Here is a 72,089-nt window from a genome sequence, read left to right as displayed (position 1 = left end):
ATAAGACTCTTGATCTTGGGATTGTGGGTTCAAGCCCCATGTTGAGTGTAGAGATTATTTTTAAAATGTTTTAAAAAATAAAAAAAATCTTTAACTTGTCTGCCACAAACAACATGCAACAGGTCAAAACAACTTGGATTACCAGCCCATGTAAAAATCCATGGAAAAATAGCTTCCCTGGTAAGAGAGGAATTTATTCTTTGTCTCGCTTGATACACTAGTGCAATGAAACCACCAAGAAGATTGTAATTCTTTATCACGAACTGTATGGGAATTGTTCATAGGCCTAACTCTAGAATCTTCCTTTTCCATCTCATGTCTGCAAAGATGCTTCATACTGGACCATCTGACTTGCTTAAAAACACAAATATTAATAAAATATAAAACAAAAGGGCATAATAAATAATGAACAAGACATTTCAAAAATGTCTTCTAACTTACTTGATCGGTGGCTTGCAATATTTCTGAAAACAACAAAGCAACAGGAGGACATTTAAGTTGTGGCTCATAAAAATTCCCTTTCTATGACGAAAAATTCCCTCTGATTGTCTGTTACATCAGGAGACTTGTTACACACTTGTTGGAGGCACGCATGGTCAACAGTGTATGAAATGATTAAAAGACTCAGAGGGGAGTGGACATGCTGGAACAGAAGAGCCATCAGAGGTTTAGCGGGAAACTTTAGGAAACACATAACTTACTAAGGCCTTCAAGAATGCACTGGAGAGATGGACACCATCATCGCTGGCCGATGGGCACAAGCTTGGCTTATTAATATAATAATACAGGGGATCCCTGGGTGGCTCAGTGGTTTAGCACCTGCCTTCAGCCCAGAGTGTGATCCTAGAGCCTGGGATCGAGTCCTATATTGGGCTTCCTGCATGGAGCCTGCTTCTCCCTCTGCCTGTGTCTCTGTCTCTCTCTCTCTCTGTGTCTCTCATGAATAAATAAAATATTTTTTAAAAATAATATAATAATACAGATAATGAGGTCCCAAAGTTGCAGGAAGGAGACTGCAATTAATGTAATGACTGACAAGTCAGAGAGGCAGAAGAGGAGGCTTGGAGATTATTAATAGACTACACTATCATGGTAACATAGATTAACAGCCAACAAGAGTGTTGCTTAATATAGGCAATCAAAAGAAGGTAAGCATGAATATTCAAGAGACTGTGGATGGACCACTTTAATTGGAAATTATGATCTTTTGCTGAATTTCTCAACTTGAGTCAGTTTTCAGACCCAGAACCTTATGACTAAACAGGTAATTAGATCCTGAGGAGGGAGGCCCATGCAACACCCTGGCAGATTTAGACTGTGGTGTTCTCAGTCGCCTAGTCATTTACTCAGATCACTGTGTTTCAGGAATAAAATAATATCTAGACTTTTTGAAGGCTACTGGACACAGGGTCTAAGTTGACATTGATACTTGCAGCCTCAAAGTATTATCAAGGATCTTGTTGGAGTGGGAGCCTACAGGAAGCAGGTAACAAATACGGTCCTGCCAAAGGTATATTTACAGCAGAACTACTGGTTCTGTGAATCTATCTAATATTACTGGTCCCGTAAAGGGACACCAAGTGATGATGCATCCAGAACTCTACATTTTGAGTTGGACTCTGTCACACTTACCAGGTCAATAAAGTCAGGTAGGCCCAGTAACAGTCCATCGTAAATGGAAATGGTCACTTAGCAGGTCCTTGACTATATAATTGGAATTGACATATTCAGGGGTTGATGGAAGCCCTACAAAAGATCATGGTCCCGTGGAATCAGAGTGATCAGAAGCCTCTGAAAGTGTTCCCCTCCTCTCCCAAAATATAACTAATTAATACAATATGGTATTCCAGGGGGATGGTGGAGATTAGCTCTATTCTTAAGGATGTAAGAGTGGTAGTCATTATTATATTGCCACTAAATTCTGAAAACACATGTACTCTGGAGAGTGACTTTGTACTACTGCAAACTTACCCAAGTGATAGCCCTGATTGTAGCTGTTGTAGCAGATGTGGTACCTTGGTTGGAGCAGATTACAAGGGCCTAAGGCACATAGTATGCAGCCACTGATTTGTCAAATGCATTATTTTCTCTTGCAAATAGTTTGTATTCACACAGAATGGACAACAAAATACATTTACGGTGTTGTTCCACACTACATTTACTTTCTTGCTCTCTGTCATAATATAACCAGAAGAGATGTGGACTGTTTGGACATACTACAAAATATCACATTGATTCATTTTGTTGATGCCATCATGTTTATCAGGTAAGGTTAGCAAGAGGTGGCTAGCATGCTGGAGGCGTTAGGTAAGATTTATACACTATAGAAAAGGACAGATGAAATTTATAATGATTCAAGGTCCTGCCACTTGAGTAAATTTTTAGATTCAGGTTCTGGTTTTTGTGAAAAGACACATTTCTGCTTTTTTTGCATTCCCTACTACTGAAAAATAAACACAATGCTCAGTAGACTTCTTTGGTTTCTGGAGGCAACGTATTCCACACTGAGGAATAATGCTTTGGTCCATATTTTAGGTGTCATGGAAGGTTCCTAGCTCTGAATGGGACTAGAGCAGGAGAGGACTCTATAGCAGGCCTACACTGTGGTGCGAGAAACTCTTCTATTTGAGTCCTATAATCCAGAAGAACCTATGGTAACAAAGGTGTCCCTGAGAGGATTGTAGGCTTTGGCAAGTCCCTGTGGGAGAATCATGACACAGGCCCCTGGGAATCTAGAATAAAAACACACCCCTTTCACCAGAGAATGATACACCTTTTGAGAAACAACTCCTGGCAATGTGGTTTGTCTTGCAGAGATGGGACACTTGACTATGAGCAACCAAGTGACCATGTGTTCAGAACACTACACTGAGTTGGATCCTATCAGACCTACCAGGTCAGTGTAGTCAGGTAGGCTCAACAACGGTCCACAGTAAGACAGAAGTGGTACATTTGTGTTCAAGCTCAACTAGGAGGAGCAGGCCCTCATGTCACCCAACAGTTTGTCCTTCCCTCAGCTCATAGCTGTGACCATACAGAAGAAGGAGAAAGAAGCTTGAGTGAGAGCCCAGCTTGATTTGTGGGTAGAAGCCCAAAATGGGCAGTACTTGCCATCAGCCACATTTGGAGTCAGCCTGGTAATACAGTTGTAAGGAAAAATCTTCCCGATGAGCACAGCAGCCACCCATTCCATATGAAAGGAGAGATGGCCTTAGGTGAGAAGATGTACAGATGTACAGATGTACAGAACTGTGAGCAATAGCAAATGGCCTGGCCAGGTGCCCAGGGACCTGACAGGAAAAGGACAAGAAGACCAAAGCAAGGAGGTTGAGTGGAGATGTAAGTAGACAAGCACATGGAAATAGGCACTAAACATGAAAATTATTTAAACAATGGGGGTGGGAAAAATACCTGCTGGATAATCTGGATAATCCTGCTTGGGTGCTTTTCAGTAGTCCTTTGACTGTGACCATGGAAGGGACAACGAAGCAACTCTGGTCCTGGAAGGATATGGTTCCTTTGGGAATGTGGATTCGTCACACTTTCATCTCAGTCACCAACACAAGCAGAGGATGGATATTTGGAATGGACAGTGGAGGATGGATACCAACTACTCTACTTTTGTCCCATTAATCTCCTGCTCCTGAGTTCCTCCACAAAAAGAGAGGTCAGCTGGAACCCTGAGGATCTGTAAGTCGAACATGTATGGAGAAGTGGATTCATGCGGCGCACAAGGTGAAATGTGGCAGGTGTGCAGCTCAGATTGCCTTTCAAGAGGGAATTTGCTGGTGAGTTGCGAGGATGCTGCACTGCAGTGTTTGAACCAAAGCCATGTTCTTCCCAGGCAGCCCATAATGAATGAAAGATGTGGCTGGGTAACAGCGTCTGCTCATTCATGTCCAGTGAGAGATTCCTTTATGGGGCATCTTTGTACACCAGCAACCTGTTCGCTGCCTGACTCTTGCAACAAAGTGCTGTCATCTAAAGATCTTCCAACCTGACTTTCCTTTCTTTCCTTCCCCTTTCACAGATGTCAGATCAGCATTCCAGTCTTGAGGCTTCTTCTGCATGCTTCTGTTCCTTCTCTTTTGTAGGAATTTCCCCAAATACATCTCTTTCTCTTCTAACTCTGTCTTTGAGTCTACACCTGGAGGATCCAGCCAACACAGCTTCAAGGAAGGTTGGTTTTAGAAGGAAGAAGCCTGTCATCGGCTCCTCAATACAATACCGTGCTCATCAGTGATCACCACCATCCTTTATCTCATGTTAGCAACTGAGAATGGAATCAATTAAGTGCACGCAATCCTGCACACTGCCATTTGGGGTTAAAAGACATCTGATGAGATCACAAGCAAGGTGGCATGATGACTGTCTACCACTCTAAGTGCTGGCATTCCACAGAGCACAAAGTTCCAAAAACCATGAATAATTTATTTTTCTAAGTCAATCTCTCAAGGAACCCCTAGCATCATCTAGTGGACTCCTAGGATTCTGGAGAACCCTGCTTAAGAAACTCTGCTCTACACCAGCTGTCATATAAGACTGATGATGAATCCCTGAACCCTACCTTGGAGACTAATAATATGCTACATATTAATTGAATTTAAATAGAAAAAGAAAATAAAAAAGGAAAAACAAAAAGAAACTCTGCTCTAGAGGTTTTGTCTTCGTCTTCCTACCCTCTTTCCCTTGACCCCTCCATATGAATCTCTCATCTGCTATTTAAGTTGCCACTTTTCTTCCATGCTGCTGTCTCTCAGTCCTATCCTCACATGGTTTCTGTGAGCGAGGTGGGAGGCAGGTATCAACCTGAGAAGTAAGCCTATGAGCTTTTAATCTTTATTTCTGTTTTGGAGTGTGCTGAAAGAGAGAAAATGACACCTTGTGTTCTATTAAGAAGAGGAGAAACAAGCAAAAATACCCCATAATATCAATCAACGTTGTGGTATATAACCCTGTCACATGTCATTTTAGCAAAGAACTTTGGAAGCCTAGAAACATTAAGATAGCCCTCAATTAAAACATCAAATTTTACGAGGCACCTGGTTGGCTCATTAAGTTAAGAATCTGACTCTTGATTTTGGCTCAGGTCATGAACTCAGGGTTCTGAGAGATCGGGCCCTGCTTTGGGCTTCATGCAGGGCATGGAGTCTGCTTGAGATTCCCTCTCTCCCTCTCCCTCTGCCCCTTCCCACCACTCATGTATACACTTTCTCTCTAAACAAAAACAAAACAAAAAACTTTGGATTTTAAAGTAAACATGTCTGTATGACACTCCCAGACTTTTAGCAACTTCCTCTCTCTCCAAGTTCACACGAATCTGCCTTATTTTTTCCCTGACAGGTAGGTGATGTTTTATCCTATAGAAAAAGAACCATGACTGTTTATTTGGTTGATTCTTCCACTGCCCTTGATTCCTAGTTTGCTGATTTAATGTAAGTTATAGTTCTAGTCTACAGTGTTTTCCCAGTTGTTTTATACCAATAAGATTTAAATTGTTATAAACTATAAAATACCTATCAGTGAGTTGAGAAAAGGCAAAAAGCACACCCTAGCAAACAAACAGATAAATATTTGATGACAGCAATAGATTCTGGGGGAAATGGAGTCTTGTAATTAGAAGACTGTCGGTTCACAATTACTGAACAGGCTCACATATTTCTCAAGAGCTTCAAAATATTTCTATGTCGGAATGGTGACCATGCAGATCTGAGTATCAAAGCCCTGAAGTGAGGGTATTAAAAATCTTCTTTCATTATTCTTGTTCCTATTTAACTGGTATATCACAGAATTAGGTGTTTAGCAAAACTTATCTCCACTAAATGTAATGATCCTTTCCAAAGACAGTTAAAAACTTTTGAACTTATTTTTAGTGGAAATATATCAAAACAGTGGACATATATCAATACACATTTGCTGGCTTTCTCAACTATTTGCACTTGAATGTTTAAACTTTTTGTAAGATGACTTGGGAGTTCTTATCAATTGTGTTAACACCTTATTATCCTACATCATGTTCTCTACACTCAAGTCCCTGAAACACAACTGGGAAGGGAGGTTTCTACTTCAAGTATATCTTTAATTTATGGACAGATGTTTCACTCTGAGTTTCTGGCTTTTTCTACACCGTGGTGGGCTAGGATAAAGAACATAAAAGAATCACCAATTCTACTTTCTGCCTCTTCTGAAGTCAATTTCTGAGGTCTGCAGAACTGGAAAGCTTTCTTCTGTTTGAACTTTCTCTTTTCTCAGGATGAGATTCCCTAAAGAAATCTCAGTCTCTAGGAGACTGACATTTCCCTCTTCTGAGATTTTCCTAAGGAAATATCCACCCCTCATCTAAACATCTTAGTCCCAACCTTTCAGATCTACAGGCAGGAAGGAATCTGTCTGAATTCTAGGTTGAAATAGCTAGACTACACACATGATTCTTGACGTAAGTACATTCATAAATAAAAAGCCTCAAAGACTATTTGTTTTCACTTACATTCTTTTTCCCCTCATACTATATATGCACTATGCATATGAATAGTTTTCAAAATAAATGATATGTTCCTTGGGCAGCTAGAACAAAATAACTTGGAAAGCTCATGGAAGCAAGGACAGTCATGTAGATTTTGGGAACACCACAGAGGTATTTCTGCCATATTTGGTCTTTCTTCACCCCAGCTGAGAATCATTGCGTGGGCATTGGAAGCATACTTTGTTGCAATACTAGGATGAATATACCAAGTCTTTCAGAAAATGTGCGGTTCTGCTGCTCATTAGCTTTATGACCAGGTCTAATTATTTTACATTTATTATCCTCAAGTTTCTTACCTGTAAGAGACATTAAGGTTTAACAACCCAATTTTGTTGAAGATTACATGATACTGAAGATTATATGATATAATGTACGTGGAATTTTGATTATTACAGATTGCTATAAAAATTTAAAGTTGTCTTACCAGTATAGAGAAGGGGTATAAAGACTTATAGCAAAGGTGGCTGGAAGAAATACACATGGTCATTTTGTCTAGCTGTCTTTCTAGATAAAAAAGACAGGGGATGGGCAGCCCGGGTGGCTCAGTGGTTTAGCGTCGCCTTCAGCCCAGGGCCTGATCCTGGAGACCTGGGATCGAGTCCCACGTCGGGCTCCCTGCATGGAGCCTGTTTATCGCTCTGCCTGCGTTTCTGCCTCTCTCTCTCTCTCTGTGTATCTCTCATGGATAAATAAATAAAATCTTAAAAAAAAAAGACGGGATTACTAACCTGGTAAAAGCCTGAGACATTCACTGGAACTCATTTTACAGGAGTGTGGGGTTATTATATATAAAATACAGAATCTGAATTACTACATCTTTTTTTTTTTTTTTTAATTTCCTGAACTTATTTGGGTAGTGTTCCCAGCAAGGCTTACCACAGCAGGACCAGCTGTCACCTGGTTATCTATCTGTGTTCTGTGACTAACGTAGAAAAAGCAGGTACTATCCTCATACACAATTATAGTCACTTCAGATTCAGAGAAGTGGACCAAAGGGGGTGCTATACACTCTTCAAGGCCTAATCCTTTCATATCAGCATAGCTTACCAGTGAATCCCTAGATTTAGAAGAATAAAAAATCAACTTGTGTCCAGAAAGCTTCTTCTTCAGCACCCATTATGCTATTGCTACTTTTGGATATTCACTCTCATAGCAGAAAATGCCTGAAGGAAAGAATGAGTATTTGTATTCCAGCACCAAAACAACATCCCAAACTTCTAACACTAGGTGAGAGATATATAGTAATGAACTCCAGGAGATCAACTTTAACATGGGAGATATACCACATAAATGGTTACAACGTCACTAACATAAAGTGCAAATGGTATTTTCCTGCAACCAGGTCTAGAAAGCTCAGGAAGGATTCCAGGATGGTGTGATGCCTGAGCAAAGTCTTCGAAAATAAGCATCAGCTAGGGGGAGAGAATTAGTTGTTCTAGGTAGAGGGGGACGTGTGAGTAGATAGGGTTGTGAGAGTAAAAAAATCTGTTAGTAGCTTGAAATTGTTGGAGGCAACAGTGCAAGGTAGGAAGTAATAAGAGGCGCGGCTTGAACACAAGGCAGAGGATGCATAATAAAGGCTTTATGCCACCTTAGGAACTGGAATTTCTAGCCTGGCATCAAAATGAAACTACTGAAGAGTTCTTAGTAGGTACTGTGGCATAATTGTATTTGCATTTTTGAAAACAAATTTTGGCAGTCACACACTTCGTAAATTTGAAGGGAATGTGACTGGAAACCTGTTAAGGAGCTTTTTCAGTAATAATTTGTGTCAAACATTGAGTTTGGGAATTCAGCATTATATACATATAATATACAAAAATGTCTATAACATATACATTGTATATAAATATAATAATAATTCTTATATATTATCATAGGTATAATAATTATTATATAATCACATATCATACTATATATTTATGTTATACTATAATATGCACTATATTAAATGTATTGTATAATACATGATATAATATATATCCTATATGTTTATGATATTGTATTATATATTATAATATATTCTATAATATGAATTCTGTAATATAATTACAGAATATAGTATGTATTTTATATAATATTACATGATTATAGAATATTACATAGTATATGACATAATACATCATAATATCTAAATATATATATAAAAATTCTATATATATTTTAAAGATTTGGGATCCCTGGAGACCCGGGATCGAATCCCACGTCGGGCTCCCGGTGCATGGAGCCTGCTTCTCCCTCTACCTGTGTCTCTGCCTCTCTCTCTCTCTCTCTGTGTCTGTCATGAATAAATAAAATCTTTATTTTTTTTAATTTTTATTTATTTATGATAGTCACAGGGGGAGAGAGAGAGAGAGAGAGGCAGAGACACAGGCAGAGGGAGAAGCAGGCTCCATGCAGGGAGCCCAACGTGGGACTTCATCCCAGGTGTCCAGGATCATGCCCCAGGCTGAAGGCGGCGCTAAACTGCTGGACCACTGGAGCTGCCCTATGTATAAATTATATTTATATAATTTTTAAGCAGACGTAGTTTCTCCTGTTTTATATATGTATTATGCATATATGGAGTGTTTTCAAAATAGAGGCGTATCTGAGTTCCTTGGAAAGTTGGATCAAGATATCTGGATCAACTAAAAAATGTCTGGAGCGATAGTCATATTCGGGAACACCACAGAGGTATTTCTAACATATTTAGCCATTCTGTCACCCACTTGAAAATCATTCATGCACAGGCACTTGAAGTATGCTTGGTTGCAAATTGCTAGGTTGAAAATACCGTAGGAGTTTATACCAAAAATCTATCTCACTGTTATTGACATCTTGGAATATGATGAGTTTTTATTATGATGATAAATAACAGTTTACTTTTCTTCTTCTAGAGAAAATGAATTGAAACCTGCAGGACAGCATTAGCATGAGCTTTGTTTGTAGGTTTCTCTGAAGTGAATTCTTCAATTAAATGATTAATAATTTCAATTGCTAGTCATCCGAGAAACATCACGCTTGACTACACTTTTAGTATAATATAATCATTACTTATGACTAAGGCTTTCTCCTTCACCAAATAAAATTTATGATATTTACTCAGGTGTACTCCAGCATGTAGGTAAAGTCAGAGAAGATGCCAAAGGTAAGTGAGAAAGTAGACACTGTCTTCGAAGTGTCCCTCTGGGAAACCTGATACATATTCCTTGAGTTGTAACATTTCACATTTTGCTTGTAAGTGATAACCTCAAGCTGCCTCCATATTTTTCTATATGTCATTGCATCATATTAACTGAAAAAAAATTGAATATGATTGTAAAAAGGATAACACAAGTGTCATATCTTCAGAATAGATGGGTATTAAAAACTAATTCTGGGAATGTTTTAGTGGAGAAACATGATGCTATACTGATCTGGAATCAACTCCTGGCTCAACTACTTCTCTGTGATGTGACCTAGGGCAAGAATTTAGCCCACAAGCACCTTGATTTTCTCTTACAAACTGTGAGTAATAAAACTTACCTTGGAGAGTTATTTATTTTGATAACCAGTTGGAAGTTATTTAAAGTGCCTCACTTGGCAAATAGCAGGCTTTCTATAATTCTTACTATATTTTTATTCTTTGCTGTCACTTTCTGAGAATTGGTATTTTTTTTCCTCTTCACCACTAACTACTCTTCCTCAATTTTCCTTGTCACCTCTCTCTTGCTAACTGTTGGGAGTTCTAGAAGGATGTGATCTGGGATGTCCTTTGTTTTCTTGGGATGTCCTTTGTTTTCTATCTATAGTGCTAGATGGCCTTATGCAGTTCTAGGAACATTCTGTGTGCTCATGGCTCCCAAATCTTTATCTCCAGCCATGACCTTCTCCAGTAGCTTTGGATTGCCTACTTGAAATCACTCTGTGGTTGCCTGATAGGCATTGTACATAGTAAATAAATATCATTTTATTATTACTGTAAATGTTATTATTACTATAATTATAGATGTTGAAGATATATCAATAGGAAAAACAAATGGGGAAAAAAGGAAAAACAAATGGAATTCCTTCTCCATATGTTTATGCTCTGCAAATGATATTATACTATAATCAAAATAAATAAATTATATGTTATGACAGTAATAAGTGCAATGGAGAAAAAAAAAGCAGGCAAAATAGATATTTATTACGACTTAACAAATTTCCCAAATTTAGTAGCTTAGAACAATGCATATTTAATATTTCCCATTTTCTGAAATTCAAGAGTACAGGCATTGTTTAGCTGGGCAGTTCTGGCTTAGGGTCATCTATGAGATTTCAGTGGAGATATTTATCAGGCCTGTAGTCATCCAAAGACTTGTTTCAAAGGACTAGAGGATCTGCTTCCAAGATGGTTTATTCATGTGGCTACTGACAGGAGATTCTACTCCTAGATATCCTACTACAAGAAACTGGGAACTTCTGAATCAAAATACATACACAAGAATGTCCAGAACAACATTCTTCATAATATCCAACTGTTCATCACAGTAAAATGGCGTATTAGTCAGGGTTCTTCAGGGATATGATATGCATATGTGTTATATGTATATGTATGAGAAGATTTATTATAGGAATTGGCTTATGCAATAATGGAGCCTAAGAAGTCCCACCATCTGCCATTGGCAAGCTGGAGAACCAGGAAAGCTGGTAGCATGTTTCAAGTCCAAGTCCAGAGGCCCCAGAATTAGGGACACTGATGCTGAGGGCAGAAGATGGATGTCCCAGCTCAAATAAAGAACAAATTCTCAGATCCCTGGGTGGCACAGCGGTTTAGCGCCTGCCTTTGGACCAGGGCGCGATCCTGGAGACCTGGGATCAAATCCCACATCGGGCTCCTGGTGCATGGAGCCTGTTTCTCCCTCTGCCTATGTCTCTGCCTCTCTCTCTCTCTGTGACTATCATAAATAAATAAAAATTTAAAAAAAAGTTTAAGAAAAATTCTCCCTTCATCTGCCTTTTTGTTCTAGTCTGCCCCTCAATGGATTGGATGATATCATCCAATCTCACTGCATTGGTGAGAGCAATCTTTACTCAGTCTACCTGTTCAAATGCTAATCACTTCCAAAAGCATCCTTACAGATATACCCAGAAATAATCTTTTACTTGCTATCTGAGCATCCCTTAGACCAATCAAGTTGACATAAAATTAGCCATCACAAGTGGATAAGTAAATTGTGGCATATTCATAAATAGGATTCTTTAAAGAAGTGAAAAACAAGCCAACTATAGCTATGTACAGCAACATAGATGAGTCTCACACTTGGGTTGAAAGAAGCAAAAATGTAAAAATACATACAGGATTGATTTATATTTAGTTCGAAAACAGGCAAACAATCTATATTTTTAGGGCTGCATTCATGGATGATAAAACTTTAAAGAAAAATCAAGGTTATGACTAACCCCAAAATCAGGATGATGATCACCTGGATAATCAGAGACTACCAGTCGGAGATTGAGAATTGTAATCAAGAATGAGCACATCTCTATTTGGGAAGGCCAGTAGCTTTATAACAATCTAGATGATGATCAGACAGGTGTATGCTTAACAATTTTTATTATGCTCTACATGTTTGTCACTTACCTTATGTACTTTATGTTTTACAAAGGGAAAAAAAAGATTGCGTGTTCACAGTAGGCCACTGGAGGTCAGTGACATGCAAAAGAGACATGGAAAAAGGTGTAAAGGAGAGAGTTCTCTTCAAAAAAAGAAAGGAGGAGGGAAAAAAAATGATGCAATGGACTTGTTTGGTACTTTTAAACGAGAATATTTATTCCATTCTCCTGATGTTTCCTTCTATGCGGAGGGACTTTCATAGCTGGCAAGTATTTACTCTCCATTATCCTTCCCCTGAGGGGGCAGTTGGAGGGATGGAGTAGGCAATGACATACCTAATTGATGAGTTTTGGAGAAAAACTAGACCTTTAAGAGCTCTGGCGCTTTTCCTCTCTCTCTCTCTCTCTTTTCTTTTGTGAGTGAGCTAATTGCAGAGAATGCATGTGCATTTCTGCTCCTCTAAATATAGGTGAGTGAATCTAACCATAAATGAGTGGATAAACCCATTCGGGAGTTAAATATGAGGAAGCTTACTTGCTCACAAAAGAAGCCACATTCTCAAATTCTGCCTTGTAAATAGCAAACGTAAGTAAATCAATAGCCATCTGCTGACTTCTGGCCTTACTTTTGATTGATTCAAAACCTAAGTGGGGAAAAAAATCCTTATTTCGCTCCCTGTCCCCCTTCTACAGTCTTGGGTAACATAGCCACTGGCCGCTCATTTTGGTGAGGACTCTGTTGAGCTCCTAACTTGCCCTGCACTAGCACTGTGAATGGCATTAGGGCACTCCCTGTGACCTAGAGGTTTAAAAGTTAATTTTATCTTCCTTCCTGCTTTCCAGATCAGTACTAAAATAGAGCTTTCATGATCAACATACAGTTAAATGGGCACATTTTGGAAGCAGGCCCTCAAGATTTCATGGCAACGATGCCAAGCAAACGCAAAGCTAACTCAAGGATGTACATGTGGGCAAATAATCTGGGAGTAAGGAATGATAACACACAAAAAAACATGCAACAAAGCCGCATAAACATAAGCTAATATATAAACTAATAAATGTCTCCCTCTTGATATGCCTTTGCCGCATGAAACAAAATAAGATTAGAACACAGATGTCTTCAATTTCACAAGAGGCATATCGTGTCTGTTCTCCAAGCTTAGGCTAGGACAAAGAGCATGTACGGTACAATGAAGACTCTAACAGCTCAATAAAATAATTATTGTTTATAATAAAAATATTATTAACAGCAATATTTGTAAGTGCTCTACGAATTGGTAGCTGTTACTGCTTGCTATTAAGAGTACTGTCGGTGTCAGGAATCAAAGTGACAGAGGAGGATTAAGAAAAAAAAAAAACCAAAGAAAAGTGTAAGATCTATTTGTTTCCATATGTATCTTCCTCATTGCCTCATCCTCCTTCCAGACTGCTTGCCTCCTTCATGTCTGCTCAGCTATGAAAGGAATTTGTGGTCTGCAGGGACAATAAAGACTATTTCCTTACAGTTAGGTCTATGACTGCTCTTTGCTAAAGTGACATTGTAGTAATAACAGATAAATAAAATAGAGAAAGGGGGAGTCTCTCTGCAGCTGTGAAATAAAGCGGTCCCTGAGGTGCAGTGACAACTCTAAGCTCAGATGTTGAGGGATCAACAGCACATTCGAAATTCAAATTGAAGCCTAGCCAGGGTGGGGTTCACGGTGTCACCAGAAAAAGATGACTTACATGTCCTTCATCAGGCTCTACTAAGTGCCATTATCCTAGTGCATTTGTCAAGGTCCAGGCTATGATCAACAGCTTTGCAGTCTTAGACATTTGTAAGTTGTTTTTTTTTTTTTCCCAACACAAGTAGAATCACAGTAATTAAGTTCATCAAGCTGATGTATAAAAACAGAATGTTAATATATTAATTTAAAAAAGAAGAGTTAAACTTCTACATAAAGTAGCACTCTCCTACTGGCATCTCTAGAATGTGTTTACTAGGTCAGCAGGCAAGTAAAGGTCTGAAGAATGCTTGCTGAGTACAGAAGCAGAACAAGCCCACCATCATCCCTCACACTCGCTGCTTCAGGGAACTTCGGATCTGATCTGGGTTCATGGATACTCTTCCTTCCTCTATCAGGGAGAAGCTATAGTGGACTTGATTTTTAAAATGCAACACAGTATGGTTTTGTCTCTAAAACTCTTCAACTACTGGCCATCACAGGCAGAAACCCTAAACTCTTTGTACTGCCTGAAAGTCTCCGTATATCATGACCCCAGTTTACCCTCAGAATTTAATCAGAGATGCTTAAGTTTTAGAGCAATATTTTCAGATTTCAAAACACAATTACTAAGGGGTGCCCAGGTCGCTTGGTTGGTTAAGCGCCTGACTCGTCAATTTGGCTCAGGTCATGATCTTAGAGTATTGAGATCCAGTTCCATGATGGGCTCCCTGTTGGGCATGGAACCACTTAATATTCTCTTTCCCTTTTCCTTCCCCCTTCACCACTGCACACTCTTTCTCTATAAATACACACACACACACACACACACACGCACACGATTACTAAAATTCCTGTCAGAAAAAAAATTTTTTTGAAAGATTTATTTATTTGAGAGAAACAAAGAGAGCACAAATGGGAAGAGTGGAGGGAAAGGGAGAGAGAATCTCAAGCAGACCCACACTGAGTGCAGAGCCCAATGCTGGCCTCCATCTCACAACCCTGAGATCACAACCTGAGCCAAAACCAAGAGTCTGATTTACCCTTCCTGCTGCCACCCAGGCGCCCCTCAGAATTTTTATTGTTACTTTGAAACTATATACCTCATATTCCTCTTTTCCTCATAGAGGTTTGTTTTTATAACTTATTTTTAATAATGTAGCATTGCATTAAACAAGGAAGCCATGAGACTGATGTGGCTCTAATGCCGTGGCTGCCTATGTAAGCAAATCAAAATCTAAGCATGTAAATGCCTCATGGTTATGAAAGCAACCCGCCAAGGCCAACCAGTCACCAACAGCCAAGTAGGCTTTAAGTTATAGCCAGTCGGGGTCCCTGGGTGGCTCAGTGGTTGAGAGTCTGCTTTCTGACCACCCAGGGCGTGATCCTGGAGACCCAGGGTCAAGTCCCATGTCGGGCTCCCTGCATGGAGCCTACTTCTCCCTCTGCCTGTGTCTCTGCCTCTCTCTCTCTCTCTTTCTCTCTCTCTGTGTCTTTCATGAAAAAATAAATACAATCTTTTTTTTAAAAAAAATTATAGCCAATCAAATACTTTCCTTCTGCACTTATTTTGTGTAGGTGTTTCCCCAAGGCTCCTGGCTGGGGTGGGGTGGGGCAGCAAGCCCCTAACCACTTCAGTTTAGCACTGTCTGATCAGAACTGATAAATTCTCAAATGAACTCTTAAAAATTTTTAAGACGCCTCAGTTTATCTTTTAACAATAGCTTTATTTCTACTGGAACAACTTATTTTGGAAATCAATTGTTACCAAAATAGGCAGGATCTCTATTAGTGATCTATTACAACATCTAATTTTAGGCACAGAGATTTAGAGTCAGAGGACCTTACTTGCTTATTCATTTATGATTTATTAAGTACCCTCTAACTATCAAGCACTGTCTTAGGCATGGAGCCAGAAAGCAATAACAAAACAGATTTCCTGCTTTTTCATGAGGCTTAATATTAGATGGAGGAGGAGGAGTCAGGACAGATCTATCTATCTGTCCCACACACATGCACAGATCAGATAGACCCAAGATGCATGCAGAAACTTAAAAGAGAATAGAGGGATACAGAGGATACAGAAAGATTATATTGTAAGGATTGGAAGAGAAACCTTAGACAGTATAACTGGGCATATAGAATCCAAAAGGAGATCTATATATCTATATCTATATCTACATACCTACATATATATATATTTAACATTTGAAAAATTCCCTGTGGCTTAGAGGAGGTTAGAGGATGATTTAATAATTTATATGCAAAAATATTACTAGGAGCAAGGGTTCCATTTATCTAAATGCTGATATGTTACATTTGGATGGGACCTCTGATTCTATATTGCCAGATAGGATCCCAAGTGGACTCCTTTGCATACTGAAAAAAGACTCATAAGGGGGATCAAGCTGGTTCAGATAAGTGTGCACATTTTAAGGTGCTTTAAATTATTGAGAACCCTCAAGAATGCTTGAACGTGGTTTATAGGAATAAATACTTGCTGTTAAATACTTCAGTGGATCTGATTATTTTCTTACCAAATGGTTTTGCTACCCCCCAGCCAGCTGTTTCACCAGATAAACTTAGGATTGCTAAAAGGCCAAGGCGAGTATTTCTGAGAGTATAGTTAACGTGACGATATCTCTTTTACGAGGATACATTAAAACTTGTACCTGAACTATTAAGAAATGCCAAGCTAGTTAGGTGATGAAAAGAGATGTTCAGAAGAGATCATTTCAGTTTAATCTTTTCTGAAATTTGATTTGGGTAGGCCAAGGTGAGCCAGAGCCAACGTAGTGATCATTTCGTAGAAAAATGAAGTATGACAGTAGATACTGACCATGAAAAACATTGTTGAACAGCTTCATTGACCAGTCTTGATTTCCAGAAAATCTATTTGTAATGAGTTTATTTTATCTCTTAAAGCAATTAGAGAGAGAAACCAGCAAGACAAAATTTTCAACATTTAGACGAAGAAAGTAAGAAAGAGGTAGGACTTTGGAAATTTGGTCTGTACTAAAATTTACCTGAGTGTTATATTTGGAAAACTTATAAAATAATAGTACCTTTAAAAAGTTCAGAATTAGAAATATCAAATACTGGCAGTGTTTAGATGTCTTCAGATGGCAGAAGGAGTTATTTTTTAATGGTTTTGGAAAGGGAATTATATATGATCAAAAAACTATGTTTACTTTTTTTCTGTATATTTCTGTATATTTACTGCCTCTATATCCTTGATAAGTTATTTTATCACTTTTTTCTACTTTTCTATCTTTCTCTGTCTCTCTGTGTATATATTATACATATGTATACATATATACACTTACGATAACCTTAGCTAACATATACTGAAATTTACTACGTGCTATCTTATTTCGTCTTTATGGTAATAAGCCAATGATACAGATAGTAGCAATATTCACATTTTGCAGACCAGGAAACTGATAATTACAGCAGCTATGAATCTTCCCTTAGGTCATGCATCAACAAATGGAGGAGCCAGTATTTGAAATTAAGAATGTTTATACAAGGTGGTTTCTGTTTTCTTTGGTTTGTTTGGTTTTTCAAAGTAGAGATACCTTAACTGCAAACAGTTAGATGGCTGTCTGACTTCTCTCTATTTTTATGATCTGGCCAAAGGGAAATTAAGTTCACTATTAACATTGTTAGATGTGCTAATATTACGGTGATTATATGAAAAATTTATTTTTATTAAAGTTGTATACTATTTGTAGGTAAAAGGACACAAAATTCCTCCTGAAAGTTAAAAAAGAGGATACAATAAAAGAAAAAGTAACATAGTATCTGCTGAAGCTGAGTGATGAATACACGGAAATTCATTATATTGTTCCCTTTATTTTTGTGTATGTGCAGCTCCAAAGTAGAGTTTAAAATTCCAGAGCCCAGGATAAATCTGGGTATGACTTTTAATGTGTTTATGCATTTTCCACATAACTGAGTAGGTTATTTCATGTGTAGTTTCCAGGTATTTTTATTCACTTTTTCTCCAGAAGTTCTTAAATTGTGTCTTGGTTTTGCTCTTGCTATTGATCTTACTGTGTTTTCACAAGGAACACATTTAATTCATAGGTTGGATCTGTAATTCTGCTCAAAATGTTTATTATATTGTCTTGTATTGATCTCTCTTTTTACCCTTTATTCTTAGAATTTCTCAAGTTTATCTGCCATATTATTGATTTTATTTTCTCTAAGTTGAGTGTATTACTTATCATACCCCATTGCAGAATTAAATCTTCTTCTTGATTTTGGAGTTGCTTGTATTGTTAATTTTAATTAATTTAATGAGTTCAACTTGCTTGTTATTCTATACTTCTCTCTATTGACTCTTACCTTCTAGCTCTCCATCCCTCTTTCATGAGGCAACTTTTAAAATAAGTCAGACAACTTATTGTCTCTTTATTTTAGAAGCTGAAAGAGGTGTGTATGAAATAATCCTTTTCCTTATGCTGCAGTAGCTCTTCAGAGGCTTTGTGGGTGCATTGGTGTATTATGCATATCCAAGAGGAGGAAATGGTTCCCAAATATTTAACTTTTTTCACCCATTATGCAGTGATCTCAAAAAATCTCTGGTAACATTATTCTATAGAATCTCAATTCGTAAAATGTTGGCTAAATTTTTTGAAATTGTTCTTTTCTGCCCATAATCAGCAAGAGGAGAGCAAATTCATGCCTTGGATCTTGTATATGTCTTCACCACTACCCAGTTCAGTAGAATATTACTTTACAACTATAAAGGACCAAGCCCTGTGTGGATCTGCAGATATAGAGACAAATATTTCTTCCCACCCAAAGAGTACTCTGGGATAATAAACACATAGACATAGGTGTTCTGGTGACAGAAAGGAAGGTGTATCTAACTCTCACTAATAGCACTGAACCAAAGGCTACAAAAAAAAAAAAAAAATCCATTAACAGAAAGAAGCCTTCCAGGGATCCCTGGGTGGCGCAGCGGTTTGGCGCCTGCCTTTGGCCCAGGGCGCGATCCTGGAGACCCGGGATCGAATCCCACGTCAGGCTCCCGGTGCATGGAGCCTGCTTCTCCCTCTGCCTATGTCTCTGTGCCCCTCTCTCTCTCTCTCTGTGACTATCATAAATAAATAAAAATTAAAAAAAAAAAAAAAAAAAAAAAAAAGAAAGAAGCCTTCCAGGAGTAGTAGTTCAATTACTAAGTGGTTTGTTTTTAAAAATAAAGGCCATGTATTCTCTTTATAAGGGTTTTGGTATTTTGGGTAACCCTGAGGAAAAGGAAAATGAATGCTATTTTGCCAAAATGTTTCAAAATCTTTTATTATGTATTAAGGTGAATGGTTTCTGAGTTTCAAAAAAAAAGAGGTTATTCTGGTTCAATACTAAACCTCTTTAAGATTTACTGAGAGGGTGTTTAATATTAGAACAATTGTTTTGGTTCATTAAATTTTTTAAGAGGTTCTAAACTTTAATCAGTGAGAACTCACTCAAGCTTCTAACTGCAAAAGCAGGCTCTTTTTTAGTCATGGGACAACTTTAAAATTTTACAATTTTAAAGCTCTTTTTGCAGAATTTGACACAGGTGCCCCAGAAGTTTCAGGTTTTGTTAATGTGATAATGCTTATAAATAGAAGGCTACAAACTCTATAGGACATAAGGAGACTAATACAAATGAGTTTTCTAAGTCTAAATCTGGTTTATAGTTGGGATTTCAGAGGTTATTTAAAATGTTACCAAAAAAGCTACTATTTGTTAAGACCTTTATGGCTTAGTGTTTTCTTTTATTCTGTTTTTTTTTTTTTTTAAGATTTATTTATTTATTTTAGAGAGAGAAAGAGAAAGAGTTGAGGGCAGGGGAGGGCAGAAAGAGAGGAGGAGAAAGAATCTCAAATAGGCTCAGCCCCAAGCCTACTAACACGATGTGGAGCTCAATGTGGGGCTCAATCTCATGACCATGAGATCGTGACCTGAGCAGAAATCAAGAGTCAGATACTCAATTGACTGAGCCTCCCACATGCCCCTCTTCTGTTTTATAATCATTCTTTGGTTAGGATCTCCAACAAAGAAATGATTAGAAAATCTATCATCATGAAATGATTAGAAAATCTATCATCATGTTAATATCCCTAATATGTAACCCTTACCCATTGGCAAGGAAATGTGAAGTGGTCTTACAGAAAAATGGATACAAGAAATGTAGAGGAAATACACAGAGATACAGTACAAATCATTGTAAACATAGAGAAGCTCAACCCTCAGCAGTAGAAACAACAACAAAACATCTATAAAAGAAAAAAAAACAAGAATTAAAGAAAGCATGAAACTGGCGAATCATTTTAGAAATAACGATAACCTTTCTGGTAAGAGAAATCATTAATTCAGGTACTGTGTTACTGAATTGAAAACTGGCACAGCCTTTCTGGGAAGGAGAGAGGTAAAATGTACCCCCCAAAACTTTAAAAGCATTTATCATCTCTGAGTCATTAGCATCATCAATTCTGGGAATTGATTCTCTGGAAAATCGACTCATGGTGCTTGAGCATCATGTCTTTGTATAACCCTTATTATAGTTTGGTTTTATGTCACTCATTATTCCCATATTCCAAGTGGGAAGGCCAAAACTCAGAGAGGATTACACCCGAACTCCCACAATAAGTCAGTGACAGCCTGGATCAGATCTGTTCAATCTCAACTTCATAATTATTGGTCAGGCTAAAAATATTTAGTTCAATTTTGGGGGTACTTTTTCCAGGCTGCATTCAATGTTTGGTTCTGGATGTACAACATAATATCTATCAAGAATTTACTAAGCACTAAGTTTTTCATATGTGGATCACCTCCTCTTATTCTTGGAACAAACCTTTGGTGTCCTGTTTTTTCAGTGAGGAAGCTGAGTAACTCCCTAAAAAGTATCAAATAGCAGAGCTGACAAACCAGCCCAAGCAGTATTATCCCGGGTTCTCTCTCTCTTCACTATTACATTGATCTCTCTCCCCAAGATAGACACCACCACCCACAGATCCTGTCCTCAAAGAACTCAGAGGGTAGGTGCAGGAAGACAGATTTGTTATGGTTCAGAACACATGACAAAAATACTATGCGGACAGAAGAGGAGACTAACATAACTATGCTTTGGTCCTCATGGTGCTGATGGTGGTGTGTAGGTGGGTCCTTAATATTAATTGTCATTTGAAGATCAATTTATATTTATATTTGCATCTTGCATATCCACTGAGAAGGCTTTGTAACACGAGATAAATATTTTTACTTATTGATTGATTAAAAATTCTACATGTGTTTTCAATCCTATAGAAAAGAAAGTAAAATCATGAAAACTCATAGAAAAATTGTGGAATTAAATGTATTAAAACATTAACAGGGTCTATCACTACTCTCACTAACAAAAGGATTGTTTTATTTTCTTTTTCATATCTCTCTATAGTTTCTTTGCTTTTATAATCAGACAAATGCTATACATATAGGTTTTTATTTTTTTATTTTTTTAATACATTTATTTTTTATTGGTGTTCAATTTACCAACATACAGAATAACACCCAGTGCTCATCCTGTCAAGTGCCCCCCTCAGTGCCCGTCACCCATTCACCCCCACCCCCCGCCCTCCTCCCCTTCCATCACCCCTAGGTTTTTAATTTATATATGAAATGAATGATATGATATGAGTATCAGTGTTGAATACTTAATTCACAACCTCTTGGGGGTTATACATATAATACAGCAGATATTTTCTATGGTTGTTCAGAAGCAGAGGGCAGCTCATATGAGCTTTCAGTGATTTTCTAAATTCCAGCCTAGCTTCTAACCTTATGCATTGGGTAAATGTGGGTGCTCTCACACTGGCCTTCCTGGGAGGACTTAAAACTTAAGAGTCTAGGGGCACCTGGTTGGGGCAGTCACTTAAGTGTCTGAATCTTGGTTTAGGCTCAGGTCATGATCTCCTGGTGGTGGGATCGAGCCCAGTGTTGGGATGCATGCTCAATGAGGAATCTGCTTGAGTTTCTCTCTCCTTCTCCTTCTATCCTTCCCCACCACATGTGCATGCTCTCTCTCTCTCTCTCTCTCTCACTCTCTCTCTCCCCCCTCAAGTAAATAAATGAATCTTAAAAAAAAAAAAAAAAAAAAAAGCCCAAAACCAAAAGACCACTTGAGTCCAGTGTTGGGACTGGCCACAGAAACAGCACGGTAGTCATGAAGCTAAAGTATTGGTTGCCAGACCACATGAAAAAATGCATACAATTGCATTTGAAAACATGTAACTGTTATATAAATACAAGATGCATTTTCAAGGTTTTAAAGTATGAAAAGGAGACTTATTAGCAGAAAAATCACCAAAGAAATAATGCTATCCAGAGTGTTCCTGGTGTTGATTGGTCAACCAGTCATTAGTAGATGTTCTCTTGAAGGTAAATTTTAGATGAAGTAATTTTCAAGCTCTAATACAAAGAGCAATCATTGGCCAAATGTCCTTTATACCAAGTACTTTAAAGCAGTACTCATTTGAGCCTCACAACAAATTTTTGTCATCACTACAAATGTGGGATCAGGGCAGCCCCGGTGGTGCAGCAGTTTGGTGCCACCTTCAGCCCAGGGTCCTGGAGACCCCAGATCAAGTCCCATGTTGGGCTCCCTGCGTGGAGCCTGCTTCTCCCTCTGCCTGTGTCTCTGCCTTTCTCTCTCTCTCTCTGTGTGCATGTCTATGAATAAATAAATAAAATCTTTAAAAAAATGTGGGGTCAGTAATTTGTTCAGGGTCACACTTCTGCGAGCTATAAAGCCAGGAATTAAACCCAAGAAGCAACTGGGTCCTTACTTATTAATGGAAGATCTATTGCATTGAAGAAATAGAATATTAAATATTGAGAATTTGATAACTACTTGCCCCATGTTTTCTGCATCTACTTCTGCTCACTTACCCTAAAACAACTCCTCCAATAACCTTTATAACACATTTTTAAAATGCCAATTAATATATGTTTTCTAGTTACTTAAATATTATGAGGTAACTTGACAGAATTAAACACATCCAGCAGTCCTGAAAAATTAGAATTAAGATTCTCTGGAATGGATAAAAGAGATAGACTAGCAAATAATACATTCTTTTGTCTCCTCTCTGTTATACAGCATTTTGAATAGCCATATGTGATTTTGCAGTTTTTTCAAATATGTCCCCAAATACAATGGTTCACAAGTTCTGCTCCCCTCTAGTCTTCCACTTCCAACTCAGAAAATTTGATAATTCCCACTCCATATTGTCTCTTGAATCCAAATGTGTCTACTACAATTTTAAAGAAAATAATGCTGAACTATTTTGAAAGTGTTCCCTACTCCAGGAGTACGGTAGGTTGAAGAGAACAAAGCACATTTTATAATTCTGGTTATCCCACTAATTATTAATATGAGTATGTAACTAAGGCACAGAGTCAGGAGGAGAACCTTTATCCTGTCTTTGGTAAGTAGGTAGAAAATGTACAGAATAGTACAAAGGTAGAAGAATCTCCTAGAAGTCATGGGTGTCCCTACTGGAAGTACAAGACCAATTTAAAGAAACTAGTGGTGGTGCGCCTGCGTGGCTCAGTCGGTTACACATCTAACTCTTGATTTCCACTCAGGTCATGATTTCAGGGTCCTGAGATTGAGCCCCACCTCTGGCTCTGTTGCTCAGCGCAGAGACTGCTTGAAGATTCTCTCTCTCCCTCTCTCTCTCTGCCCCCATCTCAAATAAATAAATAAGTCTTTTTAAGAAGAAGAAATAACTGGGTAGAAAGATAAAAAGAGGAATTCAGAGGGAAAATGATGAGCAACATGGAATGGTGGAAATACTGGAGAATTTGTAGTTCAAAGGACAGGTTAAAGGTCCACCTCTGTCGTGTATAAGCTGTAGGACCTTGGGAAATTAAATAAAGTTGGTTTTCTCACCTAATCCCACAGGGATGTTTTAAAGATTAAATGAGTTTGTGCAGAAGGCTAGCACATGCTAGAACACAGTAGGCAGCAAATATATAATAGTTTTTATAGCACTCTTAGATTACTAATTTGGGGATAACGCTATTTACCACACAGGGTGATCACGAGAATTAGATGAGTCTCTCCACAGATGGAGCTTACCTTTCTGTACCAGTCAAGCTCCTGGATGGATCTCTTTGTTCTTGGTTAAGCCTTCGTGGAAACATTAATTCATTTATAAAATCCTGCTTGCAGAATTTATGCCTCCCCATAAGGCGTTCTATCTATCTGCTCCAATGCACTTTCTGTATCATTTGTAATAAACAAGTTTTATTTTTATAATCTGACCCAAATAATAATAAATGTTGCTTGGAGGGAAAAAGAAATCCCACTTCTTGGGAAATTCGGCCACAAGGGGGAAGTAGAAGAATTTGTTCAGGAAATCCAGCAGAGTTTTTCTTTGTTTAATTTCTCCTCCCTTTCTCCCCTTATTTCCTCAGTTCTGTTTGGCATCTTGTACTTATCTTACAGGCTTCCTGATTCTAAAAATATCTTCAGAGGCCCTATACTTGGAAAGTTTATCAAAGTCAACCACCTTTTGATATCAGAGTGATGTTTGCAGGACGAGGTAAATGGTGCCTTGCTGGCAATGATGCCTTCGATTCCCGGTCTGTCCTTATGGATTGTAAAGCAATAAGTGCTCACTGCAGCACTGTCCTAGTGCAGTTAATCACTGAGAGGAATTATCTATGGTCACAGTAAGATGGCTGTGTCAGAGCCAGTACAACATCACCTACATGGGAAGAGGTGCTTTGCAGGTCCTGCTCTCTCGGGGAATTACTCATTTAGATTGCCTGCTGTTAGCTTATAGGATTTCTCTGGAATCTACCTGCTTTGTTGCTCTTTCTTTCCAATAACTAGGGGCTCTTTTTTTTTTTTTTTTTTTAATGCATTCTCTTTGTCTGTACTTGATTAAAATTCAAGCTTTAGGTTATGCAGATTTAATCAATTGTTTTCAAGGTTACTTATGTTGTTTAATAAGTATGTGTTGTGGCCAGGTATATCATATAGTCTTGTAGGTGCTGGTTATGGCACCGAATAAGGCAAGGGTTCTGCTCCTAAGGAAACTACAGTGTGATAGGTCATTTTTTTCCTGCTAATATTCAAGTTGCATGGATATCTTTATATTCTAAAACCTTTTGGTTCTCATTTCATACAGAATTAAGTCCCAATCTCACACAATGTAAAGCTGTATAGCTTAGGTGCCTTGTAGGAAGAGGGTGCAACCACTTACAAATTTACAAGGAACGAATGTGTGTGGGGGAAGGCTAAAGAGAAATTCAAAATTGATGGCAAAACTTAGCTTAGCTTCTGTCCCTGAACTGGGAAAGAGCAGCAGCCTCAGGAGAGGGTCACCCCCATAGAGGATGAGCACTTTGGTAGTTAAATGACTGGGATTCAGCTGCAAAGTGGGGAGCTAAGAAAACAAATGTCCCAATATATGCCTTATAATCTCCCTCTCGGGCATCCACTAGTAGAATTCAGTCAGATGCTTAGAGAACATGGTACATGTGGACCCCAAAGTTCAGACTCCTGGAACCCAGAACAGGGTGGATTCAGGAGGAAAACGCATCAAGAATATCCAGCATGAAGGCCCCTCCCAATCTAACCCAAATTAACTTGCCATTTATTATGCTTCTATCCTGACATTTCTATCTGCTACTATCCCAATCCCTATAGATAAGAGATAATTTTGGAAATAAAATTCCTTTTAATAGAAAGAATTCAGCACTAAATTAATAAATATTTTTGGAGTGCATATTATGTACCAGACATATTTCTAGCAGCTAGATGTGGCTTCTACCCTTCAGGAGTTTATATTTGAGTGACATCATCACAAAGAGGGTACAGTACAGTGTGTGATCAGAGAAAGACACATTAGGGGTAAGTAACATGTAATTAGGGGGATTCAGAGAGGTTTCCCAAATATAATAATGGCTAAGTTTATTTGTGGAAGATGACAAAAGAGAAAAGAGACTGGAAAAGTATGATCCAGACAGAAATGACGGTGTGAGCAAGGACCTGGACATAAGAGCAGTTCCATTTTGTGGAACTGCAGACAGTGCATACTAGTAATGTGCTAAAGGGACAGGCACTGTGTGCGAGGTAAGCAGAGGCAGAGCACGAAGCCCTGGAAGACATGCTGGAGACGTTCGGAGTTAGCTGGACAATTAGGTAGTCAGGGTCAGGGTCCCCAGCAAGAAAATATGGAGTCAGGACAGCTAAGATAAAACAGCACTAATATACTATTTTGCAGCTTAGACAGGACCGCACTGGCATTCTGTTTTGCAGCCTTTGCAGAAATGGCTTCTGCAAAACGTCCTAAAATAAGACAATTAACCACAAAGCATTTGTCCCTATCATGGGCAAGGAGAAGTTAAGACATAAGCCCCCAGATGTCAGCCCCAAAAGACCATCCGCATATTGACATTAACCTAATAGGTAGACAGATACATGACCAAAGCCCTGATTACTTAAGATAGTTCTGCAAAAGACCCCATAAAACCCTCTAAACTTAGAAACTCTGAAGGCAACTCTCTCGGATCCCCTCCCTCTCTGGGAGCTGTGTACTAGGCTCAATCAACTTTGCTGCCTTGCTGCCCACCACTCTTTGTCTGGTCTATCTCTTTATTCTTTGAAGTGGTGTGACCAAGAACCTTGGGCACTAAAGGAATAAAAATCCTGCAACAGAGAGTCAAGGCTTTTGGGTAATTGGAAAGAACTGAATGTACTCTGCTTTCTGCAAAAATCCTGCCACAAATTATTCGAGAATGTTTCCTAAGAAAGGAGGCTATTGGAGGAAAAACCAAAATTTCTCCAATCTGCCCATGATCTGAAGTCCTTTGATCTATGCTTGCTCACTGGGTGGTTCCATTACCAGTTCACCAGGACTGAAGCAACTGGGATTAAAATTGGTCCAAATGCTATCTTGGTGCTTTTTGCCATTACCAGTAGGTCACCTCTAATTGAGCATCACTGAAATTTAATTCCTGTGCCAAGACCTCCTCGGTGTACGGCACTGCCTTGGGCAGCAGCTATCAGAGTATCACAGGTGGAGGTGAAGTCTCCTTTCTCCTACCCACCACCTCCCACTGCCCCCTTCCCCTACCCCAGAGCTGAAATCAGACTGCCTACATTTACATGTGGGCTCTGACTTAAACTAGTTTTACATTTCTTCCAATTTCCTTGAAGCTCATTTTCCTCATCTGTGAAATCTCGAGAATTTTAATTTGTGAATTGAAAATTCACTACCGGTTCTTTAAAGACAAAGCGAGACAATTAAAAAATAAAAAATAAAAAAGTTTTATGACTTGTAAGTGCACTGCTGCCTGAAGCTCCTGCGGTCTGGCTTCGAAGCAGGTGCCTCTGGTTCTTAGTACAAGGATAGAAAGAGCCTTTCTGGGCTGATGTCCAGAGTACTGGGAGGAGGTTGGGAGGTTGGCAGGGAGGGAAGTAAGACAACTTAAGGTGCTGATTAAGTAGCAGGGGTAAAACCCTGGGGGACCAGCCCTGGGTCAAATGCAGCTGTTGTATTATGCGATGGTTCTACCCCCTTGAGAAACACTGCAACTCCTTGCTTTTTAGTATTGTAGCAGATGGGACTGTTGTGGTTTCCAGGTTATAGGAGAAAAGCACCTACATGGGTTGTTTCTCTCATGGATATTGACCCACATCCGGAAGCCCATGCTTCTGTTTCTGCAGAGGAAAGCCTGAGTAGGTCGCACCCCCTCCTGGGACTCTCAGGAGGTCTAAGCACAGATGCCACTGGGATCCTTGTTTCCCTCTTTGGTGCCGAAGCTGAGAGGGCTGACAGCTAGGTTCAGTGCCAGGGTTATATGGCACTTAGCATGCATCTTAGACCCCAGACTGATCTTGAATATGCTAAACCTGGTCCTAATGACAGTCTGGGATGCCAGCATCTCCAGAGAAAGTCTGATGACTTTTCGGAGTTGGAAGCAAGAGGATTAATATCAGTTCAGAACTGGGTTTGAGGCTGGGGGAGGGGGTGACAAGAGCAGGTAAATGGGTAGGTGAAGAATGGAAGAACCGGGGCCCTAATGATGCACATGACTGGGAAGCCATGGTCACGGGCAGGCCAAGCAAGCACACGGGAGAGTGGTCCAGGTGAAAGCCAGACTGGAATGCTGTTCCCCTCCCACATACCTTTCATAAGGTCTCTGGGAAACGAAGGCCACGCAGGCTGGCACATTACACATGACTACAGTCGGGGTCCATGCTTGAATCTTGGCTCTGTTGGGTGAGCAAGTAATTTCACTTATCTGACACTCATTTTCCCGACCAGTAAATACAACAATATCTAAAACGTAGCTGCCTCTAAAGGTTTTATGAAGTTCAAATAATATCTATCTACTAATAATTTTTATTGAATGTATGATGTTATAAGAATCTAGCACATGTATGTAGAAACTATATATACACCAAACATATGCTTGCCAATTTTAATTTTTAAAGACGATTCATTAACTGAAAAGTGCAATAATAACATTATAAGATAAAACTTGTTTTGGTTATTTTTTTTCCTATTTAAAAAAACTGTAGAATCCACCCAATGTTTACTTGTATCATAATTCCAGATAAGGGAGCCTAAATTTTCATTTTTGATTTTGTGGTTTTATTATTGCACAGATCTGGTCTCCTTATAATGCATCCTGCAAATGTTCGATTTTCCTTCACCATGTTGAAATCCAAACAGCAGGGGAAGTGAGGCAGTAAAGCTCAGGTCCATGTGAAACATGACAAATTTTTTAAATTCTGGCTGTAGAAAATATAGTTTTTATTTCTGATTAATTCTGACCGTCTTCTTCATCTGCCAGTGCATAAACCTGAAATTGGTTTCTACAGATATTCCAGAGGCAGGTTTTTGCTCATTCATTCTTTCACTTACTCATTATATAGGAATCTACTAACTTTACCCCTTAGGAATCTACTAACTTTACCACTTATGAGTGAGGCACTGAGCTGGTTGCTGGTAATACAACAACTACACATGGTTTCTGGACACAAAGAGCCCAGGTTCCAGCAGAAGAGATCTCGACAAGGAAGAAGGAAGTTGTGATGCAGAACGATATCAGAAATGGAAGCTCAGGGCAATCTGAGAGCAGAGTTTCTCACTCTCATTATTATTATTGTTATTATTATTTTGACAGCAAAACTGTGACAATTTGACTGCATTTGAAAATTTCTCAAAAAAACTCCAAAATGTGCCTGATAGAGAAAGAAATGCCTTATATATACAAGGAACTATGTATACAGAAATATAAAAGTCCTTAACATCAGAAGTCAAGACAAAGGGATCCCTGGGTGGCGCAGCGGTTTGGCGCCTGCCTTTGGCCCAGGGCGCGATCCTGGAGACCCGGAATCGAATCCCACATCAGGCTCCCGGTGCATGGAGCCTGCTTCTCCCTCTGCCTGTGTCTCTGCCTCTCTCTCTCTCTCTCTCTGTGACTATCATAAATAAATTAAAAAAAAAATTAAAAAAAAAAAAGAAGTCAAGACAAAAAAAAAAAAGAAGTCAAGACAGAATTGACAATTTGTTTCAACACTGTACTACCAATATATTTTCTTGAGTCATAATTAGGGGCTTTGTTTGTTTATTCCTTATTTCCATGAAATGTCTCTTCCCACCCCCACCCTTCCCCAGTAATATCTTTGGGGTTTTCATTTTCTGAGTCATTTAGAAATAACATTCACAATTTACTTTTTGGGATGATTTCATAGAAGACAAAATTTGATGTAACCACCGGGACAAAACAGTGTCCTTGGTATTCCTCGTAAAGTGCCTTATAATAACTAATTTGTATATCTAAGAACTTTCTTAAATATACCATTAAATCAGTAATATTTTAGATATTTCCTTTATTAATTTTTCCATTTCATTTATTCATTCATCAAAGTTTATTGGCATAGCCACTCTGTGTGAGACTTCTGCTAGGAAAATAAAATATACATACATATATATATACGTCTTCAAGTAATTTATAGTCTTGTGGCATAAACAGACATATTCACTAAAAATAGCATTTATAGATTGTTACTGTTGGCCCTGACACCCTTACTTACAGATATTTTTAAAAAATAACTCCTCATCCAACTATTTTTGAGAATTTTTGGCTTAAACTAGGAGAGGAAACTTTACCTTTGCCGAGCGCTAAATGAACTAAATGGCTCGTTAAAAAAAATAGTAATAAGGTAATGAGAGAAGATTCAGAACTCCAGAAATAAATATTAGTCAAATGAATTTGTCAAAAACTACACTCAGTATATGATAATCAGGTATTACATATGAGCAGGAAACACTTAACTTCTGCTTTAGGAAAGGGAGGATTAAAAAAATTGTCAGCAGGGAAGTTAACTTACAACTTTTCTTTTCTCTGTTGAGGCACTGATACTCAGGCTTTCCTAGCTTGTAACAGAAATCTAGAAATAAGGTTTTTTTTGTGTGTTTTAAAATATATATATATATATATATATATATATATATATATATATATATCTGTACAATATCTCACAGTCTTATTTCTTTCTGGGTTGTTAATTACATAAATTATTTCTTGAAATGGAATTGCCCAAACCCTGAGGTACCATGTTCTTCTAGTTTCAATTTTGTGGTATTGCTTTATAGTTAAGAAAGGGGCTATGTGGCAGATGGCCAAAAAGTCACTGGGGCCTGCAAAGTTCAATTGCTTGAGAGTCCCCTGGCACAGCAGCTTAAAAGAGGAAAATAGGCTTATACTGAAAATAAAAGAAACTGATAGAAATACCACATCCCTAGTGTTCCAAAATAGGTGCCTACCTAACTCCATAACATGTGCAAGTCCTCTGAGACCTGTCAAAGCTGAGCTTCTTCACTTTCTTACTTTAAAACTCCTTAAATATTTCTAAACATTATATAGGTTAAAGCACAGCACCTAAACAAAACAAAACACCCAGATGACCACATATATTTCTCATAATATGTGTTCTGTCCTAAGTCCTGGCTCATATAGCCATTGGGATTTCCTGTGATAAGAGTAATAAAAGTATCTTTTATTATGTTAAAAAAATGAATTTTGGAAAGCCCTTCCGTGACTTCTGCATAAGGATGCTCGTTGTCAGGGGAACCAACTACAAGATTAGAGAATCTGACCCTTCAGGTACCTGACCCCCACATCCATTCCCAGTCTCCTCCAGGGAAGAGAGAGAAGTGATTGAGTAATGATTTACTCAATCATGCCTTTATAACGAATCCTTCATAGAACCCCCAAATGACAGGGTTTTAGAGAGCTTCCAGGTTGGTGGACAGGTGGAGGTGTGGGTACAGGGGCTCCCTCAGAGATAGCATGGAAGTTTCTGGCTTCCAGTAAACAGATTTCCTGCTTCCAGTAAACAGATTTTCTGAGCTCTGTCAGCCATTCTGCCAAATCAATTGAGCCAAAGGAAGAGGTCTTGGGAACCTCTGATTTTTAGCCAGTTGGTCTGAAGTATAGGTAACAATTTGGACTGGCAACTGTCATCTGAAGTAGAGAGGTAGGTGAGTCTTATAGGAGTGACCCCTTAAACTGTGGAATCTGACATGACCTCTGGGTAGATGGGATCAGAATTGAGTAGAATTGTAGGACACCCCATGGGTGTCCAGAGAATTGTTTGGGAGGTGGAGAGAACTTCCCACCCATGCACTGGAATTGGGATCTGGACACGTTTAGAATCCAAATCACTTAATACCTTTTAAGGCATGCACATAAATTATTGTCACTTTTAAGCCTTCCCTCATTAGCTCCCTTCAGAATTAAGTCTTCCTGTAATAACGGACTCCCCATGCTGGGTGTAGCTTACCTCTCCAGTGCAGTGTCTGCTCTGTGTTGCTTGCTGCTATCGAAGCACTAATTGTTGGTATGGTTCCTAAGGGAACAGGTACATGAGAAAGAAACAGAATTAGTTAGGCTTATGTTACGATTGTTAAATTATTTAAATCTGTGGGGGTTTTGTGTTTTATTCACTTAATGTCCAGATGTCTTTAAGATGCTTATGATAAGAAGTGGACGACTACAAGGCTAGTTTTCAGACCATGTTGATGACATCAAGTATCCTGGGACAACTCCCAGCTCACAGAAAAGTCACAAAAAATATATTCACCCAGGAAATCTCTACACATAATTCAAAACTCATTTTTACTAGAAAACGTACTCCAATTATGGGAAATAATAATAATTACAAATATTTTCCAAATTATAATATTGTTTTCAAGCAGTTGTTAAAAAGAATAGCAGGTTAACATCGGTCTCCTAACGAGTTGTTCTTATGTCTAGAATACATTAAAATATGTTGGTTGGTGAGATCTCTATGGGAAGTATTTGGTTACCCCTTTTTGATTCAAACAGATTTGGCCTTATTTGCAGTATAGCAGTTTTCTAAATGTACTTCTAAATATGAGATTTCTTTCCAAGATGATTTTTGAAAGTGATCTTGAAGACAGTGTCAGACAATTTTTCATTTGCTTGTTTGATTGTTCTTTTTATTGTTTCGCTCCTAGTCAAGACATTTCTCTTTTTAGCTCCAAAACTTCTGATGATTTGCCTTCAAAATTTGCATGATTGGCTTTTAAATGTTGCTGAAAGAGAGTTTCATGTGGTAATTGTTCAGTTTCTTTTTTCACACAACAGATACTGACATTTAGACTAATTTGCATCTCCCCAATAATAAAGCCCATACTTTAAATAAACATCTAAGTACATCTCATGGCTTTTATATTGATGACTGCTGCTTAGTACTGAGTCACAAACTGTGGCAGAGAAGCGCTGTCATCTTAGTTACTTTGTTTCTTTGGGAAGCCACAGGGACTAGACAAAAGTTCCAAGTTTCCTAATCTGTTGCTGCAAATAAAATGTTCTACTCTGTGAGTTTTCATGATGAAAACATGAGGCTGGCCCCTGACAGCAGTAAGGTGCTGCTGACTCTGTATATGTGACAGGTATGTCGTGGAACATCCTAAAAATATGGAATACAAACTTTAGCCCCAATTCTAAGTAAAATATAAACTTCTTGAAAGTGTACCATGCTTATCCTGCACCTTCACTTATGGTCCAGCACACCACATACTAAGTGGGAGTAGAAGCTGGTTTACTTTCCTACCCCAATCTGGCCCTCACCACAGGGAATTTCTCAAACTGAAATTTAAGGGATTTTTTTTCCTTAGATATAACTCATAGAAGATCACTCTGCTACTTCAAATGCTTACAAGGGGTTCTGATATCTCTGTTGACCTCCAGAATGTAAGTCAAAACTCTGGAACCTGGTTTCCCAAATTTGGGAGGGCCTATACGAATTGGTTTGCACCTGCCTCTGCAGCCTCAGAAGTTACCATTTATTTCCTCATGGACGTTCTGCACTTCTCTCAGTTGCCTGAACTTGTCAAATTCTTTCCTTTGGATCCTTGTCTGAGTTGTTCCCACCGGATGAATCACTAAACCCATAACTTCACATTCTTCTCCTTTCTTGGTTAATTCTTTACCCTTCATTCCTGGAAAGGTTTACCCAACTTCCCAAATTCAGGTCAGCTTCTCTCAGACATGAATGTACGAACATAAACTCTACTTCCTTGTTATACTACTTATGGCGTCGTTTTCATTTTCTGGTTGTCTGTTCCTCCTGTGAACTTCCAAAGGCAGAGAGATGAACTCTATCTTTTTTTTTTTTTTTTCTGCTTTATTTTTAGGCTTTAACCAAATACCCTGCACATGATTGGGATTCAGTAAGTATTAGTTGAAGTAACTATAATAGGCAACCACCAGTCAAGAATTAGCCAAGAGTCAACTTTAATTTTTTTTTAAATATTTTATTTAAAATATTTTATTCATGAGAGGCACAGAGAGAGAGAGAGACAAAGACGCAGGCAGAGAGAGGAGAAATAGGCTTCACGCAGGGAGCCCTGTGTGGTACTTGATCCTGGGACTCCAGCATCATGCCCTAAGCCAAAGGCAGAAGCTCAATCCCTGAGCCACCCAGGTGTCCCAAGAGTCAACTTTAGAAGTGGAACTGTCAATCTCACCCAAGGCTTTATCTTTAATAGTCTGCTTTTCATTCTATAATCTGTCCCTCTTTCTCTTCTCCCATCCAAGTGGGATGAAAATGTCCGTATCATTAGAAGCTCACAACGGGACACCGATATGTGGTAGGTTGGACAGGAGGTATTCATCTTTCCTGATACACATGCACATTCCACAAAGGGCTTTTATGGTACTTCTTACCCTATATTATAATCATACCTCTCCCCAATAGTCTGTCAGCATTTTAAGGGCAGTAAACTTGTCTAGTTTCTAGTGTTGAGCCCCAACTCTAGCATATATAGTAGTAGAGTCTAGTATCTAGTACATTTAATAAAATGTACTAGAACGAAAAATGAAAAATCAATTTTATTAAATGGGAAGCTGTGTCTCAAAAACAGAGAATAATGAGGCACCTGGGTGGCTTATAGTTAAGTGGCTGCCTTTGGCTCAGGTCATGATCTTGGGGTCCTGGGATTGAGTCCCACATTGGTCTCCATGCTCAGCGGGGAGCTGCTTCTCCTTCTCCCTCTGCCCCTCACCCTGCTGAAATGTTGCTCTCTCTCTCTCAAATAAATAAAATCTTAAAAAAAAAAAACAAAGACTAATGTGTTTGAGGATCACAACTACTAAATTGTCAAGGCATAAAAGGCTGGGAATCAGAATTTTTGACTCAGAATTTGATTAGAATCAGAATTTTTGATTTTCAAATCATTTAATGGTAATCTGATTCTCCCTATTTTATTTTTTTTTAAGATTTATTTATTTATTTATGATAGACCTAGAGAGAGAGAGAGGCAGAGACACAGGCAGAGGGAGAAGCAGGCTCCATGCCGGTGGCCTGATATGGGACTCAATCCCGGGACTCTTGGGCCAAAGGCAGGCGCAAAACCACTGAGCCATCCAGGGATCCCCTGATTCTCCCTATTTTAAAAGATACACCAGATTGTCAAGAACAATACCATAAATTCCATGATTCCCATTTGATAAAAGACACAACCAGTAGGCATACATGATTACACCCAATTGGCAGAGACTTCTTTAAAGAAAATGGCTCAGGGCAAAGATAATGTGGAAGAGAAACAAGTAGCCAGGTAGTCTCCTTTCTGAGTTTGGACTTTGGGTTCATCTTCACTAATGTGGACACTTTCATTCCGTCTCTTTTTCTCTCTTTTAAACTAAATACTGAGGCAAAACATATATAAACAGATAAACACAAAAGTGTATGGTTCAATGAATTACTATAAAATGAACACATCAGTGTAATCACTACTCTGGTGAAGAAATTGAAGAATAAGAGTAATAGCACCCAAATGCCTCCCATTGTGCACCTTCTCAATAACCTCCCCTTTCTTCCATCCTATTTTCCTACTTTTCTTTTAGATGCATTCCTAGGATATAAGGCATATAGGGACAAAAATATCACTGTCTCAGGTAAGAAGACTCAATTCAACAAAAGAGGCGATTTTATTCAAACAGATATGAGACAATGTACTAAGAGGCTAGCACTGTGAGCAAAGTATTATGAAAACTCAAAAAAGGGAAACTCGTTGGTGGAGGTGAGGCAAATAAGTCTTTAGACAGGAGGTGACAATTAAAGGGAGTTCTGAAAATTGGCTTCTTGGGTTCACAAAGGGAAAAAAAGTAGATGATCCCAGCCAGAGGGAGACAGGATGGTGGTGAGAGAAAAAGGAGTGGCTGTTTGTGAAAAGGCAACAGGTTTCAAACTTGGCTGTGAATCAGAATCCCTCGTCGTGCTGTTTATGGGCCACACTCTAGGTCTGGAGGATCCTGTGTACCAGAGTTATAGGGATGAGACCTACTTGTGTGAGTTATTTACAAAGCTTCACAGTTATTTTGGTTTGAAAACATGATTGTGAATCAATGGACTGGAGGCTAGAGTACCTTAGAGAATGTGAAGTATTATGTATATGGCGGGTCTGAGCAGATTATGGAGAATTTTGAGCATCAAGCTATGTATTTTGGCTGAAGCCTTTAGTCTAGTGTTTTCTAAATTCCCCTAGATAAGAATTCCAGGCAGCCTAGTTTTTTACTAGTCAACTTTTGCTGACTTGGCTCCAGTGATAACCAACAAAGGAGATGTCCTTGTCCCCCACCCTCCCTTCCTTTTTCTCCTTCCCCCATTCCCTCCTGTCTTCTGTCCTTCCTTCCTTCCTTCCTTCCTTCCTTCCTTCCTTCCTTCCTTCCTTCCTTCCTTCTTTCCTTCCTTCCTTGTCTGTTTTTCTTTCTTTCCAAAGAATTCAGGTGACTTTCATGATTACACCCAGTTAGGAGTCATTTAGATTTTAGTGGAGTCAGACCTGCCACAGAGATACCTTCATACAAATGTACTGGTTGGAGAAAGAGATTTATGTGAGGGAGAGAAGATAGAGGCTCATTCTATCATTTAGGGCCTAGCTTATTAGTAGGGACCTTGGTTAGTGCACTTTTTAAATCTTTTCTGTGAGACTGTCCAACACATAATTGTTACCATGTTACCAATACATGGTAAATGCATGGATGAATTATTAACTTATGAGTTTGGTGAACATGTGTTATTTTCAAGAGCATTTTAATAGATAAAATGAACAGGACTTGGTGAACAAATTGAATGTGGGGCTGGGAGGGAGAACTGAGCATGACTGGGGAGCATTATTATTTCTAGCATGAAATGGTTGATGGGCAATAATGCCACTCACTGAGCAGGATCAAGTGTTATTTTTTAGATTCAAACTTGAGGAAAATATTGTTTCTTTAAAAAAAAAAAAAAAAACAAAGTTACCAGCAAATGACTTTATTTGAACATCACAAAATCTCATACATTTCCTTTCCCCTCTTTCTACTTCTATCCAGTCATGGCAACACCCCTAACACCAATCTTACTCACACAAGTGATGCATACTGGCATGGGGTACGGATTATGCATTTAAGGTCCACACCTTAGACTGACAAAGCCAATTTTCACACCTGTCAGAGCCTCTCCCCTTTGCTCCGCTCTCCCTTCTTGCTCAGAGCAACTATTTTTTTTCCCTCCACAACACTTTAATACATAAGAGAGAGTGAGTGAGCATGCCTGAATGAAATGATGGCTGTCTGATTTTGTTACAATAACTGCTGCAAAATCCTGAGTGAGTGGTGTAACTTGGTGCTAGAGTTTGAAACAGAAGGGCAAAACTCTAATTGAATGTAATCTTCAAATAACCAGAGTCATAAAAGAGAAATAGAGGTGGAACTTCATCGCAGTTCCATTTGAGAACTCGTGTAGCTGCTCAATTGGAGAGCACCACATAACAATTACCTGTATATTAACAGATCATAGGTGAGTCTTGATTTTTCACCTCAGTGAACAGTTTTCTGGCAATAAAACAAGGAGTACTTTCTTTCCTTATTACGGTAAAACTGCCACTGGGCTTCATTTAATAAGAATTAACTGTGAATAAATTACAGCATCAAATTATGCACCATGACATGACTTGGTGTGAAAAATCTAGGCAGCTGCAAGACTCCTCGAAGTTAATTCAAGCTGAGCTCAGTAGAAAAACCGTTAATTACTTCCTGGAACCTGTGGATCTATTTTCAGTTCCTGGTGCCACTGGGATCACAGTTTAGATGAATTACCAGCAAATTCTAATGAAAGGCAGCAGTGGGAATGGGCCCACTGAAACAGGGGTCAAAATTTTTTATTCTTGGATTTGCCTCTGGCTTTTATTATCAAGTATCTCTACAAATTGGTTTGAGAAATCACAGCTGGATTTAGAAGACTCTACATTTTATATTTGGAAGGAAACATAGAATCATCTAGTTCTACCTCCTACAGAGAACAAACTTCCCTTCCTTGTCATTTCTGAGAGATGGTGAGCCTCTACTTATAATAGCTCTGTGACCAGGGCTCATTACCTCCCAAAGCAGCATATTCTTCTGATAGAACAAAGTTTTGGAAATTATAGTCAAAATCTAGCTGATCTTAACAGTCTTTCTACATCTAGTTCTGGGAATTGGAACAGTTTCCCAAATTTGCCTGATTAAGATCACATGGCACTTGCTAAACCTACAGATCACCTAGTCTTTTCCCCAGGAAATTCTGAACCCAAAAGTCTGAGTTTGGGTCTAGGGAATCAGCATTTCCATCACACACATCAGATGATTATTACTTTCAGGTAAGATCAAGAAACAGTCCTCCAACCACTTATTAGACATGAATGTACGTGTAAGAATTACCTGGCACCTTGTAAAAATGCAGATTCTCACTTAATGAATCTGGGATGAGATCTGAGTTTCTGCATTTCTAATGAGTTCTCAGGTGAGCCAATCCTGTTGGTCAGCGAACCACATGTTGAATATCGAGACTCCTATCTCCAGGCTATAAGCCCCTATTACTTAATTTCTCATACAGTATGGATATGCCAAGGTCTCTCTACTCTCTTCATCATCTTGGTTATTTTCTCCTGGCTCCATTTTGTTTTGCTAATGTCTCTCATAAAATGCGATGTATATAATCTAATATGCTTCTCCTACTGTGCTTTGAAATTGGCACTCTAGTGTTCTTCCAATAATTTAATCCAATTTTCACTAAATTTGTAGGTTCATATTAATTTTGTGATCTGCTGAATCTTTAATTTCCTTGCTTAAACTACTGCTACGTATGGTCTTCTGGAAGCCAACTTGATTTTACTTTGATGGATGAATACTAAATTTTGTTACTGTTGAATTTCCCATTTCTTTTATTCTTTTTGAGAAAAAAATTGAATCTTGATTGTTTCCTAGGATAGTAGATATCCCTTCCAACTTTATTTAATCTACTTCCTAGTTCTTCATGGGTTTTTTGGAATGTTGAAAACAAGAGAATTTTCTGACATGTTAATGGAGAGGACTACTATAAACTGATGAGCTGCTAATCTGTATACTTCTAGTGTGGCTTTTAAACAAGAGGAACTCTACCTAAAGTTACTATCAGCCAGTCATTGTTTTCTAAGAGGGGCTCTATTGGCATTTCAGCTATGACAATTCTGTTGTATGAGATGCTTTACATATCATTATTCATTTAGCATTCCTTGACACTAGCCTCTAAATGCAAATAATACTCCCTGGACATATCTCCAAATACCCACAGGGTACAGTACTTTCCCTGATGGAGAATTGTCCAGCATGTATTTTACCTTCTTTCCAAAGTATATTGTGAGAGACTTTATTTGATACTTTTCTCTATGTTGAACTGAGACCATTCCTTCTGTAAAAACTAAGACCACTGCTCCCAGAGAATTTAACCATAATTAAATTATAAGGGACTAAGAACTGAGACCACTCATGTCAATATGATTCAATTCTTTTCTCAAGAATTTTTTAACGAAGGAAATAAACCTGACACCCAGTAAATAATTCTTTTTTTTTTTTTTTTGCTTGAAGAAATTTTTATAAACCAAACTATCTAGGTGAATGATGTGGACAAAAGTTCATCACCTAGACACAGTTTGCTAATCAGAACAACAGGTTGATTATCAAGGCTTGCTTTAAGATTCTTGGCCCGATGGTACAGCAATACTAAAGGATACATCATAAATGTTTCCTAGTTCATTTACCATCTAAATACTAAAGGATACATCATAAATGTTTTCCCAGTTCATTTACTATCTTAAAAGACCTGCCTTAAGCCACTTTACCCCAGACTCCAAAATTCAAGACTTTCCAAAACTTTTCCCTTTTGAGACATATTTAAAATTATCAAGATGATGATGTCCTCTGCTTTGGTAAGTTTAGTAGACTCAGTTTTGTTGGGTTAACAGGCTTCTCTGGTGGTCTTTGTTAGGGTGCTGCACTATTTATTCATAAAGGCTTTAAAATATTTCTAGTGGTGAGCTTTTGATATCTTGATTTGCAAGTCCTCAGAAGCTGAGTACCGACTTCAACCTTGTTTAATGATTGATATGTACTTTTGAAGTCTTTCAGGAAAAGAAGAAAAGACATGGAAAAAGAGAAAAGGGGTAATGATGAAGATCACAGAAAAGAAAGGATCAAGAAAAGGAAGAGTAGGGGGATGGAGAGGAAAATGAAGAAGACAAAAGGAAATAATGGGGAGGGGACACCATGGGAAGTATCTGACAGCAAAGAATAATGAAGAAAAACAAAAAAAAGATATGACTATCTTTTCCCTCCTTGTTTTCATCATGGAAAATAGGTTGTGTCTCTTTGTTGTTTTCTGTCAGCATGATTTAAGCTACAAACATGGACAAGGAGAAGAAAGACAATGAGTATAATCAGGCATAGGGGATGATGCCAGGACATGAATGAACACTTCATTCATTCTGCAGACAAGGAACTCTCCTTCTTTCCAGAGATGGCTCCTCCCACCCAAAATGGGTGACTAATGCTCAGGACTTGAGTAGGTTGGGACTCCTAAAATCTGACACATAATGAATTTTACATAATATTTATTGATTTATCCTACAATTAATTGAGATTCATTCTTTATGATTTTTCCTAGCCAACTTCTGTGGGTTTTTTAGTTTTTGTTTATTAAACATTTTGTATTTAGATCCACACTACTGAAATTTATTCATGATCTTTTTAGTAAATAGAGGTATTTACCTCTTTCTAGATCTTTTATACATTTCCCTATAATAGAAATATTTTAAAAATTATTGCTTGTTTTATTTATTTATTTATTTATTTATTTAAAGATTTTATTTATTTATTCATGAGAGATACACACAGAAAGAGGCAGAGACATAGGCGGAGGCAGAAGCAGGCTCCATGCAGGGAGCCTGATGTGGGACTCAATCCTGGAACTCTGGGATCACATTCTGAGCCAAAGGCAGACACCCAACCACTGAGCCATCCAGGCATCCCTGCTTGTTATATTTAAAAAACATTTTCAAATGTCTTAAACTCTGAAAGTGTAAACTGCCTAATTATGTATAAATTGGATGCTTCTAATAATTAAATTTATACAATAGTGTATGGCCCAACATGTTTCGTTAGGAAGTAGAAATAGCATGAATAGATATAAACAACCTTGAAAATAAAATTTTTCTAATGAGCAGTTTAGACTTTTCTGTAATTTTCTACAACACAGCATAATATTCCACTTCTGGGTCTTTTATTTTTCTGGATACAGGACAGTCAAACATTCATTCTCCATTGGCTGAGAATATGTTCTCTCATTCTTGCTAAGCCATTGTATTGTAGAGTATAATACTCCCCCTTACAGAATCCGGAGTGAATTCTAATAACTTCTTAAAACTGGTTCTTTTTTTATTTAAAATGTTTCATTTGTTGAATATGGAGCATAGAATGGAGGTGAAGAAATGAGTTTCAGTAGAAAACCAGTTTGTTAATCTAAGCAAACTTGGTTTAACAACTTCATAAGACCAAAAAGCCACAAATTAAACTTCTCCCATTGCATGAATTTTAAACTAAATGAGCCTTTATAAAGCAACCAAGAGTGTCTTAAACTTTAGGTCCGGGCTGAGTTGTTGATATTAGGAACTCTTCCAAGAATAGAAAGTCAATAACTAAATGAATGTGAACTGGAAGTAGTTTATATGGATTTCAGAGGGCAACCAAGATAGGGTGCAAGCACAAGATGAGGAAGAAGTAAATGGTGGTGTAAATCCAGGATCATAAACCCCAGGGACACAGGCCAAACTCAAATCCAAGCCAGGCAGACATCTGTTCCAAAAAATTCTATTTTAAATGGGGCAGATATTTTGTGTGACATTACAGATTTGAGAGCAACAGAGGGGACACTGGTAAGAAGTATGAGTAATGACCACAAGCTGAGGCCAGAGACTTAGTATTCCCAGCCCAGCAGAGAAAGTTTAGTCTGTAGTTAGTCAAGCAGAGATATTGCACAGCATTAGTGTAGGTCAAGAAGTTTCAGCATGATGCTCTCACAGGCACCTGGGGTTTTGAACACCTCCAGAAACTCATTCATCAGGCATGGATGGCAGCTGTGAACTATTTTTGAATTTCACTTGCTAAGAAGAAAACTTAATATATTTTGGTTAGTTTTCATACTGGTTGGGATTTAGCTTGCAAGTGAGCATAGATCATTCCTGGAATGGGGTTAAAGGAGTAGTCATAACTAATATTGAGGTATATGGGGGGGGATGTGGGGTCGAGGGTGGCGAGTGATAAAGAGAGGCCAACCTCCTCTTAGGGAATTTCTGGTGGAGAGACCTTCACTCCCTCCTCAGTGTTTAAAATTTTAGGTCAAAAGAGGAATCTGGTAGCAACAGTCAAATATTCTTTGTTGTGATTATTCTCTTGTTATAAACCAGACTGTAATCAGAGCATTCCTTTATGGTGTTTTGTTAAATTATTCCAACACCATATAAACTAGATATTATCAGCTTTTATAGATGAAACAAAATAATGAGGTCTGGAGAGGTAAATGCCTTTCCTTTGACCGACTCCAAGCTCTGCGCTCTTCTTCTACACCTCTTCTTTTGGAGACATTCTTTTTATCTCTCCCATTTCACACAAAGCATCTGCAGAGACTGACTTGAGAAATTACCCTTGCTAACATAGAGTAATCCGCTGTAATTAGGCAAATTAAGCTCAAATAACGGTCCTTCGTTCGTACATATTGATACCCCGAGGAAAGATCATTTCTGAGACTTCTTCCATAAACCTGGCCAATGATTATATATATCATTGCAGAACAGGATAGCAGGGTGCTGTTGTATGATTCCATGCTGATCATAAATAAGTTATAGGAAGTAATTTGTATTTTTATCAGTAAGTGCCATCATCCTAGATGAACAAACAGCAGCAGTCACATTCCCCTCAATCATTATAGCTGCTTGTGGTGTGGTGTTTTTCATAATTCTGACTTTAGGTCTTAATCCAGCACTAACACTTAGCAGACCAGAGCAATATCTCTTCTGTGCTCTGTTTAATGTCCAAACATTAAAATTTTATGAATGACTGCAAATAGATAACAAGTGCCAAGGCAGGCCCCAGTTGCTATTGTTCAGCAGTGTTTGCTCTGCAGCAGTTTTTGGAGCTCTGCAAACATATCTTCCATCTGGCAGCTGGCTATGTTTTCAATTTTTTCTCTGTATAAAGCCCTTAGGCAATGCCATTTCATGCATTTTGCTACTCAGGCTAAGTGAATAGCTTATCAACATCTTCTGATGAAGTCCCATAATCAGTATTATTGATAAAGTAGAGAAAAATTATAAGAATATATTTGAATATTCTTCACTCATTAACAGAATCCATGGGGGGAAAAACCTTCAAATGCAAAAGTGTATGTTTGGTTAACAAATTAATCTTTTTATTTTCCTCCTTGTTAATAATACGCAGACATCTTCTGCTCTTCCCAGTCTTACAGTTTAGGTATCTCTGCTTACCCTGCATTGCCAGACTCAACCAAAATCTGACGTCAAGCTGGTCAAGTCAACTCCTTCTTTTTCACCATTGACCCAGCCCTGGAATTTGTTTCTTCTTGCAGACTCAGTGTACAGTGTGCTGTGGATGAAATTCTAGTCCATTTGAGCTTTCAGCATTGTACTATCTCCCATTCCTGGTCCCACACACCAGGCTGACTCATTTCACAGATGGACTTCTGTGTAAGATTACCCATCTTAAATGGGTAAATCAGGTGTAAATATCATAATGGGTAATGGGTAATATCATAAATATCAATAATGGGTATCATATCAATATCATAAATATCAAATATCATATATCAAATATCAAATATCATAATGGGTAATATCATGGTCAGGTGTAAATATCATATTTACACCTGACCATCTCATTCCAGATGACGCCCCCCCACCCCCGCCCCAGCAAAAGCCCTGTGTGCATATCTACTATAATTAACTCAAGTAGTTATTTTTTGACAGATAGTGCTTTATTTTTTTTTATTTTTTTTTAAATTTTTTTTATTTATTTATGATAGTCACAGAGAGAGAAAGAGAGAGAGGCAGAGACATAGGCAGAGGGAGAAGCAGGCTCCATTCACCGGGAGCCGGATGTGGGATTCGATCCCGGGTCTCCAGGATCGTGCCCTGGGCCAAAGGCAGGCGCCAAACCGCTGCGCCATCCAGGGATCCCCAGATAGTGCTTTAAAAAGAGTTGTTGCAGCTTATGAAGAATAATATGGAATTGGATGTCAAAAGCCTTTGATTCAGATCCATCTCTAACAGTTTTGTTTTAAGCAACCACCTAGCTAACCCTGGATCTTAGTTTCCATATCTGTCAAATGAGGAAGGGGGATTTTCAGAGCCTGTTTGGAAGAGGCAGAGAAATTTATCTACTCAGATCTCATCACTGTCCCCCTTAATTCCTGCACTGAAATTCACAAAGGAAATGCATCATACAATGAAAGAGAAAGAAAACAGCCTGGCCAGATCAGCTAAATTTAATCACAAGGTAGGGAGGTGGACTGCCCTGAATTCTATGTTAATTAGATGACTCTAGGTGTCCTTCAGTTCCAAGTAAGTCAATAATTCACTTGGCATTTGTTAGGAAAAGATAGTCAAATAATCAATTGATGTAGTTTATAAATTAGTAACTGACCGGTTTTATAGTCAAACTGGTTTTCATAAAATTAATGCAATCATTAATGTGAAGCATCAAAGGTGTTTTTTGTTGTTTTTATGCAATTCTAGCTTCAAAGTTCTATTAGAGCATTCAAAATTCCTTCGGAAGAGCAAAGACAAACTACAACTAAGTATCTCCCCCTATTGAATGACTAAAGAAAGCCTCTCTGTTAGGTAGGGAACATTAGTTAGAGTCTCAGATATTGGAAGCATTATAAATAGAGGGATAAACAAAGCACTGGTTTTCTGGGAACAAACAAATTTTAAAAGCAGAAGTTCATAATAAGATTAACGCAAATATTTTTCATCTTAAACAGGATCTTCCTACAATTTTTAAAAGCTAATACAAAAGGATTTTGCACAGAAGTTGAATCAGTCTAGAGTTCATCATGCTACTAACAAAGGTTCACATGCTTATATAAATGGAATTCATAAGAAGGTATTTAAAAAGCCTTACTTTGGCACCTGGGTGGCTCAGCTGGTAAGCATCAGCCTCTTGATTTTGGTTCAGGTCATGATCTCAGGGGCCTGAGACTGAACCTTGTGCATTCATGTTGGGCTCCCCCCTCAGGGGGGCGTCTGTTTATCCCTCTGCCCCTTCCTCTGCTCATGCTTTCTATCTCTCAAATAAATAAAATATTAAAAAAATTTAAATATAAAGCCCCACTTTATTTAGGAGTGTCCAATTTTCCTATGATTAAAGTCTTATTGGTCAAATCTCAACCTCAGTGAATATTATTTGGGAATTTTTCTTCTATTATTTTCTTCTATTATGTAGATGCACATACGTATTTTGCAAAATAGTATATTATGGGAATATAGTTTTGAATCAAGGTAGTTTTACTTAACCATATGTTATGAGCATTTTCCTATTGCACTAAATATTTCATAAAACTTAAAAGATTAGATTTTTATCAGATGAATACATCAAACTTTTTAAACATTTCCCTAAAAGAGATTTTGTTTATCATAATAGTGTTAACCAACATAGATTTTTACTCTATATAAGATATTATAAGATGTATACTATTCAATGCTTTACATGTATTAACATGTTTAATTCTCAAAATAAACATGAGGTAGGTATTATTTTTCTTGTTTTATGTCTAAGGGAACTGAGTTGTCCAGAAGTTATTACTTATAGCACCCACCTCACCTACCTCTTAATAAATACATTGACATATCTGCTAGCAGATCCATTGATGATATTTGCTAGTAGAGGAGACTTTATTATGGAATTCTTTTAGCAGGATCTATCCAATCTGTGTAGAATTGTTTGTGGTAAACAAACATATTTATAGGGAATAGTTCTTGGAATATGTCATATATGCTATGTAATGACAATGAAATTGAACAACTGAATGAGTAGGAAATATCGAAACAGTCCCCTTCTTTGCAAGTGACAGGACTATACACTATTCTTAGAGTATTCATAATGTGACAAGAAAGGACCTGGGGAAGTGTCCTGATGGTCTCAAACCTCTCCCTGACATCCTTGAGGCTGGTAATTATTTATAAACTTGAAACTGCTATCTCCATATGGAGTAAAATTTTTTATTCATTTAAATCTTATTTTAGCAACCCTATCCTTTAGATAATATCAGTTATTTTTTTAAACATTTTTGATGTGTAGGGTATATTGGGAGACAATTATCTACATTTTGTAAGCACAATCACTCACTACCTTTGTTCCAAATAATTTTCATAGATGTTTATGTACTGAACAGTCTTGGAAAATAGAGGTGTTATCTCCCTCCAGAACAATGGGAAAGCAGCTTACTGTCTGGTGTCATTAAGGGTCAAGTTCCTCTCTTCTGTTGCAGTCGATCACATATGGGTATGTCACCTGGACCTCTTCACTTTCCTCTGTGGATGCCTGGGCTTGGGGCACTGGCACAAGAAAATACAAGAAAATGATACTGCGGCTACAGAGTCTCACATCCTTCCGCCAACCTTCATATAAGTGTTGCAGGCTAAATTTTTAGCTTGCAAGGAAGGTAAAAATCTCTTAACTCTTCACAATCCTTTTCTGGTTAAATTTCCCTGGGTTAAATTTCACTGGTACCTCATAGCATCAATTAACAATGTCATTAATAGTGGATAGACTGCCTCTATACTCACTTTTGACAACATAGGCTATTATAAAACAGAGGGAACTTTCTCAACTTTGTTAATTGATGGTAAATAAGGCATCTCTTTGTTTGGCTATGTACATTTTAATTGTTACTGAAGAAGTTATAATTACCTTTATTTGTTTACTCTTAAAATAGACTCTCAAACTCCATTGCCAGAGACACTGTCTAAAGTAATTTTATTTGGTGTGGTCTAACTCACTGCCCAGCATCTATTAGGTAATCAGAAAATATTTAGAATTGAATGGATAAAAAGGATGCATTGCTTTATGGGCTGCCAAGACCATTTCTGGTTCTTAATCTTTATTCTCTGAATTAACTATTTCTTTGTTCTAATTTTCTTGAAGTTTCAACTTTCCCTAAAAATTCACGAGTTTTTTTGAGAGTCATTTTCCATTAGCAATCTGCTCTCTTTCTTCTCAGTAACCTTTCTTTTCTTTGGCTGTCAGTTAAAGTAATCCATTGTTTCTAACTTTACAAAAGAGAAAATTGATCATTTATAAGTCGTTTCACTCTGACAACCCTGCAGAAGGATCTTATATTTTCCAGTCATCTGTTCCTTAAAGCCTAACAAACGCTAGTCTTCAGTTCAGCACACTCATCTTCTTATCTAGCATCTGTCTCTTCCATTAGCTTTGATGTTTTTTGTTTACCCTTTTGGACCAATTTACTGCCGTAATCTATGAATGGAGAAATTTTATTTGCTTCAGTGATTTTTATCCTGGTAGAATTGAAAGCTTATTTTCTGTAGGGTGATGTTAGCAGTGATTTCTGAAATTCTCATTCATATATACCAGATTGGCTTGCTTCTTCAAATCTCTTTTCAAAAAATAAATATTATAAATATATTGAACTGATTTAAAATTATGTATCTATATTTATACACATTGATATGTATTATTCTCATATGTATATGTATATTAAATGTTGTATTTTGGCACAAACTTTTGGGACAACAAACTGCCCATTTTAATCAAGAATCTTAAAAAATGAAAAATATACCTTTTCTCAAATTATCCTAAGGGCATCATTTGAAGTAGAGTAAAAAATAAAACTTTATGCTTAGAGATGGCCATTGCAACATTACTTCCATAGTCGAAAACTTTCAGAAACCTTAAATATCTAGCATTAAGGACATTAAATAATTAATGGTAATGTTTAGAAGAGTCTTAATTAACACTGAAAAATGATATTTATGTGAAAACGCAGAAGTTTTAAAGAAACCACTTTGAAATGCTATCAATTATATTTGGGAGATGAAACTAGTTTAATCAAATTTTTTATTTAACAGTGTGTTCTCAAAGACTAATTTTGCTTCTCTGTATAATAGGAATAATAAATATAGCCCTCTTAACATTGTGGGTTTTTTTGGCAAGACTTAGAGAGGTAATGGATGCAAATTGCTTATTACAGTGCATTATACATATTAAACATATTATTAGCACCCGTTATTGGGGTGCCTAGGTGACCCAGTTAAAGTGTCTGCCTTTGGCTCAGGTCATGATCCCAGGGTCCTGGGATCAAGTCCCACATAAGGCTCTCTGCTTAGCAGGGAATCTGTTTCTCCCTCTCCTCCACTCCTCCCCACCACTCACGTACTCTCTTGTTGGTCCCTCTCTCTCACTCTCTCAAATAAACACATAAAATCTTAAAATAAAAATGAAAGAAACCGCTGTTATTGCTGCCTGGAATGACTATTCTTGTATTATTATTATTGGTAGTAGTATCTATCATTGACTAAAAAGCAATATTGTGCTTCCCACTTGCCTAGCATTATTTTTCAAAGTCAGAAACTGAGATTTGGATATGTTAACCAGTCCAAAGTCAATCTAAGATTGAGAAAAGTCAAGCTTCTAACATCTGTCAGAATGTTATCCTTGATAGGCATGCAACCATTGCTACCACCTGAATGTGTCATCTCAACATGGCAAACTGGGAAAGACTTGGAAAGCAGTGCTCACATATTTGCTGAAAAATGAATCCCATTAACTTCTCTACTAGACTATAACTTGTATAAAATCTGTGGGGTAAAGTGCTTATTATTATCAATTATTAAACTTACATATGTGTGGGATTGATTTAGATGTTAAATGACTTATGACACTCACCAACTAATTTAGATTAGAACTGATAATGTAACCCAGGTCTTCTAACTGTCCCTTTTCTGCATGTGACTATATTACCAGATAATCACAGTGAATGTATTCTTTCAGAGGTTAATCTGCAGAGCAAAGTTTTAGCAAAGGTATGTTCCCGTCTGGCTCAAAATCTTTAAAGTATAGGACTGTTATCCAAAATATACAAAGAGCTCTTAAACTCCACAATAAGAAAATGAACAACCCATTTTAAAAATGGGAAAACTATAAATAACTCTAGGCCTACATATTCGGTAATCTAGATTAAATCAACCAGTTCCTTGAAAGACACAATCTACCAGAATTCACATAAGAAGAAATACACAATCTGAATAGGCCTATGTCTATAAAAGAAATTGAATCAATAATTATTATCCTTATAAAACAGAAAGCATCAGGCCCAAATGGGTTCACTGGTGAATTCTAATAAACATTTAAGAAAGAAATTAGGCCAATTTTCTATAAACTCTTTCACAAGACAAACGCAGAAGGAATATTTCCTAACTCATTCCAGGAGGCCAGCATTACCCTAATAATGTTTTGAAACCAAACAAATACATTATGAGAAAGGAAAACTACAGACCAATCTATCATGAGAAATAGATGCAAAAATTCTCAGTGAAGTATTAGCAAATCAAATCCAGCAAAGTATAAAAAGAATTATACACCACTACTCAGTAGGATTTATCCAAGGTATTGAGAGCAATTTCAATATTCAGAAATCAGTTTATGTGATCCATCAATCAAGAAGAAAAATCACATCATCATATCAATAGATGCAGATAAAGAAATTGATAAGTTCCAACACCAAGTCATGATTTAAAACTCTCAGTAAACCAGGAATACAGGGGGCTTCCTCAACTTGATAAAGAATATCTTCAAAAAACCTGTAACTAACACTGTACTTACTGATGAGAAACTTGAATATTTCACGATAGAATCAGGAACAAGACAAGGATATCCTCTCTCACCACTGCTCTTCAACATTGTACTGGAAGTCCTAGAAAATCCAATAGGACAAGAGAAGGAAATAAAAGGTAAAAGATCAGGAAGGATGCCATCATTGTCAATATAGAAAATTCCAAAAAATCAGCAAAAGGACAAAATCCTCCTGGAATAATATGCAATGATAGCAAGATTTTTATAAGGTTAACATATGAAAGTCATTTGCTTTAGCTATATATTAGCAATGAACCAATGAAATTTGAAATTACAAACCACTACAATTGACATTACCACTGACATTAGCACTCCAAAAAATTAAACAATTTAAGTATAAATCTAATAAATATGTCCAAGATCTATATGAGAAAAACTATAAAGCACTGATAAAATAAATAAAAAAACTAAAAAAATGGATAGATATTTAATGTTTATGAATAGGAAGACTCAATATTGTCAAGATGTCAGTTTTTCCTAAATTAACCTATAGATTCAATGCAATCCCAATCAAAATCCTTGCAAGTTATTTTGTGGACACTGACAAACTGATTCTAAAGTTTATATGGAGAGGCAAAAAAACCAGAATAGCCAACACAATATTGAAGGGGAAGAAGAAAGTTGGAAGACTGACATTACCCACTTAAGATATACCAAAAAGGTACAGTAATTAAAAGACTGTGGTATTAGTGAAAGAACAGACAGATCAATGGAAAAAAAAAAGAGAGAGAGCTCAGAAGTAAACCCACATGGGGCACCTAGGTGGCTCAGTGGCTGAGCATCTGACTTTGGCTAGGTTGTTGTCCCAGGGTCCTGGGGTCCTGGGATTGAGTCCTGCATCAGGCTCTTTGGAGGGAGCCTGCTTATCCCTCTGCCTATTCTGCCTCTCACCATCTCTCATGAATAAATAAATGAAATCTTAAAAAAAAAGAAACTCATACAAATATAGTAAACTGATCTCTGATAAAGGAGAAAAAGCAACGGAGCAAAGGTAATCTTTTCAACAACAAATGGTGCTGGGAAAACTGGACACCTAATTGCAAATAATGAATCCAGAAACAGACCGTACATTCTTCACAAAAGTTAATTCAGAATGTGTAGTAGACTTAAAACACCTATAAAACAAAATAGGAAAAAATGTAGGCGAACTTGTGCTTAGCAGTAAATATTTAGATACAACAAAGGCATGACCCATGAAAGAAAAAATTGATAAACTGAACTTCATTAAAATTAAACATTTCTGGTGAGAGACTATCAAGAGAAGTGCTAGAGAATAAGAGAAAATATTTACAAAAGGGGCACCTGATAAAGGACTGCTATCCCAAATACACAAAAACTCTTAAAATCAACAAGAATATGAACAACACGATTAAAAATATGAGCTGAAGACATTAACAATCACTTCCCCAAAGAAGATATATAGATGGTAAATAAGTATATAAACAAATATTCCATATGGTACGCCTTCAGGGAAATACCAATGAAAATAATGAGATAGTACACACCTCTTAGAATGGCCAAAGTCCAGAACACTAACAACATCAAATGTTGATATGATATGGAGCAGCAGGAACTCTTAATTGCTAGTTGTAATGCAAAATTATACAGCCATTACATTATTTAACTATTAAATATTTTGTTTACTTATGAGAGAGAGTGAGAGAGAGAGAGAGCATAAGTGGGGGAGCGGTCAGAGGGAAAGGGAGACGCAACCTCCCCACTGAGCAGGTAACTTGACATGGGGCTCGATCCTAGCACCCTGGGATCATGACCTGAGCTAAAAGCAGACACTTAACTGACTGAGCCACCCATGCACCCCGATACAGCCATTTTAGAAGACATTTGGGTTGTTTCTTGCAAAAAGAAACATACTTTTTTTTTTTTTGGTGAAAAAGAAATTTACTATGTGATTCAGTAATCACATTCCTTGGTATTTAGAGGAGTTGAAAACTTATGCCCACACAAATACTTGCACATGGTTGTTTACAGCAGCTTTATTCATAACTGCTGAAATTTAGAAGCAACCAAGATGCCCTTCAGTAGGTAAATGGATAAATAAACTGCTACATCCAGGAAATGGAGTATTAGTGCTGAAAAGAAATGAGCTCTCAAGCCTTGAAAAAGGATGGAGGAATCTTAAATGTATATTACTGATTGAAAATCTGGAACAGGTATGTACAGTATGATTTAAACTATATGAGATTCTGGAAAAAAAACACAAAACCATGGAGACATTTTTTAAAAATTATGTTTTTTAATTTTTAAAAAAATTTTAAAAGATTTCATTTATTTATTCATGAGAGATACAGAGAGAGAGGCAGAAACATAGGCAGAGGGAGAAGCAGGCTCCATGCAGGGAGCCAGATGTGAGATTCGATCCCAGGACTCCTGGATCATGCCCTGGGCCAAAGGCAGGCGCTCAGCCGCTGAGCCCCCAGGCGTCCCTATGGTTTTTTTTTTTTTTTTTTTTTAGTTGTCTTAAGCATCTCTTCCATTTGCCTATTCATGAATTTTCATCTTTTTAATAAACTGGTAAACCTAAAAATGGAAAAGAAAAGAAAGAAAAAAATATTAAAGGCTGCCAGAGCTCGGGAGCACAGAGGGCTGAAGAAGCAGAGCAGTAAGGATTTGGGGACAGTGAACCTATTCTGTATAATATTATAATGGTGGAAACATTTCATTAAATATTTGCCAAAACTTATAAATTATACAGAACTCCCCATGAGGCAATAAAAAAAAACCCTCATAAAATGTACAAGATTACACTCTAACATAAACTATGGACTTTGGGTGATAATGATGTCAAAGCAAGGTCACAGATTATAACCAATGTACCATGTTGGTGGGGGGTGGTGACAATAGGGGAGGCTGTGCATGTGTTTGGGCAGAGGGTATATGAGAACTCTCTACTTTCTGTTCAATTTTGCTGTGACCTATAACTGCTTTAAAAAATAGTCTATTTCCAAAACCTTTTAAAAGTGTTCAGCTTTTCTGACTGTGATGTGGCTTTTCACCTTGGATATATTATAGGTGTTTTTATTTTCATTGTCATGCTCACCATTGTTACTACTAATAAAATGCAATGGAAAAAAATGAAAAGCAATTACCCATGACTCTTTCTATCCTAATATAGCAGGTATTTTTCATTCTTTGTGTATTACTTTCGTGTGTTATTTGCAAATAGCTTATTTTACACAGTTGAAGCTGAGTATAAATTACAATCTATGGGTTTTTTTTTTGCCACTTGAAATTGTATTACAAATACTTGTCTCCCCTTTATCTTCATAATCATCATTTTTCATAGCTGTGTAATATCCCATTATATGAATGTACCATCATTTAACAAGCCTTTCCCTATTGTTCAGCATTTATTCTATTACAGAAAATGCTGCACTGAATATTCTTTAAGCATATACCTTCTTTCTTCTGTTGAATTATTCCCATAGGACAAATTTCCAAATGTGGAATTACCATAGCAAAAGCCATGAAAACCTTTGGTTTTGCTACATATTAGCATATTCTTTTCAGAAGTAATCTATACTGAAATGAGTAGAGTACAAATGCACTGATTTGGCTATAACTTTTTTTTTTTTTGCATTAGATACCATCACCTCTAATGATGATTTGTTAGTTACTGTGGAAATGTTTTAAACCGATTTAATCATTTTATTAAAAATTTGGCTATAATAATAATGCTACATAGGAATATCAGTATTACTGTATTTCCTGAAAGCAATCCTATACTCAACTATGTTTGAACCTCAGTCAAAGCAGGAGAAATAAATATTTGAGACAAGTTGATTAATGATTGCCAATACTTAGGTGTGTAAGTATATGGTTTTGAAAATTTGGAAGTAGCTCTGTATCTAAAATAATTTAATCGCTTACTTTGGTAATTGGGTTAAAATAATTGAAGAGCTTTTTATAAATATCACAAACTAAAAGATAGTCTCTGTGTAATTAGGTACATTACAAATCCAGAAGTTTAAATTTAACATTGCTAAGAGTGATGGATAAGGGCAGTAGCAAACCCTCTGCATTTCTTAATCACGGATTCTACTTTTTCATTGTTCCAATGTATACATGGCTTTGAGAATGCAGATTGAACAGACTGGCTCAGCAATGCCAGGATAGATTTAGTATTTAAAGTTCAGTCAAATACCAAAAGGCCCAGAGGTTTTCTTCTGCACTAAAATAGCAAATCCCATTAGTTAGAAAAGCAGAAGAGAATAGAGTACCTCACCATCTTACCCACATAATTCCTTGATGTTTTCATGGATAGCACTCCCCTTCACAGTGGTTTTGCAGATTAGACGAATCCAACATCCATTTTTGACCATACTTGTTAATACTGAGTTGATAAAACTCATTTAGTCAAAGTTAATATATTTCTATCTATTAGGCAATTTCTAAATGCATTTCCAAGTAAACAGTCAGAAACACTGGTCTAGCCTGTACTTTTCTAACAAATGTATAGATCTCGTAATAAATTAAATTGGAATTTCTTTTCACTCTCCAAGATTAACTTGGTGGTTGCCTTAAGGCAACAGCAATTAAAAGTTGTTTTAGATTTTTTTCTTCTGAACTAAGCAGTATTAAATTTCTGAAGAGATGTTGGTAGATGAAACTGACCTTGTGGCATACACAAATAGGAAAATTCAACTATTTTATTTTTCTTAGGCTAACCAATGTCTACAGTGAATATTTTTGTAAGAAAGTATAAATATGTGAAATTGATGGACATATTTACCCAGAGATATCAGCTCTTTGCTTAGATAATTAATACTTATGATTCAGAAAACTTATTCAGATAAATCATCAGGGAGATAGACCACTGTGTCCCAAGTAATAAGTATATTTTATTAGCATATATTTGATGGGCAGCAAGTCTAGAATTAAAGATAAAATTATTAAAACTGAAATGAGTTTTTTAAATTTCAATTTCATGTACAAAATCACATAGAAAAACACAATACCATATGGTATTGCAAATTGGAAACCATTTTGGAGACAAATAGATTATGCCAAAAAAATAAGTAATATCCTTTTGTGGAAGAAATTTCCTTTAGTCTTTTAAGTCTTTGATAAGACAATTGGACAATTCATTTTAATTTGGCTTAAATACTAGGGCAAAACTGTTTAAAATGTTCGTTAAGTATATATCATATATTTATGTTTTTTAAAAAACTCCAGTTATTTTATATTTTTCTTGCCAAATTACTGTGGGGCCTCTATAGTGATTTTTCATGGAAGCACTGAATAGAATATTTTGGTCAAACCCATTTATACACACATGTGCACACACACACAAATATACACACAATTTTTAAATATTTAAGTAAGAATGGTAATTATTTTGTGATAGGTATTTGGTAAGAAAGTCATGCTTTTTTACTCTTCCCAATTATTAGCAGAGAAGAAATACCGACACTTAGAAATGTGCTTGTTAAGCACAGATTCACTACAAGTAGAGTGAGTTATTGATTTTAATGATTTAAAAAGGTTCAACCTCTAGCATAGGGATTTATCTCCCATATGAAACATACCCATGTTCATGGTCTTGAACTTTTTGTCATCAGCCACCCCTGTGCTCTGGTAAGTGGATAATTTTGCAGCTTGGGGAGGCACTTGGGTGTAATAAAACACACTATAGAGATTTCTTTCTCCCTCTCCTGAACTCTACATTGTGTTAGAAGCAATAAATGTACTTAGGAGAAAAATACCATTTTGGAGATGAATAGAAAATATTCAAGTATAAAACAAAGAATTGAGGTTAAAGCTGAAAATAAATCTTTAAAATGTTTTGAAAATTAGCTCCAGTGATCAAATGAGTGAAGTATTTTCATGTGATGTTAAACAAAGGAACTAGATCTCAAATATTTTAAAACCAATTGTTAGAGATTATCTAAGACCATATATTGTGGTTTCTAAATTTTCTTCTCTAGGGCTGAGTTCAAATCTGTCTTCAGACTTTAGATTAACAATTGTTACTTTTCTCTATAGGAGTCACTGAAGTCAAGAGGGAATGGTCAGGCTTTCAAATCAGATGATCCCTGATCAAAGCTATAATCATCTCTGCTGCCCATTAACCGAGTGACTCTGAGCAAATGTGTTATGGAGCACATTATGAAGCCATTGGTTTTCTTTATAGAAAGCAACTCTGAAAGGCCATGGTTTGCAGCATACATGACAAACGTTTTCATCTAAAGTTTTAAGTCTGAGAGAATGATAACTGCTTCCTGGAACTCTGTATTGAGAAGATTTGAAGATAGATTCAGATTCAATACAAGAGTGGGCCATAATCAATTATTCCCAAATATCAGATATTTTTAAAACACCCCAGATGATTGTATAGCCAGTACTGGGCTGACCTGTTCAACCACCTGAATATAGTCATTAATCCATAAGTAGTATAAAAACAAAGAAAATGACACCTAAGAAAATCAAAGACAAACCACAGAAAAGCAAATATAATCACAAAATTTAGAGAGCAGATTTTCTATATTGGGAGGTACAGTAAATAGGATTTCTAATTTCTTGCTAGAAACAATAGTGTTCAGAAGACAGAATTTTATATCCTTTCAAGAATGAAGGTAAAATAAAAAGAAAAGAATGAAGGTAAAATAAAGATATTTTTACATTAAAAAAAGATATTTTTAGATAAATTAAAACTAATAGAATATGTCACCAGCAGACCTACATTACAAGAAATATTAAGAAGGTATCTGGGTGGCTCAGTCAGTTAAGCATCTGACTCCTGATTTCGGTTCAGGTCATGATCTCAGGGTTATGAGATTAGGCCCCATTTCAGGCTCTGTCCTTAAAGAGGAGTCTGCTTGAGATTCTCTCTCCCTTTCTCTGCCCCTTCCCCTGCTCAAGAGCTCTCTCTCTCTCTGTCTCTTTCAAATAAATGAAAAAAAATCTTTAAAAAAAATGTTTTTTTCAGGAATCCCTGGGTGGCTCAGCGATTTAGCGCTGCCTTCAGCCAGGGGTATGATCCTGGAGCCCTGGGATCAAGTCCCGCATCCGGCTCCCTGCGTGGAGCCTGCTTCTCCCTCTGCCTGTGTCTCTGCCTCTCTCTATGTCTCTCATGAGTAAATAAATAAAATCTTTAAAAAAAAAAGTTTTTTCAGACCATATGGAAATGTTACCACATAGAAATTTGCTCTTTAGGAAGGAATAGTATCAGAAATAGTTTTTCTATTTATTTATTTAAAATATAAATGATTAGTTAAAACAACATTGTAACATATTGTGTGATTAATAACATATGTAGATGTAATACACATGGAAACCACAGCACAAGGTGGGTAATTTCAAGGTTCTCACATTTTACATGAAGAGATATGTGAACTCTAATTATTCTAACTCAAATTACTCTAATTTGGGAGACATTATAGAAAGGAACCTCTAAAAATTAATACCAAGAGGTATAGCAAAGAATCTAAAGATAATTTAAAAGAGAATTATAAAAAAAAATTCAGGGATGCCTGGGTGACTCAGTGGTTGAGCATCTGCCTTTGGCCCAGGGCGTGATCCTGGAGTCCTGAGATCGAGTCCCACATCAGGCTCCCAGCAGGGAGCCTGTTTTTCTCTCTACCTATGTCTCTGCCTCTTTCTCTGTTCTCGTGAATAATAAATATAAATATAAATATAAATAAATAATAATAAATAAAATCTTTAAAAAAAATTCAATTAACATAAAAGAAGTTCAGAAGGAGTAACAGAGGAACAAGGAACAGAAATTATAAATAGAAAATAATTAGTAAAGTGGGATAAACATATCTTATTTACAATTACATAAATCTACTCCTATATAATTATATAAATGTAAATTGACCAAGTAGTATAATATGCATATATGAGTGAAAAGGAAAAAAAAAAATCTCAGCAAGACCTAAATATATGCTGTTTAGAAGTGATACACTAAATATAAAGACTCACAGAGGTTGAATTCAAAGGATGCTAAAAGAATACCAAATAAATAGTAAGGATAATATCAGATGATGAAGACAAAACCTATTACCAGAGATTGAGAGGAATTTCAAAATAATAAATGGATTAATTCTGCAGAAAAATATTTCAAAAAACAAGTCTGCCTCTAAAAATAGAGGCTCCAAAACACATAAAGTAAAATCTGACAGATATAAAGAGAAAAACAGATAAATGCATAAGCATATTTTGTGATATTAATACCACTTGTTCAGTAACTGATAGAATATCCAGACAAAATATTAGTAAAGACATAGAATATCTTTAACCACCTTGACCAAATTGACATTCATAGAAAACTACATCTAACAATTTGCCAAATGTACATTTTTTAGAAGGGCACAGTATACATCCAATAAGATGGGACATATGCTAAGCCATCAAAACGATCTCAATAAGTTATAAAAGAGTGAAATGTGAGAGAGTTTAACTGTGACCATAGTGGACTTAAAATCAGGGACAATGTTATATCCAGAACAACCCTTTTCTAAACGTTTGGAAATTGAAAAACTTCAAGTAAAGCTACGGTAAAAGGAGAAATTGAAAAGGTAATTTTTTGAATGACAATGAAAATATAACTATTTGTAAGATTCAGCTGAAGCAATGCTTTGAAGAAAATTTTAGCTTTAATAGCTTGTTTTAGAAAAGAAGGAAGATATAAAACAAGTGATATAAGGCAGAGTTTGATAAATAAGAGCCAGTGGGCCAAATACTGGTAGGGATATTTTTTATAGCCCATCAAACAGAAATGCCTTTAGATTTTTAAATGGCTATATTTTAATAGATATGTTTATGTAGAATATCTTCAATATGCATACCTATAAAAGTATCTATAGAATATCCTCAATCTGCAAAGCTTAAACTATTTATTCTTTGGCTCTTTACCAAAAAGTTTACTCAACCATGACCTAAAGTTCTATTTTAAGAAGCTAGCAAAGAAGGGGCCAGATGGCTTCATTGATGAATTCTTTGAAAGTTGTCTCCAGTTAATTTTCCTAGCCACTTTACTTCATCATTATGTGCTACGATCTCATTTCATATATGAGCTTCTCTTAGAGACTCATTGCTCCCCACCCTTGAAATTTCCATTCTGTACCCTGAAAGGAACCCCGGATGTGACTCTATTCCCCTTGCTGTGCTACTCCTTTTTGCTTCCCTTACCCATGTCAACAGAGCAGTCTTCCTACTTCTCTACACTATATATCATAACCTCTTTGTCCCAAGATGGCATGTACCTTGCTGTCTTCATAGAGACCATAAAGGGAGAAGAGGCCAGAAGGAAAACAGATTTGTTTCCATAAGGAAAGAAAAAAAATACAACCTCCCCCCCTCCTTTAAAGTGATTTTCTTTACATTTAGCATTATTCCAGGGCTAGTGATAAAATATAGATTACCATGGTAAAAAGCCCATTGGGGTCAGGGTGCATCAAGCTAGATGTAAGATAAAAAAAAAAGATGGAGATTCTAGAAGCTGGGGGAATGCACTTTCTTCATAGCAACATTTAAAGTTTGCTCTTTGTTTTTGTCGTTTTAGCACGGCATACTTTGAATTAGTCTGGTTGGCCAGTCAGTTGCCTACAATTCAGTCACATTGTCTAAACGTTTGCCATTTTGGATTGTTCCATCTTATTTATAAATATGCACAAATATAAATTTCCGAGAGATGATAAAATGTCACTGAATCTACATCAGACAATTCTTAGTGAAAAATCTGAGCAAAAGCACATGTAAAAAGTTAAAGAATGAGTCAGGATGCACATAAAAATACAAAAGACTACCAGAGTATATATTACTAAGCATTTGTTTAACTCTTGACAAGTAATAAAACACACGGCTGTGAGATACATTGTTTCATAATCTTGACAGCAACTCTGAACTAGACAAGGTCATATTTATTAATTTATTTTTAATTTTTAATTTCTTATGAAGAGGATTTAGAAAGGCTAAGATTAAGTAAATAAAGCAAAATAAAAATATTTGGGATGCTTGGGTGGCTCAGTTGGTTAACTATCTGATTCTTGGTTTTGGTTGAAGTCATGATCTTAGGGTCCTGGGGCGGAGCCCTTGCACTGGGCTCATGTGAGCATGGGGTCTGCTTGGAATTCTCTCTCTCTGCCCCTCCCCTATTTGTGTGTGAGCGCTCACTCCCTCTAAGATAAACAACAATTTTTAAAAAATATACTTAAGCAAGAGATGAGACTGTAAGTCTCAGAAATGTAATAGATTTGAAAATGAAATTAGTACCCATGATATATCCCATAAGTTTACACACATTTGCTAAAGATGGACATTAATTTTGCTCTAAACTAATAAATCACTATTAATCCTATAACTCATAGTGCACATAAGATAACAACCCTTAGGATGAATGTATTTTTTTTAGAAGAAAAACCAAAAATGAATTTCTCTTACGGGTCCTCATAGAAGGCATATGGGTAATTTGATGAAAAGTGTTCTCACAACTGATCAGTACATGCTGTGATGACCATAACAGACTTTTTATGAAGTTCCTTTAATATAAACTATAATATAAATATAAATTTATATATTTATAAATATAAATTGCTTTCACAAAGTAAGAGCAATTTTAGAAGGGGATTGAGAGGAGGCTGGGTATCCCCATTTGGCAAAAGTAGAAATGGGAAGAACAGAATACGCTCTTGCAAAAAGAGGGAACCTGAGTTGAGAATTAAATAATCAGCACATTTAATTGTTGAACATAATCTGCATAAATTCTTCCCAGGTTATCTATTAAAATCCATATTTTTCAGTTGATAAAAATTGTTTTAGAGACAACATTGCTTGATCATAACAATATATTTAAATAGTGAGAGAGCCAAGATTTAAAGAGGGTCTAACTAGATCCAAAGCACAAATTCTTTACACCACTATACCTTGCCCATTAGGTAGATAAGGAGGTAGATGCAATTAACTGGATGAAGAATTATGCAACTATTTTATTCTTTAAAAATAACTATGAATTGAATTCTTAAGGATGAATCAATCATGAGTTATTTCACTACACAAAACTCTCAGCTATAAAGTATTAAAAATAATCCTAAAATTGTTGATTTTCATTTTTACCAGTAACTTTCAGAGTATTTATATCCCTATATATGTATATTCCTATAAATCCTATGTTCAGTGACCACCTCTAGTCAGGAGGAAGATATTGCACTGAAGTTAATTGTTATCTCCCTTACAGAAGTTAATAATTTTGCAGCCTAATGCCACTAAAGATAAAATTTTTGTGATCTTATAGCCTGAGGATATCAGAAGTGATATATGATATACCAACCTTATTAATTCCTTTTTAAAAAAAAATTAGGTTTAAATAAAAAACCAAGCAAAAGGGTTCTGGCATTTGAAAGTAAGTAGGCTTTTATCTATTATTAATTCACATAAGAAAAACAGCTATGATGGCAAAGGCCAGATACTTATACACAGGCTATAAATATGGATGAATAATTCATTTTTCTATTAATGTTGAATTTATAGTCTAATGATTGAACTCGATTTTTTCTCTTCCTAGAAGGACATGCACCAAGCAAAATACTGCACTGTCAACAGAACATAAAGCAATGCAGTAAACAAAATGAGATTTACTGGTCACATATTTTTCTTATTGGAATGTCCCCTATTCATAGACTTTATATTATGACTCACTAGAAGGTTCTGGAAAATCATATCTTTCTAGAGATAACCTTAAGTGTGAAGAGGTATTTGCCTCTCTATCAGGCAACATGTGATTTGACAGCTGCCAGAAGGCACCTGTGCTCCATGTTACTGAGTCTGTAATCCAGGGCATTTTCTTCTGAATTTCTTTATTATAATTCAAATATACTTTCCCAGATCTCAACTTCTCACTCCAAGTCAGACAGCAAAACTGATGATCCAAACTTAAAATTTATTTATGGTGCTAGGAAGTCCTTGACCGTCTCTTCTGAGATGATCTCATTTTAAGACTGAGAGGGACTCATTCCAATTAAAAGGTTATTCCTAAAACAAATTTTCAGTGACCAGTCACTGTAATCTGGAATGAAAAGTCAATCAATTTGATGCCACCTGCCCTTGTTGCCCACTGGATGCATGCCTAAACCAAACACAGAAATGAGTACATCATACACACTCAGTTTGCCTAAGGCAGATCACACATCATCTATGAAGAATTGCCGAACACACACCTACACACACACACACACACACACACAGAGAGAAAAACAAAAACAAAAAAACAGCAATTACCTCTCAACTTCACAGATGCTCCACTCGTTTAAATCCATCTTTCTTCTCCACTCCCATGTACTTCTGACACTGACTATCATAGGTTATATTTGTACTGCGGTATCATTCTAATTCTTCATGACACAAACAAGGTAAGTTGGCACAGAAGACAGAGATAATATTTCTGGAATCCATTTTTATACCATAAAGCTAGTAATATCCTAACTTTAAGCAGAAGTAGTTCCAAATATCTATATGATATAGTTACATATAATATAGTTACATGTAATTCAGTGGCTCTGAATTACATATATACTAAAACCCCCAAACTAACTATATCTCCGATTCAAATTCCTTTTAGTCAAACACAAAAATTTTCTGGTTATTCCAGAAAGGTTGGACTGGAGAGAAATGGGACTTAGATTGGAATACTTATCTGTAGGTAAAAGTAGGTTAGAGTATCCTGCTTTGCAAACTTTACAAAAAATATGTGACTATATGAACCCAATATTAGGGCCCCTCCAGGGGTACCTTTATTTAAGGGGACCTGACTGAGGTTTAAGCTTCATTAGCCTTATTAATTTTTTAGTACTTGTGTCCTGTGATAACATTTTGGATAAAGAAGAGTCAGGAAACTTTGATGCCATATCCCTTGGATGAACAATATGGCAAGGACAAAGGCATACCTGCGGTTTTCAAAAAGAATCCCAAACTATTACAAAGGGTGCTAGGTACTAAAAAGCCAATTAGTATGATGGCAGTGATAATGAAACTGTTAATGAAATACATAGAATGGAAAGCTCCATATCTTTTCTCAAAAATATAACTACCCTAGAAATCATTAAATTTCTTAAATCAATTTAGTTCATTTAATACTTAATTCATTTTCAGTAAAGTCTCTTTTCAAAAACATAAAGCCTTTCAAGGAATGATTTATACTCTTATTAAATAATATAAGTATCAGCTTAAGCTTTTATATGGCCATCTTTCACATCCTTTTTATAAGGCAGTTTTATCTATGCTTCTTAATCCCTTAAGAGAAAGTAACTTTCAAAATGATTTCAGTTAATTGTTTAATAAGATATGTAAAGTGTGTTTCAAGAATATTATCTTTTCCACAGTTCCATTGTATCAATGAAAATATCTATAATTTCAATGCTACTGTATATTCATGAGGTTGAATTTGTGTCTAGGAAGAGTGGTAAATAAAGGAATTGGTGAATTAGAGGTTAGGAAGGGATTTGTAAAGTTCATTAACCACATTATTCTGCCTTTGATCATATCTCACATGATGCCAGATAAAATCCATATTAATTTTAACCACCTAAAAAGAAGACTCCATTTCTTTTCTTAATCCTATAGGGCCTTTAACTATGTTCCTGCTGTGTGTAAATACTTCAGCTATCAAAAATGAACAGGACTCTTCTAGGCTATCAAATCATTTAGAGCTGTACCATGTTTTATTCACTATTGCATTCCTTGAATCTAGCACAGGGTCTAATAACCAAATACTCATTACGTGTGTTGTTGGAGTAAGATACCTACATGGAAGCTGATTTTAGAATAACTAGACAGAAACTTTTGTTTGGTAAAATACCTGGATGGCAATTGTGATAGTAGCATGATAGTTTTAAGGGTATAACCAGGAGGAAGCCAAAGAGCCATATGAATAAACTTTTCTGAAGTGCAGGGTGCTTAAACTAGGGAGGAGAAATAATGAAATCAAGGAAGAAAGGACACCCAACATTCAGGCAGGAGCCTGGACCAAACAGGAAGGGATGACCAGAGGAATTTGTGTGCAGATAGTAGGAATGGTCCAGAGACTCCTAAGAATTAGAATATATATGTGTATATACACACATATATACATACATACACACACATATATATAGATGTGCGTGTGTGTGTGTATATATATATATATGTATATGATTTTATTTGTTTATTTGACACAGAGAGAGAAAGTATACAAGCAGGGAGAGTGGCAGAGGGAGAAGCAGGCTTCCTGCTGAGCAGGGAGCCTGACTGGGGCTCAATTCCAGAAACCCAAGATCACGACCTGAGCCAACAGCAGACACTTAACTGACTGAGCCACCCAGGCAACTCTAGAAAAAAGTGTATTTTTAAGGACGGTGTCTAGTAGGGTATAGTATTGCAACTGGACAGCATGCACAGAAGGAGAAAAGAAGAAAAGAGAGAATTCAATGGAAGAAGAAAATCAGAACAGGAGGTGCTAAAAAGACAGACACGGTCCTCTCCCTCTCCCCCAAATCCATTGAAGGAGATGCTATCCCTTTTTGTGTAGGGTGCAGTTTAAGCCAGTTTAAACTAACAAGAACAAGTAACTCTTTCTGCCCATGGGTTCTGTCCCCTTGCTTTAATTAAACCACCTTTTTGCACATACATACATACATACATACAAGTTGATTCCAACAAACTGGAGGATTTGACGATATTCCACATGTTGAAGTAGGGGTTAGAAATGCTTCGAATTAATCAAACTGAGGACCTCCCTTCTGCCTTTAAAGAGCCTAAAGGCTAATGTTTGAGAGATGCCCACAGGCAATTTGATAAATTCTGCAGCAGGTGTGTGATCAACCTGCAGCGAGAACATGGACAGAACGGGTGTTACACTCTACCTGCTGGGGAGAGATGGTAGGAGGGCAGAGAAGCAGCAACACAAGAGTGGGCTTGGAGGATGTTCCAGAATTTCTTAGGAGGGAAAGTGGGGAAAAGCATTATGGGGATAAGAAATAGAGAGTACAAAATCTTGGGAATCTAAAAGGTGCACTGGGATTGAAAGCAGGAAAAGACTGAGAAGGAAGCCAGGGTCCTGCTCTGAGAGCACTCGCTGTTCACAGCAATCTGAGGAGGCAGAAACTGGTCCCTACATGAGCAAGGGAATCCTATTAGGGTTTTGTTTCTAGTTTTGTTTTGTTTTCACCATGGAAGTGACATATGCATCAATATCTATCCGTTTTATTTCACTAACATGTTTTTAAGACTTCCCTTAGGAAAAAACAAAACAAAAGATTTAGAATATTGGGTGACATCAAGTAAGAAGGCAAAGACTTTGAAGAGATGACTAATGACAATTGTCTGCACTCGGCTGGAAAAATATAATTCCCCTTACTTCCATTTCTTGCTTAGTTTCCTGAAAAGGCACTCGATGTATCTTTTGCAATGCATGCTGTACTCTGACCCAATTTTCATATTTCTTTCCAGGGTTTTGCCTGTTTGGTGTCAATGTTTCATTCACAGAAAGACACAATGACAGATTATTTTCACTTGTCCATCCATTCCTGGAGCTACAGGCAGATCTATATTCCACTTTCTGCTCTAGTAAATGAAATAAAGACGCAGGGAAACAGTATATGAGGAGAATGTTACAGGAAATCTATAATGCTGATAAAACCCACAGGTTTAGCAGAAATCAGACAATTGAGAGTTTTTATTTTGTTATTATTTTTCCTGGCAATGCTTAACTTATTTATTGCAAAACTAGGACAAACCTCAAAGTGAATGAAACGATGCAAGTTTTGTTGAATTTTGTCTAGCTAGCCAGGTTTGAAATATACGTTTTTGTGCTTCTAGGAAGCGATTTTGGGGTGCACTGAAAGAGTGTATACATTCTTAACATTTTTTTCAAGTAGGAAATCACAGATTTTATCTGTAAGCATACAATTAAATCCATTCTTCATGACTCTTCTTCACTACCACCTCTTCTAGGATGCCCTACCTGATTCTGCTCTTCTCCCTGTAGTTCTATATTACATACCAGGTAATCTAGTTTTTATTGACAGGACAAGGATTCTAGGAATTTTTAATAGAAGTTGAAAAGCCTCCTGGGAGGTAAGAGAGAATGACAGCACAGAAATTTTGTCTGAGTCATTGGACCTGTTTTGGATGATAGAAAACAGAGTACATGATTTTGAATATGTCATAGCTCATATAGATTTATAACTGAAACCTAGTGAAAGGTTTAAAGGTTTAAAGTGAAAGGATTAAAATACCTGAGTGAAAATTAAAAAATCTAACCTTGCACCTGAAGGAGAGGTTAGAGAACAATAAACAAACCTAAAAGAAGGAAGGAAAAATAAAGATTAGAGTAGAAATAATGATATAGAAACTAAAAAACAATAGAACAGGTCAATGAAACCAGGAGCTGCTCCTTGAAAAAAATCAACAAAATTGATAAACAATCCTAAATTTGTATGGACGTATAAAAGACCCCAAATAACCAAAGCAATCTTGAAAAGAAAAAGTAAAGCTGGAGGCATCAAAATTCTGGACTTACGGTTATATTACAAAACAGTAGTGTTCCAAACAGTATGGTACTGGCACAAAAATAGAAACACAGATCAATAGAACAGAATAGAAAATGCAGAAATGAATCCACAACTATCCAGTCAATCTTTGTTAATCTTTGACAAAGAAGGAAAGAATATCCAATGGAAAAAAGGTCTTCCAAGAAATAGTGTTGGGAAAACTGGACAGCAACATGCAAAAGAAAATAAAACCTGGGTCACTTTCTTACACCATACACAAAAATAAATTCAAATTAATTAAAGACCTAAATGTGAGACCTGAAAGCATAAAACTCCTAGAGGAGAACATAGGCAGTAACTTCTTTGACATCAGCCATAGAAACTTCTTTCTAGATATGTCTCCTTAGGCAAGGGACACAAAACAAAAGTAAACTTCAGATACATCAAAATAAAAAGCTTTAACACAGTGAAGGAAACAACAAACTAAAAGGCAACCTATAGAATAGGAGAAGATATTAGCAAATGACATATCTGATAAAGGGTTAGCATCTAAAATATATATAGAACTTATAAAACTCAACACCAAAAAACAAATAATCCAATCAAAACATAGGCAGAAGACATGAACAGACATTTTTCCAAAGAAGACATGCAGATGGCCAGCAGACACATGAAAAGACACTCATCATCACTGATCATCAGGGAAATGCAAACCAAAACTTCAATGATATATCACCTCATACCTATCAGAATGGCTAAAATCAACATAAGAAACAACAGAGGTTGGCAAGGATATGAAGAAAAGGGAATGCTTGTGCACTCTTGGTGGGAATGCAAACTGGTGCAGCTACTGTGTAAGTTAAGGTTCTTCAAAAAGTTAAAAAGAGAACTACCTTATGATCCAGAAATCACACCACTGGGTACTAACTCAAAGAATACAAGGATACTAATTTAAAGGGATATATGCACTCCTATGTTTATAGCAGCATTATTTATAGTAGCCAAGATATGGAAGCAGCCCAAATGTCTATCAACTGATGAATGGATAAAAAAGAAGTGGCGTGTGTGTGTGTGTGTGTGTGTGTGTGTGATGGAATATTATTCAGCCATGAAAAAGAATGAAATCTTGCCATTTGCAATGATGTGGCTGGAGCTAGAGAGTATTATGCTAAGTGAAATAAGTGAGTGAGAGACAAATACCATATGACTTCATTCACATATGGAATTTAAGAAACAAACCAATCAAGCAAAGGGAAAGGAGAGAGAGAGAGAGAGAGAGAGAGAGAGAGAAACCAAGAAACAGACTCTTAATTTCAGAGAATAAACTGATAGTTACCAGAGGGGAGTGAGTTGAGGGGATGGGTTAAATAGAAAGGGGGATTAAGGAGTGTACTTGTTGTGATGAGCACGAGGTGATGTATGAATGAAAGTGTTGAATCACTATATTGTATACCTGAAACTAATATAACATCTTATGGTAATTAACTGGAATTAAAATAAAAACTTAAAAAACATATTAAGAAAGTAAAATGAAATACCTGAGTGAGAACATTTAGGGAAAAAAAAAAAGAAGCTGGAAAACGAGAGCCCAGTATTTAACAGGACTGATATCAATTCTTCAATAATATTGCCAATAATAAATTCAGGGGATAAAGCCCATAGTTCAGATATTAGTGTGTCTACATACCTCAGCAAGAAGCTCAGGGTTATTCTGTAACTGTAAGAAAGACAGAAGTGAAGCTAGTCATTGGGTACAATACTTCCTAAGGAAGTCTCAATGAGGCCAGAAATCTCTCTAGAGTTCTTCTGTCTTCCTCTTTCTCTATGACAACATTCCCCTCTACTGCAAATTTGTCTTCCACATGGCAAGCACTATGCTGTTGAAATCTTCAGGGACTCATCACCTGTTTCTTGGGAAAAGCTGACATTTGCTTAATCTAATGTCATGTTATAAAATCCAAGAATAAGGTTAATTTGAGTTAGGTACCCAGCACCAAGCCAATCACGTAGTTGGGGATGGGGACATGGGGAGATGCGCATGCTTTTAAGAGTAATGTAACCTTTCAGAACTCACGTTTAGTTCTGGAGGAACAGCATTTCTGTGCAGAAGAGAGACAGTGTTTCCAAAAGAAAAATAAAGGATCAATGGGCAGCCATAAAAGAACTACTAGAGCAAACACATAGCAAGCTGTGGCATCTTTAACATCAACACACATGCTTTTAACCTCTGTCATTGGCTTCTCGGAACAAACATCTAAAACTTATGTTGGCATCAGCATCAGTGGGTGCCAACAGACATCGATAACAGGGCTCATTCTTTTTGAATCATTATTGACCGGCGTAGCATCACAGTGAGCTGTAGCAGAGGAGGAGGAAAACAGTACATGCTATTGTAATAAATAAGAAAATTAAAAGGGACACCCTGAACCACAGGGGGTGTATCTGAGTGTGGATTAGATTCCTATAGAGCAGATAGTGATGAAGCCAGAGAAACAGTTTGGTAAGATGCTCTTATTTATACTTTAAGCAGCTATGGCCTGGGAAATACAGATTTTGTATATTTTTTGGCTATATGATTGTCTCTTCTATCAGGCGTGCATCCTAGGACTGTGCGTGGATGCTCGATAAAGGGAATGTTTTGCTGAACTGTGGTGTGGGCTACTTCCACCTCAAAATCGTGTATTTTGTACATAGCCATTTGCTGCACATATCTTAAAAGTAGGTCAATTATTCAGTTTTAGAGTAAAGCCATGGATGGGGTCAATTCAAAACACAAGTGCATAACAGTACAGGAATAGTGACTAGAGGAAGCAGTTAGCTGATTATGGGTATCTGAAGTGTCCTAAAATTCTCAAGGCATAGATCTAGCACCTTTGATGCTAGTGGGATGAAACACTATAGCAAGGGATGATGGTGGAATCAGCCCTTGAGACTTAAGAAGTTGCTGTCCATGAGTCCATACTCACCGTGATGCAACCTGGGCTGCTGGATTAGACAGTATGCCAGAAGGGCACATGTCTGCCAAGGAAGAACATAGAGTCCTAGAGCACGAGGCAGTACTTGGCTGGAAGCTACTCAGCTTAAAGAAGTTAACTAGAAATTAGGAAGAAGGGCTGGAGTATAACTTAAGCCTTGTAATTAAAGCAACAAAAGGAAAAGGGGGAGTTTTGACTTGGAGGGCGACAAAGATCTCAGAATTAGCCTGTAGGGAGATTAGTCCCAAATCTCATGGTTAGTGAAGCCATCTTAAAAAGAAGTGGTGTAAGCCAGCAACCTGACTCTCGGTGGGCATTAGGTCTTAGCCACAACAGACCAGACCAGGAAGAGGAGGATGAGAGATTGAGGATGCTGATCTACTTCCACATATGTCGGGGTTAGCCCAGAAACTGCAACAGGAAAGAATTTGCAGGCAAGGCGGAGGGGTGGGCACCAGCATGTATCTATGGAGAACAAATACAGATGCAAAGAGAAACAAGACAAGATGGACAGGTAACTTTCTGAACTGAGAGGAAGCTGTCGTTTCATGCTTACTCCCCTTCTTAAATGTTTCATTGCTTAACTGAAATGAATTCAGCTGTTGTTCAACAGCCATTTGGTGTGATAAGATTTTGGAAGATGAACATGATCTAATTCTATGGGGATATATGTGCATGCCATATGGAGAGACGAATTTTGATCTATGAATCTCCTTAGAGAAGATTTGAGTTAGGTTCTAGGAGATCAGAGTTTACTTTCCCCTTAGAGTAACAGGTTGCTGGGTTTGTACTGTGGTGTTGTCCTGGAAGCATGCGACCAGAAACACTTAGAAACATGTGATGGACTTTGTGGGCAGCTCCCCTTGGTACAGTGCAAGAGTTGTATTCAATCAAGCTGTCAGAACAATGACAGCTGTGAGAAGGGGCCCATAAAGCTATTCATCAAGCTCTGAAACAGCTAGCACTTTACTTGTCTGGAGTTATTTACTAGTGGTTGATGATGACACAGTTGAGTGAGGCAGAGGCTTATGAGGCATCTTGGCTCTCTATTTTGGTGAGAAGGTCATCTTGAAAAGGAGAATTTTAAGATCTTTAGTATATCCAAGCCAGGTCTTTTATTATTATAGTAAAAGACCAATAAAACCGAGAAAAAACATTTTTAGAAAAGAGTGTGGGCTTTGAGGTTATAAAAACTTAGATTCTGTTTCAATGTTCAATCAGAAAAGCAAAACCACTAGAATATATAAATCATTCTGATGCTATGAGAAAAACCGATAGAAGTACATCTTAAACTCTGCTACTAATTAGATGTGTATCTTTCGGTAAAGCACTTTAAGTCTCTGTCCTGAGTCATCATCTGTGAACATTGAGATTTGATAAGGAATTTTTTCATTTTAGTAGCTTTTTCCTAACTATATGTGATTCTCTGTGTGTGTTAACTTTATCTTCCCACTAGGGTAGTGAAATCCCTGCAGGTCAGAAACCCTGAACAATTCTTCCAAATCTCCTGTTGAGCACAGACTAGCTATCTGCTAAAAAAAAAAAAAGAGAGAGAGAGAGAGAGAGAGAGAAAGAGAGAGAGAGAGGTACTTGAATAGAAATTTCTAGAAAAATAATTGATGGATAAATAAAATCTTAGTTATGTAGACTTTCATAAATAATATTTGATTAAGTACAATGATTTTTAAATGTGTTGTTCTAAATGGCTATAGTATAGGTGTCTTGGAGAACCATGCTTCCATTTCCATTTTTCCAGTTTTTTTTTACAAAAAAACCTACATCTGGAAACTTGACTTTCTGTCCGAGGCAGTTTGAATTTTCATTTTTTAAATGAATAAAATCTATGACCCAAGCTTCTAAGAGTTTTAATTAGAAAAAAATCTATCATATCCTTCAAATTTGGTTTCAGCTAGTGAGAATAAAATATTGTGCATTTCTTTTAGCTGATAGCCATCTGCTACAGAAACATTCAAATGTCAGCTCATCAGAATTTAAAAGGACTTCCTGAACAGAAGTTCACTGAAATTTAAGAAACTTTAATGGAACTTCTGTTGCAAAATGATGCTGTCTTGGCTTTAGGCTAATCCCCAAAACACACCTACAAATCCATCTCCCAAAATGTCTGCCACAGAGAAGGAGCTGGATCAGTTTTACAGTTTTTATGGCAAAGGTTAAAATAAGTAATTTCCACAACAGCTGTCGACATACAGTCTGTCTTTGGAGGCTGCTTTCCCTGGAGAATTTTATTTCTTCAAATGTCATAATTAGAATTTCATCTCCAGTGACTACTCAAGGAAATCTGGCAGCAGGAGACAGCATGGGTCACGGTTTAATTACGAATGCATCCTTCCCGTCTGAAGGGCCAGGAGCTTGTTGCTAGTCATGTCACAGAAACCCCTATGCACCGTGAATAATTAAGTGCACTTTTCAGCGGATAGCAGTTGTTTCCTTAAAATTCACCAAGATTTATCCGACCATTAGCAGATTTCCCTGTTCCCTGTTTCAAAACCCTACGGGGAGCAAAGAAGTAGATTTCCAGGCAATTTACAAGCAGAGAGTTTAGTTCATGTACTTACACTACCTATGACGGACGTGTATCAACAGGAGGGCACTTTTAATGCATTCATTTATTCATTTTATTCCATCAAACAAACATTTATTGAATATCTACATTGGTGCTGAGCATTAAACTTACATTGGGGAACAAAGTTGAACAACACTATCTTTTTCCATAATAGAGACATATCTGAATTTGTTTATAAATCACAATTAAATGAGTGATATAGTGGAGTTATATACATGATGCTTTGGGGACACCAAGAAAGAAGTAATTAATTCTAGTTGTACAGATCAGGAAAGACAAGGCAGGGAAGGTGATATCTCAACTGAGCTATAAAGTATGAACAGGAAGGAACTTGATAGATTGACAATGGAGGGAGAGCAGTTCCTGACAGAGAGAACTGCATCTGTAGAAACAAGGATATTTGGAGACACCTGTAGTTGGTTCAGTGAGGAGTCAGTGCAGAAGGCTTTCGAAGAA

At 37.0% G+C, this 72,089-nt stretch overlaps 1 long non-coding RNA gene across 1 annotated transcript; it reads right to left on the bottom strand.

The window, feature by feature from the left end:
* Positions 1-27,957: 27,957 nt before the first annotated feature.
* Positions 27,958-61,885, bottom strand: LOC118350356 (uncharacterized). The gene is made up of 4 exons (XR_004803993.1): positions 61,828-61,885; positions 49,561-49,651; positions 31,628-31,693; positions 27,958-28,045 (listed from the first exon to the last, which is right to left on the bottom strand). It is a non-coding gene; the product is annotated as an uncharacterized LOC118350356 (long non-coding RNA).
* Positions 61,886-72,089: the final 10,204 nt, after the last annotated feature.

This window comes from Canis lupus, chromosome 11, assembly GCF_003254725.2.
Source record: "Canis lupus dingo isolate Sandy chromosome 11, ASM325472v2, whole genome shotgun sequence".
Lineage (NCBI taxonomy): Eukaryota > Metazoa > Chordata > Mammalia > Carnivora > Canidae > Canis > Canis lupus.
This window is presented reverse-complemented; position numbering and strand designations above follow the sequence as displayed.